This window comes from Bufo bufo, chromosome 3, assembly GCF_905171765.1.
Source record: "Bufo bufo chromosome 3, aBufBuf1.1, whole genome shotgun sequence".
NCBI classification, from domain to species: domain Eukaryota; kingdom Metazoa; phylum Chordata; class Amphibia; order Anura; family Bufonidae; genus Bufo; species Bufo bufo.
This window is the reverse complement of record NC_053391.1, coordinates 38,445,041-38,517,129: the sequence shown is the minus strand read 5'-3', so window position 1 is coordinate 38,517,129 and position 72,089 is coordinate 38,445,041. Positions and strand designations below refer to the sequence as shown.

At 43.6% G+C, this 72,089-nt stretch overlaps 1 protein-coding gene across 1 annotated transcript; it reads right to left on the bottom strand.

Moving 5' to 3' along the window:
• Positions 1–33,201: 33,201 nt before the first annotated feature.
• Positions 33,202–61,826, bottom strand: KCNJ6 (potassium inwardly rectifying channel subfamily J member 6). Its single transcript, XM_040421756.1, has 2 exons — positions 60,941–61,826; positions 33,202–33,527 (listed from the first exon to the last, which is right to left on the bottom strand). Exons 1-2 carry the CDS (start codon positions 61,824–61,826, stop codon positions 33,202–33,204), a joined length of 1,212 nt encoding a protein of 403 aa, XP_040277690.1.
• Between the last annotated feature and the right edge of the window lie 10,263 nt (positions 61,827–72,089).

Here is a 72,089-nt window from a genome sequence, read left to right as displayed (position 1 = left end):
GGGATAAGGTGGCAGTTTTGTTGGTACTATTTTAGGGTACATTTTTGTGAGGCAAGGTAACAAAAAGCTGCTTTGGCCGTTTTTATTTTTTGTTATTTACAATGTTTATCTGACAGATATGGTATCTGTGACAAAGCCAGTGAGCGAAACGATCGTCGGGTTGTTCCCCCTAGGCCAGGTTGGTTGTATTGTCTTTATGTAATGTATATGCCTTCTATGCTGTCTCTGTGACCGTCGGTGCCCCAATTGTGCTGCATACTACTGATGCTCCTGGATCTCCTTGGTTTCCCAGATTGGTATTACCATTTGGGATGTCAGCCTGTTTTCACTAAGGTGACCCACTTTGGAGCTTACCAGATACAGTGTTATGTTCATGGTTACAACGTTGGACACATCCGCTGTTATCACTACTTTTCATCTGATTGATTTTTTATTGCTTTGCAGCATTTTTGATGGGGTTTCCGATGTCACACATGTGCAGTGGCAACTTACTTTTATTATGCACTGATATACATACCGGCCATAGGGGGTATTTTTTCATCCACACTTGTCTGTATTTCCCTTCTGGGTTTTAAATTTTGTATTGTATACTTTTTTGCATATATGTTCAATAAAATCATTTGCATTAACATCACCGCTGGCGTGCTGTGCATTTATAGGAGTTTATGAATTTGTGGCCGTGCGGTGCACATTCTGGCTGGTGACAGCCATATTTTTGGAGTTTATATGGTATTTTTATAGAGCAGGTTGTTACGGACGCGACAATACCAAATATGATTCATTTTTTTGGTTTGTTTCAATTTTACATAATAAAGCATTTATGAAAAAAATTATTTTTTAGTGTCTCCATATTCTGAAAGCCATTTTTTTTTTTTTTAACGGTGTACACCTGAGGGGTTAGTTCATGTGATATTTTTATACAGCAGGTTCTTACGGACGCGGCAATACCTAATATGTATACTTTTTTATTTATTTAGATTTTACACAATAACAGCATTTTTGAAAAAAAAAAAATCATGTTTTAGTGTCTCCATATTCTGAGAGCCATAGTTTTACTTATGCAATGGTCTTAGGTAGGGTCTCATTTTTTGCGGGATGAATTACAATTTGATTGGTATGATTTTGGGGTGCATATGACTTTTTGATCGCTTGGTATTACACTTTTTGTGATGTAAGGTGACAAAAAATTGAGCTTTTTTTTGTTTGTTTTTTTACAGTTTTTTTTACGGTGTTCATCTGAGGGGTTAGTTCATGTGATATTTTTATAGAGCAGGTTGTCATGGACGTGGCGATACCTAATATGTATACTTTTTATTTATTTATTTAAGTTTTACACAATAATATAATTTTTGAAACAAAAAAAAAATCATGCTTTAGTGTCTCCATAGTCTGAGAGCCATAGTTTTTTTTACTTATGCGATGGTCTTAAGTAGGGCTTCATTTTTGCGGGATGAGATGACGGTCTGATTGGCACTTTTTTGGGGTGCATATGACTTTTTGTGATGTAAGGTGAACAAAAATGGCTTTTTTTACACATTTTTTAAAAAAAAATTTATGGTGTTCACCTGAGGGGTTAGGTCATGTGGTATTTTTATAGAGCAGGTTGTTACGGACGCGGCAATACCTAATATGTGTACTTTTTTATTATTTTTACATTTAACACAATAAAAGCGTTTTTGAAACAAAAAATCATGTTTTAGTGTCTTCATAGTCTGAGAGCCATATTTATTTTATTTTTTGGGCAATTGTTTTAGGTAGGGGCTCATCTTTTGCAGGATGAGGTGACGGTTGGATTGGTATTATTTTGGGGGGCACCTTTTTGATTGCTTGGTGTTGCACTTTTAGTGATGTAAGGTGACAAAAAAATGTTTTTTTATCACAGTTTTTATTTAATTTTTTTGACGGTGTTGACCTGAGGTAGGTCATGTGATATTTTTATAGAGCCGGTCAATACGGACGCCGCGATACCTAATATGTCTATACCTAATCGAATTTTCTTTTGGGAAAAGGACGCTTTTTTTTTACCTTTATTTTTTATGTAAAACTTTATTTTTTTAACTTATTTTTTCACTTTATTTTTTGTCCCACTCTGGGACTTAAATTTTTTGGGGTCTGATCCCCTTTACAATGCATTACAATACTTCTGTATTGTAATGCATTGGCTGTAAGTGTACTACACACTGTAATACACTTACAGCTTCCTGCCTGTGAGATGCAAGGGGCTGGATCTCACAGGCTGTCACAGAAGGCAGCCACGATGCCTAAGGAAGGCATCGGGCTGCCTTCCCTAAGATTGGGTTCCCGTCACAGCAGCGCGGGGACCCGATGGCCATCCCGCACCCGGCAGGATACCGCACATGTGCAAGGGTTCATGCGCCGGTGTATGCAGCAGGGACCCGGCTGTCAGTGACTAACGGGTCTGTGCCGATGATCGGGCGGGCGCAGCTCCTGCACCCGCCCAATCACTATGCAGTACATGTACGTCACTGGTCCTTAAGTCACGGCCAAATATCACGTACATGTACGTCATGGGTCCTTAAGGGATTAAGATGGGTGGACGTCTGAGTGACGTGTTATTTTGTCCGCCTAATGTGTACCCTGCTGAAGATTTAATCCAGTGTGGATACTTTCGAGGATAGGAGACCGCAGAACTGTCTCCTGTATTAAATCCACCACAATGGCTTCCCCAGCCACCGAATCAAGTCCGGGTGCCGGTCATTTGCACTCCTACCCCCATGGAGACTCAATTCGGTAAGGGTGAAACCCTGCACCACTAGTGCCTCTGCAGGTGATCAGTGCCACCATAGTTACCCCTGGTGCTCCTGAGCCTCCAAATATAGTCGAAGCACCACCTGAGCCTGCCAAATCTGAACACCGCCCTGATGTGCACAGGAAAAAGGAGGAGTCGACTGATACTGCTCCATGCACTTCGCAACCACCACCGAATACAGAGCTCCTGGCTATGAAAGACCAAGGGTCTATCCTTTCTTGCTGTCCGGAGAATCTGTCACCTACCAGGAAAAAGCCAAGGCTTACAGAGGATCCTCCAGAAGAGGGTGATCCTATAGTTCCAAGTCCTGCCACAGAAGGCCACCAGAAGATCACAAATGAAGCTTCTGCTGGAGTTACAGCTGCAGAGAGCACCAGAGCTAGCAGTGACAGCGATGAGGATGTCGCACAGCTTAAAGAAGGACTTTTGCGCCCTCAACTATGGGAACCAGAAGGAAGACCTCCAGCCCCTCCCAGAGGAGACCCGTGATTTCTACTATCATATTTTTGCACTATTTTTGCATTAACATTTTTACAGATTCTGCAACATTCAAGCACTTTTGCTTATTGTATGGACTCTTTTATGGGTACAACAATATGATCTATGCACTTTTTGTATGGACCTTGGACTTTATACCGTTAGCTAGATAGATAGCACCTTACTTTATTGCTCATATGGACTGCCTCTGAGGACGTTAATACTAATGGTTCTTATGTCACCTTGTGTTAGCTTAGAAAGCCTAGGCATTGTATTGTATTTTTGCTACACAAGGGGGACCAAGTGGTAAGTCACAAGTAGATCTAACACCGTCAAGGGTAACCCCCTGCTAAGATGTGTGTTTAGAGGGAATAACCCTCATGGAGATATAGGAGAGAATCGGCAACTCCTCCTACTTTCGTGTGTCCTAAGGCCTTGTGCACCGCCTTATGGAAATAAGTAAGCTACCTGTTTAGTCATCAAGGTGACCGTGCGAAAAGCTTTTTATAGACCTTGGTGCTTGGAAGGGAATACAGGATGAAGCCACCCTTCTATTTGCAGGCATCTCATAGTATCGTGGAGGGATTACAGCAGGGGCGTTGCTAGGTTAAAACATTCGGGGCCAGGGCCTGTAATGTTTTGTCCCAGGCCCCGAATGTTTTGCCTGTGTCACCGCCAGTTCTGTGAGAAGGTCTGTTAGACGTTCTTCTCTACCTCTTGCATGAATGAGGTTCTTTGTTTTGGTTTCACTTTGTCATCTCCTTTCCTTCTCCCAGCTGTCACCTATTTACACTAATTGTCTCCCTTTATATTCCCTCCCATACTGCCTCACTTTGCGGTTTATACTTCTTCCTGGATGAGTTGTTAACTGCTGGAGGCTGCTACTGCTGATTCCTCAGATAAGTCATTTTCCTTTATTTGTGTTTCCTTGCTGGCTTGATTCTAGGTGACCCTGACTCCGTCCGTATTAAGTGCAGGGAGCCGGTGGTTGTGTCCCCTCACTATTATAGGGTTTTCAGGTGTCACACAGTATATAGTACGTGGGCATGCAATCGTCATAAAGACCTTTGCATGGGCATAGCAGTCAGGGAGAGCTCTAGGGGTTTTATAGGGCTCACCCATATGCTCCTTAGTTTGTGATCAAGCCAGTCGGATGTTTATTTATAAGTTCCAGCTTTCTGCAACACCATCCGTGACATTATAAACCGCCATAACCGTCTTAAGCATGGATCCGGTTTCAGCCTTGATTGACCGCATGCAAGGTCTTTCGCTGGAGGTAGCAGATCTCCGTAAAACTGTGTCTCAGTTTCAGGTGACCAGTTCTGCTGGCGTTCATGGAGTTTGTTCCGAGCCTAACATCTCGCTTCCGGATATGTTCTCCGGGGGTAGTGAGAATTTTGTTCGCTTTAGAGAGGCTTGCAAACTCCATTTTTGCCTACTTCCCCATTCCTCTGGTGATGAGGAGCAGAGGGTGGGGATCATCATCTCGCTGCTCAGGGATAACGCTCAGTCTTGGGCCTTTTCGCTGCCGGTGGGGGCACGGCCCCTCCGATCGGTGGATGAATTTTTTGTAGCCCTGGGGCAGATATATGATGACCCGGATCGTATTGCTCTGGCTGAATCTAAACTGCGTCTTTTATGCCAGGGTAAACAGTCCGCAGAGATATATTGTTCAGAATTTCGGGGATGGGCAGCTGATACTGGTTGGAATGATGCTGCACTCCGAAGTCAATTTTGCCATGGTCTTCGGAAAGATTGAAAGATGCATTTGCTTTTCATGAGAGACCAGCCTCGTTAGAATCTGCCATGTCTCTAGCTGTTCGTATTAACAGGCGTCTTAGAGAGAGAGAGGAGACTACTCCTTCCTGTCATATTCAGTCCAAGGACAGTAGGGGTGTCTCATTCAGTGCGCAGGGGTCTCAGTCTCTCTCAATCCCCTCTGAGGAGGAGGCCATGCAGCTGGGTTTGCTTGCCTCTGATAGTAGAGGATTCAGCTCTCAGTGGAGGGTTTGTTTCTGTTGTGGGGGTATAAATCATTTGGCTAATGTTTGCCCCTCTAGAAGATTCATGGAGTTTTCTGAGGGTAATAAAAGAAAAACAAAAAGAAAAAAAACCTCTAAAAACTTTCCATTTGCTACTATTGGCAAGGTTGATGAGGAAATTGAAGGTTTGCCGTTTACTTGTTGTTCCCGTTTTCTCCTACCTGCGAGGGTGGCGCTAGACAGCAAGAACATTGTTTGTGAGATTTTTGTAGATAGTGGAGCAGCTGTCAATCTCATTGATAATCAATTTACAATAACGCATGGTTTCCAGGTATGCACTTTTGAAAAGGATATACCTGTTTTTGCTATCGATTCCGCTCCACTTTCTCAAAGATCGTTAAAGGGCATAGTTCACAATATCCGTTTGACTGTGGGTGACGCTCATGTTGAGGATATGTCATGTTTCGTCTTAAGCGGATTACCTACTTCTCTAGTGTTGGGGCTACCCTGGCTCACTAAACATAACCCCACCATTGATTGACAAGCAAGGCAAATAAATGGTTGGAGTGAGTTTTGCAGAGAGAATTGCCTCACGGCGTCTCTTTCAGAGATTTCTACCAAGACTGTGCCATCTTTTCTCTCGGAATTTTCGGATGTGTTTTCCGAGAGTGGTGTCCAGGAGTTGCCCCCGCAACGGGAGTACGACTGCCCTATTAATGTCATCCCAGGCGCCAAACTGCCAAAATCACGTTTATACAATCTCTCCCAACCTGAAAGAGTCGCTATGCGTACTTACAGTACAGACCAAAAGTTTGGACACACCTTCTCATTCAAAGAATTTTCCTTATTTTCATGACTATGAAGGCATCAAAACTATGAATTAACACATGTGGAATTATATACATAACAAACAAGTGTGAAACAACTGAAAATATGTCATATTCTCAGTTCTTCAAAGTAGCCACCTTTTGCTTTGATTACTGCTTTGCACACTCTTGGCATTCTCTTGATGAGCTTCAAGAGGTAGTCCCCTGAAATGGTCTTCCAACAGTCTTGAAGGAGTTCCCAGAGATGCTTAGCACTTGTTGGCCCTTTTGCCTTCACTCTGCGAACCAGCTGACCCCAAACCATCTTGGTTGGGTTCAGGTCCGGTGACTGTGGAGGCCAGGTCATCTGGCGCAGCACCCCATCACTCTCCTTCATGGTCAAATAGCCCTTACTTTCAAAGTTTTCCCAATTTTTTCGGCTGACTGACTGACCTTCATTTCTTAAAGTAATGATGGCCACTCGTTTTTCTTTACTTAGCTGCTTTTTTCTTGCCATAATACAAATTCTAACAGTCTATTCAGTAGGACTATCAGCTGTGTATCCACCTGACTTCTCCTCAACGCCACTGATGGTCCCAACCCCATTTATAAGGCACGAAATCCCACTTATTAAACCTGACAGGGCACACCTGTGAAGTGAAAACCATTTCAGGGGACTACCTCTTGAAGCTCATCAAGAGAATGCCAAGAGTGTTCAAAGCAGTAATCCAAGCAAAAGGTGGCTACTTTGAAGAACCTAGAATATGACAATGTTTTCAGTTGTTTCACACTTGTTTGTTATGTATATAATTCCACATGTGTTAATTTGTAGTTTTGATGCCTTCGGTGTGAATCTACAATTTTCATAGTCATGAAAATAAAGAAAACTCTTTGAATGAGAAGGTGTGTCCAAACTTTTGGTCTGTACTGTATATCTCTGAGAGCCTGAGAAAGGGACACATCCGACCCTCGAAGTCACCTGTTGCCGCTGGTTTTTTTTTTGTTAAGAAAAAAGATGGTTCTTTAAGACCTTGTCTGGATTTCAGGGAGCTGAACCGTATCACGATTCGTGACCCATATCTGCTTCCTGTGATCCCGGACCTGTTTAACCAGATTGTTGGGGCTAAGGTTTTTTCTAAGTTGGATTTAAGAGGGGCATACAACCTGGCCAGGGTCAGGGAAGGGGACGAATGGAAGACGGCCTTCAATACCCCTGAGGGTAATTTCGAGAATTTGGTTATGCCCTTTGGTTTGATGAATGCTCCGGCCGTCTTCCAACATTTTGTGAACAGCATTTTTTGTCATTTAATGGGGTAATTTGTACTGGTGTATCTAGATGACATTTTGATTTTTTTCTCCTGATTTCAAGACTCATCGAGACCACCTACGTCAGGTCTTGCTGATTCTGCGGGATAATAAATTGTACGCTAAACTGGAAAAATGTGTGTTTGCGGTTCCGGAGATTTAATTTCTTGGTTTTCTTCTCTCCGGTTCTGGTTTTCGCATGGACCCTGAGAAGGTCAGCGCTGTGCTTGATTGGGAGCTTCCTGAGAATCAGAAGACGCTGATGTGGTTTTTGGGTTTTGCCAATTATTACAGAAAGTTCATTTTGAATTATTCCTCTGTTGTTAAGCCACTCACTGATATGACTAAAAAGGGGGTAAATCTTTCTTTGTGGTCGGTAGATGCGCTTAAAGTCTTTTCTACTATCAAAGAGTGTTTTGCTTCCGCTCCCATTTTGGTACAACCTGATGTCTCTCTACCGTTTATTGTTGAGGTGGATGCTTCTGAGGTGGGTGTGGGTGCGGTCTTATCTCAGGGTCCCTCTCCTGCCAAATGGCGACCGTGTGCCTTTTTCTCAAGGAAACTCTCCTCTGCAGAGAGAAATTACGATGTGGGAGATAGGGAGTTGTTGGCCATCAAATTAGCTTTTGAGGAATGGCGCCATTGGTTAGAGGGAGCCAGACACCCTATTACCGTGTTTACAGACCATAAGAATCTGGCCTACTTGGAATCGGCCAAGCGTCTGAACCCGAGACAGGCCAGATGGTCTTTGTTCTTTTCTAGGTTTAATTTTGTTGTTACGTTCCGCCCTGGGGTTAAAAATGTGAAGGCGGATGCCCTGTCACGTTGTTTTCCGGGAGGGGGGAACTTTGAAGACCCGGGTCCCATTTTGGCTGAAGGGGTGGTCGTCTCTGCTCTTTATCCTGATTTGGAGGCAGAGGTTCAGGCAGCCCAGGCAGAGGCTCCTGATCTTTGTCCTCCTGGGAGGTTGTTTTTGCCTCTCGCTTTACGACACAAGGTTTTTAAGGAGCACCATGATACTGTCCTTGCTGGGCACCCGGGGAGTAGAGCCACAATGGATCTCATTGCTCGGAGATTCTGGTGGCCGGCTCTTCGTAAGACGGTTGAGGGTTTTGTGGCAGCCTGCGAGACCTGCGCTCGTGCGAAGGTCCCTCATTCACAGCCATCGGGTTCTCTCCTCCCGTTACCCATTCCTTCCCGTCCTTGGACGCATCTGTCCATGGACTTCATTACGGACCTGCCTCGTTCCTCGGGGAAGACTGTGATTCTGGTAGTAGTGGACCGTTTTAGCAAAATGGCGCATTTCATTCCCTTTCCTGGGTTACCCAATGCTAAGACGCTGGCGCAAGCGTTTGTTGATCACATTGTTAAATTGCATGGCATTCCTTCAGACATCGTTTCTGATAGGGGCACGCAATTTGTTTCCAGATTCTGGAAGGCCTTCTGTTCTTGCTTGGGGGTTCAGTTGTCGTTCTCTTCTGCTTTTCACCCGCAGTCGAATGGTCAGACCGATTGCGTCAATCAGAATCTGGAGACATATCTGTGCTGTTTTGTGGCGGAGAATCAGGAGGATTGGTGTTCTTTTTTGTCCCTTGCTGAGTTTGCTTTGAATAACCGTCGCCAGGAGTCCTCTGATAAGTCACCATTTTTTGGTGCATTTGGGTTTCATCCGCAGTTTGGGACATTCTCTGGAGAGGGGTCTTCTGGTTTACCTGATGAGGAGAGATTTTCCTCGTCTTTGTCATTTATTTGGCAAAATATTCAGTGTAATCTGAAGAGGATGAGTGAGAGATATAAGCGTGTGGCGGATAAGAGACGTGTGCCTGGTCCAGACCTGAATGTGGGTGATCTGGTGTGGTTGTCTACAAAGAATATCAAACTGAAGGTTCCTGTCATGAGTTGGAGGTCCCAGGAGAGACCTCCGCGTCGTCAAGCAATAAACAAATGGAAATCAGGTACAGACACACAAGAGTTTATTGCACAAACAAAAACCAGGGAAGGCAGCACAGACAAAACATGAGCTCTATGTACCGTCAGCACAGTGGGAGAAAACCCCCACTACGCCACTGTCTAGTAATACTCCAGAGGGGCGTGACTAAGCAACTCCTGGTATTCACTAGGGCCCCAGATGGTAGGGTTAGACTTTGCAGCAGGAAGTTGCCAGGGTCCACTCCAGAGCGTGAACTAGACAGTGACAGCAAGAACGAATGGACAACAGGTACCAGAAGGTACCGACTGCACATAAGCAAACATAACAGACAGGCAAATACAAACAGGGCAACTAATAACACAAGCAGGAGTACATAGCAAGGAAACAGGAGTGACAATGAGCAGAGAAGGACTTGCTCCACCAGTAGTAAACTGCATGGCCTTGCCCATGGCACTCTGCTGCAAAGAAAGGTGCAGCAAGGGCTTGCTGAACAGAGACATATGAAAACACACAAGGTGACTAAAACATAACTGGCAGAACAGATAACAGAAACACAGGAAAGAGGACGGGAATAAACAAGTAGGAAACCCACAGACAGACACGGATCCCATGGGTCAGCAGCATGGGAGAGTGAGTACAAACAAAGAGCAGGACAAGACAACACACACCAGGAGAGCTGACACAGAACTGAGGAAACCTCAGCCTTATATATAGGTTCCATGGGTGCAGCAGAGAGGCCACACCCATGGAGCAGACAGAGAGGATTACCTCCAGATAGGAACACAGGGGAGTTAACCCATAAAGAATCACAAACAACACACAGGAACGGAGCTGCAGCGAGAGCATAGACAGAAGGTCACAGCCAGAGGTAACGACTGTGACAGTTCCCTCCTGGAAGTTGGGTCCTAAGTTTATTGGGCCTTACAAGATCTTGTCCGTCATCAATCCCGTTGCCTTCCGTCTTGATCTTCCTCAGACTTGGAAGATCCATAATGTTTTCACAGGTCCCTATTAAAACCTTATGTCCAACCCACTGTACCCTCCTCTTTGCCTCCTCCTCCGATTGTTGTTGATGGTAATCTTGAATTTCAGGTCTCTAGGATTGCGGATTCTCGCATTATCCGCGGTTCTCTCCAGTACCTTGTTCATTGGGAGGGTTATGGTCCTGAGGAGAGGATGTGGGTCCCAGTGGTGGACATTAAGGCCACTCGTCTCATCAGGGCTTTCCATAGGTCTCATCCTGAGAAGGTGGGCTCTGAGTGTCCGGAGTCCACCCGTAGAGGGAGGGGTACTGTCACCGCCAGTTCTGTGAGAAGGTCTGTTAGACGTTCTTCTCTACCTCTTACATGAGGTTCTTTGTTTTGGTTTCACTTTGTCATCTCCTTTCCTTTTCCCAGCTGTCACCTATTTACACTAATTCTCTCCCTTTATATTCCCTCCCATACTGCCTCACTTTGCGGTTTATACTTCTTCCTGTTGTTCACTGCTGGAGGCTGCTACTGCTGATTCCTCAGATAAGTCATTTTCCTTTATTTGTGTTTCCTTGCAGGCTTGATTCTAGGTGACCTTGACTCCGTCCGTATTAAGTGCAGGGAGCCGGTGGTCGTGTCCCCTCACTATTATAGGGTTTTCAGGTGTCACACAGTATAAGGTACGTGGGCATGCAATCGTCTACCATAAAGACCTTTGCATGGGCATAGCAGTCAGGGAGAGCTCTAGGGGTTTTATAGGGCTCACCCATATGCTCCTTAGTTTGTGATCAAGCCAGTCGGGTGTTTATTTATAAGTTCCAGCTTTCTGCAACACCATCCGTGACAGCCTGCCAGATAGATACAACTGTATTGCCCTCCTCAGGAGGGCAATGCAATTGAATCTAATGCCTTGCAAGAGCTGAAGGACCTGTGATGACATCACAGTCCATGTGATCAGTTCTTAATGCAGTAGCTGAAAAGGACCAGCGATGATGTCACCATCATGTGACCAGTGCAGGAGAGGACGGCTCAGCAGTCAAAAGAAGTCCTAGGTAGAAGCTGAGGTGATGTCTGCTACATGAGGACAGGTAAGTAAAGGGGTAGATTACTCAGTGTGAGAGGCATAGCAATATTGGGAGTTGTAGTTATTTAACTGGGACTGTATGTTAGGGCTGAAGGGAAGGAAGTTATTAACATGGACAGTGGGGTGGAGTGATGTTATTTACATGGGACTGAAAGTTGAGAGGGTGATGTTATTTACATGGGAATGCATGTTGGAGGTGGCTGGGGAGGGGGTTATTTTATTTACATGGGACTGTATGTTGAATGTGTCTTGGGGAGGGAGTGATGTTATTTAAATGGAACAGAATATTGAGGGGTAATGTTATTTACATGGGACTGTATGTTGAAGGCGGCTGGGGAGGAAGTGATGTTATGTACCTGGGACTGTATTTTGGAGGGGGCTGTAGATAGAAAGGGATGTTATTTACATGGGACTGTATATTGGAGGGGGTTGGAGAGATGGTGTGATGGTACTTACGTGGGACTCTATGGCGGAGGGAGGGAAATAATGTTATTTACATGGGGTTGTATGGTGGAGGGGCTGAGGAATTATAATTTCTGATGAGACTAAACGGAGGAATATAACTACAGGGGGCACTGCAGGGGGCATTCCAACAGTAGGGGTCACTGTAGGGGTATTATAAATCCAGAGGACATTAGGCGTTCTTATTACTACTGGGGGCTCTATAGGAGGGACTTATAGATCCACATTATTTCTACTAAGAGCGCTATGGGGCCTTATTACTACTGAGTGGTCTGTAGAGAGCTTTATTACCACTGGGGGAACAATAGGGGGCCTTATTTCTATTGGGGGCTCTGTGAGGGTATTATTAATACTGGAGGGCTCTTCTACTAATGGGGGCACTCTTTGGGAGCGTTATCATGGTTGGGGGCACTGTAGGGGCAGTATTACTAATGAGGGCATTCTAGAAGGGAAGTACTATTAGTGGGACTATGAAAAGCACTATTACTATTGGGGGCACTGATTTTTCTTCAGGATAGTATTTGGGGGTATCGGGGGGCACAGCGAGCAGCAAGATAACACTGTGGGGTCTCCAGGTTGGGGGAGGATGATAGAAATGTGAGGAAACTAAGATGTCTGTGTGTCACACTCTGCAGAGACGAGGCGGCTGAGAGAAGTCCGGACTGAATGGAGAAGATGATGAGAAGATCTACATCAGAGGAGATGTCACCTGGAGGCGCTAGATGTGACCGGTATGTGCTGCTGTATGGCAAGTACAGGAAAATGTCTGCAGTGCTAGTGTTTGAAGGGGAAGGGGGGGTCTCTTGGTCGACTTAGAGAATTAGGCCATATGCATTGGGGCTTTGGCCCCGGATCTTTTGAGACCCTAGCAACGCCCCTGGATTACAGTACATGACACCCCCATGCTCCATATATACGACTATGGCCACGTCGTGGAGTATTTGAGCACTTTGTGCAGAACCAAAATGTTCCCTGGTTATTACCGAGAGGGAAAACTGTGAATAGACACCCTACTCATAAGGGCAGGAACCTAGTGGTAGCTGTTGCTATGTGTACAGTTAGGTCCATATATATTTGGACAGAGACATCATTTTTAAAATTTCTGCTCTGTACATTACCACAATGGATTTTGAACAAAACAATTCAGATGCAGCTGAAGTTCAGACTTTCAGCTTCAATTCAGTGGGTTGAACAAAATTATTGCATAAAAATATGAGGAACTAAAGCATTTATTAAACTCAATCCCTTCATTTTAGGGGCTCAAAAGTAATTGGACAAATTAAATAATTGTAGAGAAAATGTTCATTTCTAATATTTGGTTGAAAACCCTTTGTTGGCAATGACTGCCTGAAGTCTTGAACTCATGGACATCACCAGACGCTGTGTTTCCTCCTTTTTAATGCTCGGCCAGGCCTTTACTGCAGCGGTTTTCAGTTGCTGTTTGTTTGTGGGCCTTTCTGTCTGAAGTTTCGTCTTTAACAAGTGAAATGCTCTATATTGGGTTCAGATCAGGCGACTGACTCGGCCTTTCAAGAATATTCCACTTCTTTGCTTTAATAAACTCCTGGGTTGCTTTGGCTTTATGTTTTGGGTCATTGTCCATCTGTATTATGAAACGCCGACCAATCAGTTTGGCTGGATTAGAGCACACGGTATGTCTCTGAAAATCCCAGGATTCATCCGGCTGCTTCTGTCCTGTGTCACATTATCAATAAACACTAGGGACCCAGTGCCACTGGCAGCCATTCATGCCCAAGCCATCACACTGCCTCTGCCGTGTTTTACAGATGATGTGGTATGCTTTGGATCTGGAGCTGTACCATGCCTTCGCCATACTTTTTTCTTTCCATCATTATTGATCTTGGTTTCATCTGTCCAAAGAATGTTCTTCCAGAAGTGTGCTGGTTTTTTAAGATGTTGTTTTTTTTTGGCAAAGTCCAATCTAGCCTTCTTATTCTTGAAGCTGAGGGGTGGCTTGCACCGTGCAGTGAACCCTCTGTATTTACTTTCATGCAGTCTTCTCTTTATGGTAGATTTGGATATTGATACGCCTATATCCTGGAGAGTGTTGTTTACTTGGTTGGCTGTTGTGAAGGGGTTTCTCTTCACCATGGTAATTATTCTGCAATAAACCACCACTGTTTTCAATGGGGGTCCAGGTCTTTTTGCATTGTTGAGGTCACCAGTGCTTTCTTTCTTTCTTTCTTTCTCAGGATGTACCAAACTGTAGATTTTGCCACTCCTAATAGTGTAGCAATTGCTCGGATGGTTTTCTTCTGTTTTCGCAGATGAAGGATGGCTTGTTTCACTTGCATGGCAATTCAGCGAGGTCAAAACGGTCCGGGTTGGCAACGATGGTAAATCAGCAATAGCAGTGGCGGAGCAGAGAGGAAGCTTGCTACAGGCTTGGAGGCACAATAACCAGCAAAGGGCTGGGTTTTTATAGGGAAGTAGAAGGTGCAAGAGATTGGAATAATCAGCAGGTCAAGGCAAGGACAAGAGAGGTAGTTAGAAGTTAGCTAGAGAACAGTCCAAGGAGAGACGGTAGCCTAGTGGGTAGAGCTACCGCCTGGGACATGACTGGCCACAGGGTCGAGTCCTGACAGTACTCCCCCCCTTCCAAGGTGACCTCCGGGCACCGCAGGGGAAGGCTTATCTGGGTGACTCAGATGGAACTCCCTGACAAGTCTGGGGGCATGAATGTTCTCCTCTGGTTCCCAGGAGTTGTCTTCTGGAGGATAACCTTTCCAGGAAATCAAGTATTGGATTTTGCCCCAGTGGAGTCTGGAGTCAATGTACTCCTCTTCGCCTTGTACCCTTACTGGTGGTGGTGGGGGAGGATGGCGGCCAGGGAAGGTGTTCTCTACAAACGGCTTGAGAAGGGAGCAATGGAAGACTGGGTGCACCCTGATGGAATGTGGGAGGTCCAGCCGGAAGGTGACTTCATTAATCCAGCCAGAGATCCGGAAAGGCCCCAAGTATTTTTGGCCCAATTTCTGAGCAGGTACCTTCAGTCTTAGGTTTCTTGTGGAGAGCCACACTTGATCTCCTATCTGAAAGTCCGGAGCGGGTCTACGACGTTTGTCTGTTGCCCGCTTAAAGCGTCTCTGAGCCTCAAGGAGATTATTGGAAATGTTCTCTTGTGCCTCTTGTAAATTTGCCAGGCGTTCGGCCACAGCTGGAAGCGTGGAGGTGATGGGCAGGCGTGGGATGAAAGCTGGATGCAGGCCAGTGTTGGCGTAGAAAGGACTGTAATGGGTGGAACTGTGTTCCGCATTATTGTAGGAAAACTCGGCTGTAGGAAGGTGGTCCAACCAGTCATCCTGCAAATGAGTGATGAAACAACGTAGGTACTGCTCGAGGGTCTGGTTTGTTCTCTCTGTCTGCCCATTAGACTGGGGATGGAAAGCGGAGGACAGGTTTACCGTGATCCCAAGGGCCAGGCAGAAGTCTTTCCAGAATTTAGAGGTCAATTGCACTCCTCGGTCAGAGACCACATCATCCGGAACCCCGTGTAACCTAAAGATTTCACGGAATACTAGGTCAGCTGTCTGTTTGGCGGTGTGGGTAGGCCCTTGCAGGGGATGAAATGGGCCATCTTGGTAAGGCGGTCCACAACGACCAGGATGGTGTTCATCCCTTTTGAAGGGGGTAGGTCAACCACAAAGTCCATAGAAATTGAACCCCAAGGGCGGGAGGGGATGGGGAGTGGTTGCAGCAGCCCCACGGGTGAAGAGCGGGGAGTCTTGTTGCGGGCACAGACCGTGCATGAGGAGACAAACCTTTTAGTATCTTTCTTATACGTCGGCCACCAGAAGGAGCGGGACAGGAGTTCCTGGGTCTTTCTTGTACCTGGATGGCCAGCCAACTTGGTATCGTGGTTATATTTTAGTACATCGAGCCGTGCCATTTCTGGTACGTACAGTTGTCGACCCAGGTATACCCAGAAGCCACCCTGAGGTTGACGTCTTCTGCTGGGTGGGTGAGGAAGGGGTCCTTTTCATAAGCCTTCTTGATTGACCCCAGGAGTTCCTTTGGGTGAGTAGCTCCTAAGACCTTTTTCTCGGGTAGAATGCTGGCTTGGCCCTTGTTGTCCTGTGAAGGTTCAGAGAACATCCTGGAAAGGGCATCTGCTTTGCCATTCTTCGACCCAGGGCGATATGTGATAATGAAATTGAATCGAGAAAAAAAAAGGCTCCATCTGGCTTGTCTGGCAGAAAGCCTCTTGGCAGAACGGATGAATTTGAGGTTTCGGTGGTCAGTGAACACAGTTATGGGATTGATGGCCCCCTCCAATAGATGTCTCCACTCCGAGAAGGCATCTTTGATTGCCAGTAACTCCTTATTCCCGATGTCATAGTTCCTCTCTGCGGGGGACATTTGGCGAGAGAAGAAGGTGCAAGGGTGTAAAAGCATCTTTTCTCCCGTACGTTGTGATAGGACAGCGCCTACTGCGGTGTCGAAAGCGTCCACTTCGATTGTGAATGGCAGTTCGGGATTAGGATGGATCAGAATTGGAGCAGACGTGAAGAGGGATTTAAGCTTGGTGAAGGCTTCTTGTGCTTCGGGTGTCCAGGAAAAGGGCACAGTCTTTTTGGTTAACTGGGTAATTGGAGTAATGATTTTTGAGAAGTTCCGAATTAATTTTCGGTAAAAGTTGGCGAAGCCGACAAACCTCTGTATTTCTTTTTCGTTCTTAGGGGGAGGCCAATCTATTACAGCCTGAATTTTCTGAGGATCCATACTCAGCCCTTCCGGGGAGATGATGTAACCGAGAAACTGGGTGGTGGTCTGTTCGAACTCGCATTTCTCGAGCTTGATGTAAAGGGACTGCTCGCGAAGTCTTTGTAACACCCTGCGGACATGTTCGCGATGTTGATCGAGATTTTCAGAGAAAATTAAAATATCGTCCAGGTATACCACTACGAACAGATCCAGCATGTCCCTAAGGACGTCATTAATGAAATGTTGGAAAGTGGCTGGGGCATTGCAAAGTCCGAAGGGCATAACTAAGTATTCAAAATGTCCATATCGTGTGCGAAAGGCGGTCTTCCATTCATCCCCGGGGCGAATGCGAACCAGATTATAGGCCCCTCGAAGATCGAGTTTCGTAAAGACTTTCGCCGCCCGGAGTCTCTCGAGAAGTTCCGAAATCAGGGGGAGAGGGTAACGGTTTTTTACCATAACATCATTCAGCTTGCGGTAGTCAATGCAAGGGCGTAGAGAGGAGTCTTTTTTCTCCACGAAGAAGAAGGGTGCTCCCGCAGGGGAGGTGGAGGGTCGAATGAAGCCCTTCTTTAGGTCCTCGTCCAAGTAGTCCTTCAGGGCCTTGAGTTCAGGCTTCGAGAGGGAGTAGATGCTGCCGAAGGGTATTTCAGCCCCAGGTAATAATTCAATTGGGCAGTCGTATGGTCGATGCGGGGGCAGCTTGTCTGCGTTTATTTTTTCGCAGACATCCTGAAACTCGTTATATTGTGGAGGCAACAGCTCCTTGACCGTTGGTTCCGAGATGATAGATACTTTGGGTGTTGGGGAAGCAGGTCCATGCAGACAGTTCGAAGAGCAGAACTCGGATGTGAACCGTAGACAGCGGGTTTCCCAGTCCACCGAAGGGTTGTGAGTGGCTAACCACGGGATGCCCAAGATCACCGGAAACTTGGGGGAGGCAATCAAAGAGAAGTGGATCGTGTCGTGGTGGTCGGTTTTAATGCGGAGCTGTAAATCTGTGGTCTGATGTGTAACGGGTCCCGAGGAGAGTGGGGACCCATCCACCGTTTCCAGATCGATGGGGGCTGTCTTGGTTACAAGCGGAATGTTGTTCTCGTGAGCAAAAGTTTGATCCATAAAATTGTCGCCAGCCCCGGAGTCGAGCATTGCAGAACAGAGAAGTTGTCGATCCCCGATGGTAATGACAATTGGAACGGTGAAGTGGGACCCGGTGGCTGCTAACTCAGTTGTCTCTGCCGTCACCGGTGGGATTGCGGCCTGCCGCTGCTCTCGCAGTTTAGTGACGGCAATGGTTCCGCGTGATTTGTTGGGGCATTTGATGGCAATGTGCCCTGGCTCCCCACAGTAGAGGCAGAGGCCTTCGGCCAGTCGTCGTTCTTTTTCTACTACGGAGTCTTGCGCACTGCGTCAACCAGCATCGGCTCGATGGGAGGTTGGGCGACCTGCTGGGTAGTAGAGTAAGTGGGTCTGTCGCCTTGGAACCAGAGCCTTTCTTTCCTTCTCTCGGTGAGCCTCTGATCAATACGGACACACACCTGAATGAAGTCGTCCAAATCATCCGGGGCTTCAAGTCTGGCATGTTCATCTTTGATCGCCTCCGATAGACCTCGCCGAAATTGGCTCCTTTGAGCAGCTGGGTTCCAGTTGGTGTCTGAGACCCAGCGGCGGAACTCGGCAGCGTACTCGGCGACAGAGCGTCTTCCCTGTCGAAGACTGTGTAGTCTTGCCTCAGCTGTCGCACAGCGATTGGGGTCATCAAAGACCTGGCTCATAGCTGTGATGAAAACATCCAGATCGTGCAGCAGACGGCTATTGATTTTCACGTATGGAGACGCCCATGCCAGGGCCTCGTCTGTCAGGAGGTTAACAATGAACAATACTTTCTTCTCGTCAGTGGAAAAGGGGGCCGGATGCATCCGGAAGTAGATACAGCGCTGATTGAGAAAGCACCGGTACTGGCGACGATCTCCATTGAATTTCGAGGGTAGTGGCATGCGGGTGTCTGCAGCCGCGCCGCGTATGTCCAGGAGTTGCCGTTGGAGCTCAATGATCTCCCCCTGTTGACTCTGTACCAGGCCTTGGATTTGCGAAAGGGTGGCCACTGCAGACTGCATTTTTTTTTGGGCTGGTTATTCTGTTAGGGAGTAGTGTTAGGGAGTAGCTCACCTGAGTCTGAGGACACCAGAGCTGGAAGTATGGAGTCCAGTGGCAGAGGCCCACAGAAGCAGGAGGCAGGTAGCGTGGTCGATCAATCCGGGTCGGCAGCAGAGAGGGCAGCGAGATAACAGCAGGAGTAGACGGAGGCGTGGTCGGTGGTAAGCAGTGAGTCAATGCAGGCGGCAATTCAGCGAGGTCAAAACGGTCCGGGTTGGCAACGATGGTAAATCAGCAATAGCAGTGGAGGAGCAGAGAGGAAGCTTGCTACAGGCTTGGAGGCACAATAACCAGCAAAGGGCTGGGTTCAAGGGCTGGGTTTTTATAGGGAAGTAGCAGGTGCAAGAGATTGGAATAATCAGCAGGTCAAGGCAAGGACAAGAGAGGTAGTTAGAAGTTAGCAGTTAGCTAGAGAACAGTCCAAGGAGAGACGGTAGCCTAGTGGGTAGAGCTACCGCCTGGGACATGACTGGCCACAGGTTCGAGTCCTGACACTGTGATCACTCATTATATAACTATATTATGTTTTAGTAAACTGGTAATAAAAACAAAATTTGTGTCAGTGTCCAAATATATATGGACCTAACTGTATGTCCGTAGTAACAAAAAATAGTTTATATTCTCATGCAGCACTTTAACTTTTCCTTGGTACCTTTTAGAGCACCTCTTAAGCACAAGCCGAGGACGGCTTGGTTTTAAGTAAGTGGGAATGTAACGCCCCAGAGTGGCATTACCACCTTTGCACCTCGCTACTGTCTTTATTGGTTAACCTCATGTCATCATGTGTATTTATTCCAGGTCCAAACACTGTGCATTTCCCATTTTGGAGAAACATTTATGCCAAGTAAAGCTGTTATTGAACTTCATCACAAGGTCTGGACTCAATTTATTCTTCATCCCCAGGTTAACTACCCCCCTTACTTGCTGCTTCGGAAGACCACGCCTGGGGTCCAGCGTATTCAGGTAGGAGCACCGTGACACATACAAAACAGTAAGGGACATTGTAGGCCACACTATACCACTCGGTACCACCACCAACACCATTTCTTAAACTCTGTCCTGTTGTTGCTTCACTGCAACTGGGGTCACGAATATTTCTTAAAGTCGCACATCCTGTATTATACTCCAGAGCTGCACTCACTATTCTGCTGGTGGAGTCACTGTGTACATACATTACTTATCCTGTACTGATCCTGAGTTACATGCTGTATTATACTCCAGAGCTGCACTCACTATTCTGCTGGTGCAGTCACCGTGTACATACATTACATCACTCATCCTGTACTGATCCTGAGTTACATCCTGTATTATACTCCAGAGATGTACTCACTATTCTGCTGGTGGAGTCACTGTGTACATACATTACTTAACCCTATGGAGATAACATGATGTGACCTACAGGTCTACAGGTTATTAAATGTAAGGGTTCACTTACTTTTTCCTGCATTGTGGATGTTTTCTTTATGTCCTCAGTTAAAGACGTGAATTATAGAACGGTTTGTGTGTTCTAACATGATATATGTTAAAATCAGACCACATTGTTTTAGTAATCATTGCTGAAATCCCCAAAATTCTAAAGGGTTCATTTACTTTTTCTGAAAACTGTAAATCACAGAGTTAATTTGTTTCTAGTCACTAGGCAACACAAGTTACAGTTTCCCCCGGCTGTAAGACGAGCTTTGGAGCTAACGTGAGCAGGCAGAGCGCTGGAGCCGTTATGTAACAAGTAGATTAATGTGCAAGGAGGAAAAAGCGGCAATTAGATGCAGAGTAAAATGTGTACTGACAATATCCGCACGACTGAGAAATCAGTCAGGCCCCAAATAACACTTGATGGCTGAAGAATCCACCTAGAAAAAAAGGCAGAGCAAACCTCTAGCCCATGCAGGTGGAATGTCCTGATGTTCCACAGAGGTGGACCCTGCAGTTGGTATGGGGCCTGGAGAACACGTACAGCACACGTCTGTGAAACACTGACGTGTGAATGAGGCTTTATCCTGTACCGATCCTGAGTTACATCCTGTATTATACTCTAGAAACACAAATCTTCTTTTTCAACGATGTTTTGTTACATCACCCAACATCTCTTCAGCTTGAAATCATTGATGGCTGCCCTGATGTTTTATGTTTTAAATGTTTTCATACACCTTAGAATTGATCATCCCGTCAGTGATTGGAAGGTGTCCAGACCCTGAGATAGCAAAGCAGCCACGAACAATGATGCTCCTTTTCACCAGCCCCAAATCATGATGCTCCTCCACCAGTTCCAAACCATGATGACCCCTTCACCAGCCCCAAACCATGATATCCTCTACACCAGCACAAAACAATGATATCCCCTCCACCGGCCTCAAACCATGTCTTTGTCACCAACCCCAAACCATGATGCCCGTTCCCCAGCCCCAAATGTTGATGCGTCCTCCACCAGCCCCAAACAATGATGTCCCCTCCACAAGTCTTAAAACTTAATGTCTTCGCCACCAGCCCCAAACTATAATGCCCCTTCCACGAGCCCCAAATAATGATGCCCCCTCCAACAGCCCCAAACAATGATATCCTCTCCACCAGCCACAAACCATGATGCCCCCTCCAAAAGCCCCGAATGATTATGGCCCCTCCAACACCCTTAAACCATGATGTCCCTTCCACCAGCTCCAAACCATGATGCCCCTCCACCAACCCCAAATCATGATGCCCCTCCACCTGCCTCAAACCATAATGCACCCTCCAGCAACCCCAAACCTTGATGTCCCCTCCACCAGCCCCAAACCGTGATACCCCACGCCACCAGCTGTAAAACATGATGCCTCCTCCACCAGCTCCAAACCATGAGTACTTTTTTTCTATCAAGTTCTGAAGCCCCATGCATGGGACATTTTAAACTGTGCCCTGATCTATATGGAAACAACACCCATGAGACTACCATTTTTGGGCAAATTGTCATAAGCCCATCCCCTTTCTGCCACATTTTGCAGAACAATCTGGTGAAAAAGGGTCAGTTGTCAGTTATAGCTACCAATGTTGACCCATGGATTGCAATGCAAGACAATATAAATATATACAGTGGGACAAATGTGATTGTACCTAGGCTTTGTTATAAAATGTGCCATAATTTGGGGCCTTTCTAATGCATAAAAATGTAGACCTAATTATGAATCAAACATTCCAAAATAAATAAAAGATCACTGTGCCTAGTTTTCCTGTTTTGCTTTTCTAGCTCAACAGATGAGATTGACTTATTGGGTTTGTCCACAGGTTGCAATATCACTGTGTGTGGTAAGATTCATTTAATGGATCTATTCCTTTAATTATTACCTTGTAATGTAGTGACCAGATACAAAAGATCCTATAGTTCTAGACCGCAAGGCAGTATTCCTAAGGGATGAGTTCACTGTACATACGTACTGACACTGGACATTCTGAGGAAGGAGGCCACTGGACTAGGTATAAAGGATAGCTATATGCAAAAAGACATTTAAGCTCCAAGTAATACGTCTGTGAGGACTACTTCTCTTGTATTCCACTATTTTTGTGGACTGTGCAGCAGCAGGAACTTCCCCATTGCTTGCAGGTTAAGTGATTGTTTCTGTACTTTATGCTGTATGTATCTTATAAGTTTTTTCTGTATATGTCTTTCAACATTGTTTCGTTAAACCTTTTATTCACTTAGCTATTGTTTAAGCCGCTTTATTTCCGTACCGTAGAATCCACCAAAAAACACATCCTTTAACCCTCTTACAGGGATCTGGTCTTTGCTGCAGGTAACGCACCAGGCTGTTACCTTTTGGAGTAGTCTCAGTGTGGTTGGCTGCTGTCCCTCGGGGGTCAAGAGACACCGGTGGGTAGCGCCAAGGTCAGGCAAACTTGTCAGTAACAGGCCGAGGTCAGGGCAGGCAGATTAATTGCAAATCCGAGAAACAGGTCCAAGGTCAGGGCTGGCAGCAAAGGGTCAATACCTGAATGCCTCCTCCCACACTCGTCCACCTGTTGTATGAGTTACTGCAGCTCCACCCTATTCACTTGTAGCGGAATTGCAATACCGCACACAACCAACTGACAGGTGTGGCACTATTTCTGTAGGAAAGCAGCCATGTTTTGTCTTCATAGAGAGACAAGGTAAGTAGCTACTACCAGCAGACTTGATTTTATCATGTACCTCTACGGCTGTGTGAAGGGCAGTGTCAGATTTGGAGTGCTGTACCAGTACACTTTAGCTATAACACATTACTTTGGTTTGACAGTTTTGCAGTTTATTGAGTTTACAGATTTATGTTGTGTAATATACAGTACAGACCAAAAGTTTGGACACACCTTCTCATTCAAAGAGTTTTCTTTATTTTCATGACTATGAAGGCATCAGAACTATGAATTAACACATGTGGAATTCTATACATAACAAACAAGTGTGAAACAACTGAAAATATGTCATATTCTAGGTTCTTCAAAGTAGCCACCTTTTGCTTTGATTACTGCTTTGCACACTCTTGGCATTCTCTTGATGAGCTTCAAGAGGTAGTCCCCTGAAATGGTTTTTACTTCACAGGTGTGCCCTGTCAGGTTTAATAAGTGGGATTTCTTGCCTTATAAATGGGGTTGGGACCATCAGTTGTGTTGAGGAGAAGTCAGGTGGATACACAGCTGATAGTCCTACTGAATAGACTGTTAGAATTTGTATTATGGCAAGAAAAAAGCAGCTAAGTAAAGAAAAACGAGTGGCCATCATTACTTTAAGAAATAAAGGTCAGTCAGTCAGCCGAAAAATTGGGAAAACTTTGAAAGTAAGGGCTATTTGACCATGAAGGAGAGTGATGGGGTGCTGCACCAGATGACCTGGCCTCCACAGTCACCGGACCTGAACCCAATCGAGATGGTTTGGGGTGAGCTGGACCGCAGAGTGAAGGCAAAAGGGCCAACAAGTGCTAAGCATCTCTGGGAACTCCTTCAAGACTGTTGGAAGACCATTTCAGGGGACTACCTCTTGAAGCTCATCAAGAGAATGCCAAGAGTGTGCAAAGCAGTAATCAAAGCAAAAGGTGGCTACTTTGAAAAACCTAGAATATGACATATTTTCAGTTGTTTCGCACTTGTTTGTTATGTATATAATTCCACATGTGTTAATTCATAGTTTTGATGCCTTCATAGTCATGAAAATAAAGAAAACTCTTTGAATGAGAAGATGTGTCCAAACTTTTGGTCTGTACTGTATGTGCTGCTTTCTGTTCTCATTGTTCTGCAGTTTGTCCTCTGATTAATTATGTCTTAATAATATGACTATATGAATAATGTCTACGTCATTTAGCAGTGGGATAAAACAACAAAAAGGAAATCCGATGTTTAACCCCTTAAGGAATGAGCCATTTTTGGCCTTTATAACCAGATGAAATGTTTCATTTTATTTCCTTTTGGTGTACCTTGTTGGTTTTTGCATAAGGCAGCTGTATGAGCTCCTGCAGGACAAGTTTTACTGGATTGTTAGTTTACATTCAACGTCTTTGGTTCCCATATGGGGACATTGTGTTGGATACTAGTGGTGCAGAAGGAATACTCCTGGACTATCTATCTATCTATCTATCTATCTATCTATCTATCCATCTATCACATTGGAATACATTTGCTGAGAATAAAAAAAACAGATACAAATAGTTCATCACAAAAAGAACTTTTATTTTTCATTGATATAAAGCCATGTAAAATGTTTGTGTCTCCTTTAATATTTCAATGATTTTTAAAACTTGGAAGCTGGATTTATACATGAATATAAAAGAATGGTCGAGAAGCCGCATAACATGTCTTGTCCTAGTTCCTCCTGAATGACGCCTCCTTATTGGTGTCTCCTTAGACTATTGCTCTTGAATATTGTATCCAATATCTTTTGGCAAGAGAGAAGAACAAGTACAAGTCGGCACAGATTTCTGGGGTTCGGGTGAGCTATGGCGGAGCATGCAACAAGTCTATATTTTATTGCAAGCATTAAGAACCCCGGATCTGATGTCATTTTACGTCATATCACAATGAGAAAACTTTTTACCTTCTTATTGACTAAGTCATGGGACTCATCATCTACACCAAGCGAGGCAGCCATTTTGTTACCAGGTTATGTACTTAAATGGAAGTGGGGCATTTTATGCCTCGTTTAGACATTCTGCGACCACCCCTGGTGTCAGAAACATTGGAATCACTAGAATCTGATATGGTAAAGTCTATTTTACAATTCAATGTCTCCCCTAGGCCTCCATTTTGGAACATAGTACATAAGTACGCAATTTTTCTAGTACATTTACCCCCTTGCCTCGCTTGTTTTCTTAATTGTGACACATCAAAATGATGATGAGAAAGTTCTATTACTTTCTGATTAAGATGGATCTAAAACAAGACCGTGCAGCATCTGGAAACAGTCTATTCCAGAGCATAAGTACACAGAGCTGCATGTTTTTTTCAATTGGTCTTTATTAAAAATTTTAAACCCCCGTCTTTGTGCAGCCTAGAGTTTCTCTAGTAGTAGGCTCTGAATTTTCACTCTGTTCCATCAGGCAGCTCAGCTCACCGCTCCTTATCTCTGATCTCTGACCTTATAACCACTTACTTATCTGATCTCTGACCTCATAGCTGAATTCTTATCTTACTAATAAGAATGTGGCTTAAATACGTTTTATGACTTTTTACTGATTTAGCAATAAGAGTTATTTTATGACTGGCACAGAGTGAAAGTGAAAAGTAAGATTCACACAGCTAGAAAAACAGTTAACCCTTTGTGACAGAAGGGCTCAATATTTTTTTTAAATAAAGACCAATTGTAAAAATGATTTTTAGCCCAAAATGAGTAAAATGGAATCATAAAAAATTGCTCCGAAGGTGTCCTTAGCCTTTAAGGTATTAAATTATTTTGAGCCTTCAGCTTGTAAAGAAGAAGCAGAGAAATTCTATTCTAATAAAGCGCAGCACCAGATCCTCCTGTATCCTATGATATTTACAGCCAATAACTCAGTTCTGTTAGCAGAGTAACAATAATCTTATCACGCTTCAGATACTTCTATTGTTTTAGTTTATTTGGTGCTTATCTGTAACGGCCTTGTAAAAAGTTTCCCCGAAGGTGTACATCACTTTTAAGTAGTATTAATTATACTATGTGAGCATATTTAGCAAATCTTTGTTGGTAAATTCAGGACATCTAAGCCCCACCCTTGGGTCTACCCAACTCTACCCGCTTATGGCCACCGTTTACATAAACTCCACCCAATTTTAGTCCAGAACAAGCCAGGATTGCTTAAAAATTCCCATCAAAATTCCAAAAAATTGTGTGCATAAAGTCATAGGTATAACCTGAAGCTCTGGGCTCTGATGCCTAAATCTGTGGCAGGGCCAGATGCTAGTGGTTCCAATATTATTCCACATGGAAAGCAGAAGGCAGGATAGAGTCACAAAATGGTCGATGTTACTTTAGCCATGGCATTACCTTTTACGTCAAAACTTGGCGTTGTCGCCCATCCGCAACGGCCAGAGAGGTTGTGTCATCTTGTTCAATGGCTCAGCTCACCAAATGGAGGCCTCTGCCGTATGTAGATGATGTCTCCTGCCTACTCTATTCTCCTCAGTATTGCTTCAAGCCACAAGATGGCTGCCATCACCATCACCACCCATATCCCAGTGTCGGACAATTACAACCATATGGTAGCAGGTATCAGTGATAATTCGTTATACAGACGCATACAAGAGCAAGATATCGTGACTGATCCTCATGCGTGAAAAGAAATTCATATATATATATTATATCAATCAATGATTCCCATTGTTTCCTATGGTACGTGCTTCCCTCGGAATCTTTTTATTTATTTTTTATTTTTTACAATGAAAATATGGAACTTTCTTGTGTAAATGATAACTGTACATTATAATCAGAGCAACTGTACAATTCCTTGGCTTATTCGGAATAGAAAACACAGACTATCATCCCCTCAGTAATCGTGTAAACTACAGTAAAGTAATACAAATGGCGGCATTGCCGTATTTACCTCACGTGATGGTTATCAAATCTAGTGGTGGTTAATATTTTTTGGATAAAAATAGAGGCTGGATAAATATATATCTAAATATACCTTAAATCTATAAAACACGCCCAAATTTGTGGCTAAATCCTCCAGTTTATGTGACTACTACTAACATATTGAGCTGCATAGTTCAGTCTCGGTGACTTTGTTGCCCATAGCAACCGTTCACAGTTCAGCTCTACCGGAGAAAGGAAGTCACTGGATGGTTGCTAGGGGCGACAATGACACTCCTCCTCTCTTCTGATCTGTTCTGACACCTGGCTCGTTGTAGAAACATCCAACCATACTCATCATAGTTAGAATCTGACCGACCTAATTCGGGACAATGATGACATTTACAAAAATTCAGGATTCGACAGTCTCTGAAGTTGGGTGAAGATTCCATCTGGAATAAGGAGAGAATCCTATCTCTTCTACTTAAAATGGAGGAAAGGACCTGACAACCTTCTGAACTCTAAAACTGCTGTCCAGAGGAGGTAACTTTTCTTACTAGCTCCTCTTCCACCCAAGACCATTACCTAAGAGGAACCAAGTTTGTAAGAAGGCATTGGATGAGGCCTGTTCAGGACATAGGGTCCTCAGAAACTACCCCTCTAGGCCTGTCCACTGAGTGACCAGATTAGTTTTTTTTTTATTTGGATGGACTGAGAGGGAGGTCATTTATTAGCTTAAAATTAGCAAAACCAGTGGTGTAGCCCATATCAGCCATTCTGATTCTGATATAAGGGCCAGCACGAAAAATTTGAGAGCCAACAGAGATGCCAATAAGAGTCATGTGAGAGGCATTGAAATGTTAGCAGTAGGACCTGGGCAAAATGTATAGAGAACCCAAAGGCCACCCCAGCACATAAATGCTTTAGCCAAAACCAGTAGTTCCACATGACCTCCACAAAGTTCATCATCAACCCATGTGATCACATGGTGAAGAAGGTTTTCAAATAGTTTTTGTCAGAAGTTCTGCCTCCCGACAACGTCGAAGCCAAGATAAATTTTAAGATCTGTCCACACTTCTTTTGGAGATCTTGTCCTATTTGAAAGGAAGAATGTAGCAGCATGCGGCGCCATTCTTAACATCAAGATGATGGACTCAGTTATACGTCAATGAGATCCAGGTGTCTTTGGTACCCGTCATATGAAGGATCAGACACTTCATTTATTTTTTTTTGCTACTTTGATGGAACAGAATTCTAAAAAATTTGACACAAGTGTGAACAGAGCCTTATATAGACCTCTCATCTCAACTACATGATTAAAGTTTTTGGCAAATCTTTGCCTATGTTTTCCCATAGTCAACAGTTAGGCGTAGATTAGTAACTTACACCCAGTACTAGCTCCATTTCTGTAAACTCTTAGTCCAGCTTCTAAACACACACACAGGAAAATGTGTATAGATGTGAAATTAATGGGGGAGGGGAGTTATCACAGTGCAATATATCCGAATGCACGCAGGATCTTTCCTGAGATATATTTTCCATTAAAATGTACAAATAAAAAAAAATATTCTTCAAGACCAGACAAGGCAGATTTATTATTTTTTAAGGCTCCAGTATTTCATACTTTCAGTTATAAATCTAATATGGAAATTCAGGTAATTATGTTACAGCCGCCCCATGGGGACGTAAGCTAAAATCTATTAAAGATAATGTAATAAAGTCTGAGCCAGTGAGTCGCGGTGGATTACGGATGTTCATACGTTAATATCTTGGTTGGGGGTGAGTTTATAGATGTTCTTTTAGAAAAACATGGCTGCTTTATTCCAAAAACAGCTGCACACCTGGGTTGTGTCTGGTACTGTTATAGAAAAAAGAAGCCATATTCCTCTAACCTTGGACATCTTCTTTAAGTGTTATCTCCTTATGTTTCCTGTTCTGTGAGTAGAATGGGTCTAAAACAAGTCTGTGGTGAATAGAAAACAACTTCCTTTCACCACTTCAGTGCATGTTACGTCATCTAATCAATTAGTGGTCACCCAAGCAGGAAGTCGAGTAGTTGACTTGCAAATACATGGAAATGTGAAGGTGCATAAAATGTTTTTTAGTTTTTTTCTTAGTTACTTTAATATAACTTATTGAATATTTCCCTTTGCCAATTTGCGAATAATATACCGGGTGAATATTAAAATTATTTAAATTTTCACCCTTCTCTACAAGTTTGTATTAGCCCTTATATTGGCATGAACTACCCTAGATCAGTGTTATATTTGGTTACGCAATATGAATCCACTGGCTTTTTGCGCTCATGAACATTACTGTTCTTTGTTTGCACAGAACTCCACTTGTTAGAGCAGAAGTTTGTGCCCCAGAGCTGATGTTTCTACAGTAACCAGGTAAGCTGCAATTATATTCAAGTTTCATGGAGATGATAGACAGTGATTTGTCACCTAGTCACCCCCCTGCATGCTTCTCCCCTTCCGCTCTTGTATAGAGTTTACTCCCGATTCACAGTCTTTTTACCTTTGGTCCCCACTTTAAAAAAATAAAAACTCTCCCTCCACAATTAGCAAGGAATGCCTATATGACAACCCCCATACAACCCAGGAGCTACCAGTGCAAACTCCTTATCTTAGGGTTTCCATTCTTCAATTCTTTCAATGGAGACCACAGCCTAGGAGAAAATGACCATAGCACATGGTCAGACCTTTTATAGGAAATGTATAGTTCTTACAAAAAAATTCTTGACCGAATAGCTGCACGTAGACTTTAAGCAGCAGAACTGTCAGTCATACATTGAATGGGATGTCATGACTATTGAATGGAGCGGAATGGTGGGAGACAGATCTGCAACCACCAGTATGGTCAGCATGCACCAGGGGATACAGTAATTACCTCCTAATAAATACCAGTAGCATGTATAATGAAGTGGTCAGGCCCATTGTAAATAATCCAAAGGAAATTTTGCAGTAAAGTCGTTAATGGAAAGTAACCCAACCACACAGCATAGAATACCAATATACTAAATGTAAAAACAGCTGCCCCAGCAATCAGCCAATCCAGGTTCTGGAAACCCCATCAGAGGTGGCATTGTTCAGCTATATATTGTACATACTGGACATTGAAATCAATAGGAGTCCATGTAATACAGGGGGCAGCTGAGTTGGAGACATTCTTACTAGACTTCTCTATTGCACGTGGGGGACCCCACCATGATGGGGCATGAAAGGGCTTATCTTGATGAGACAGCCCCTTGCACGACTCAAAATGGGCCATGAAACCAATGGGGTCAATACTAATGTTACATTACAATGTAAGTTTCTAATAACTTACTTCTATGGAATGCTAGATTTATAGATGCTCCTACAAGCAGTTAGTGTGGGAAACTTGCAGTGCTGGGGTCCTCGGTTTAAATCCACGCAACGACAATATCTACAAGGAGTTTGTATGTTCTCCATGTTTGTGTGGGTTTCCTCCCACACTCCATATACATACTCATAGGGAATCTAGATTGTGAGCCCCAATGGGGCGAGCAAAGGATGATAATGTAAAGCACTGTGGAATATGTCAGCGTTATATAAGTGGGTTTAATAAATAAATACACCCACTAGGCTTGCAATGTTTTTATCCAATGTATGGCACCCAAGTCAAACCCTACCCAGGTGTGAAACCATGACCTCAAGATCTGCACTCGGTATCTGGTCTTAGATGAGGCCCTCAACTTTTGGGTCCCATTCTGGTCTTGTGACTTTCTTCTATGACAGTTATGGGAATGCCAAGACAATGGTGATATCTTGTTGTGGTATGGGCATCCTTTGGGTATTGTAACCCCAGAGTGTAGTTTTTGATCATTCATAACACTCAATCATCCTGTTAATGGAGATCTATGTACAGGGATTTACGTACGTATGCGCTTTGGTACCATAAGATATTGTGTTCCTGTAATATAAATATGTATTTAATATGGCCTAAAAGTAATGTGTGGTGGCCTGAGCTTGGAGGCTGTAAACCTGTAAGCTTATGGCTTTCTATATCTAATATATAAAACTGCTATACAGCCTCATTATACCTCAGGTCAACCAAACTCCAATTTCTCTTTTGCTGATGGTTGACTTTTCCACCTTTGGTACAGGCCTGCAGTCTGTGGCGTATTCAACAGCAAGTCGGTTCAGGAAAGCTTAACCAGACCTTCACCCTATTCATATTTTCCTCCATTGCTTGGTCTCTCCACTATCCTCTGCCTCTCCTCTTCTCCTGAACAAACTCTCTCACCCCTTCCATCAACTATAGCGTTTCATAACTACCCTTCATTCCTAAAAGTGGACATGAGAAGGTCCTTCTAATGGAACCTTCGGCCTCCTCTTGTATCATCCTTAACAGGGTTTTCTAGGATTAGAAAAACCACCAAACCTGCCCATGGCGGCCATTTAAAAAAAAACATTTTATGTTGATGCTATCTTGTTAGGCTAGGTCATCAATGTATATTCAGAGAGGCTACCATTAATGGGAAACCACCAATAAACAGAAGTATCGATAATGTGGACACATGGGTCTATATCATGGTATCTAGTACTGCAGCTCAGTCCCGTTCATTTGGTTGGGCTGGGATGCAGTACTAGACACAGCTGCAGATGTGTGCATCTCACTATGTCAGGTGCTGCAGTGCCATAGTGCACCAACGCCCCCTTGTTGTGCTCAACCTGGAGGTTGGACCGCCACTGATCACACATACACAGGCCTATCAATGTAAAATCCTGGAAAACGCCTTTAAGATACTAACATTTATTGCTCTCTCATTACTTGATTATATTTTTATGCTTCCACATTGTGGGTTCCAAATCTGAAGAAATCCACAAGACCCTGGAGCAATACTGATTCAACATTTGTCTAATGTAGGTCCTAATTAATTCTCAACAATTCAATTAACCCAGGAGATTAATCCAATTGTGTAATGTCTACATGATAGAAAATGTCTTAAGAACTCAATTAAAATTCAAAACGTTATAGAGTAAAAGGTCATTTTTTGAGTCACACGACTCTTGGAGGCTCTAGAATCCATATTTAGATGGAGTCAAAGTCTATGGATTCCTAATGTTAGATTGGTCTCATCATTACACTCTATACCTGCAGCATGGACTGATGTAACTATAAGGGGTGTAGAAGTAGCAGTTGCACTTGGGACCTGGTACTTTAAGGGGTTGTCCTAAGATATAAACGTATTCCCTATTTACAGTACCTGATCGGTGGACGTCCGGCTTCTAAGAGGTCTTGAGTTACTCAAATGAATGGAGCAGCAGTTGCGCATGTGTACCTTCCTCCATTCATCCTCTATGGGACTGCCGGAGATAGCCGAGTGCTTTCCCCTAGAGAATGAATGGAGAGGCAGTGCACATGTGCAACTGTTGCTCCATTCATTCAGGGATTTCGGGATCCCCTGTGGATAAGGAATACGTTTACATCTTGAAACAACCCCTTTAAGTGTCTCAAAGGACCCTCTGCTACATGGTACAAGGAACAAAGGAACATGGTGCAAGGAAGTCCCTATTTCAGATTTTGCATTGCATCCCAGAAATGTCAAGACTCGTCACTTGACCAATGGATGGACGTCTTGAGAGACACCGTTTTGAATATAATTTCAATTGGGTATTCCATCCTTATCCTACATAATATTATTTACCCCTCTGCTCATATAAAACAAAAAAATAATAAATGAATATTTTTGAACAAAATATGGGGCAATCTACATGGACCAAGACGGTTCTTTGGATACTTCATGTTTTTATTAAATTCTCCCTGGAAAATAAGGGTTCCAGAACATGGACCCATCAATCCTGGGAAAACCAGAGGAAGCTTGGTTGGATAATACTGGTTGTAAACCACTATAAAACCAGCGTCACAGTTTATTTGGCACCCAAGGTCCCTCTGTTGTCCCTTTTAGGTCACCTGGTCTATGGCTTTATTCAATTTCATAGGTGAAGACATATTGAGGTACTTGATGTAGCTGCCAGTCTGGTAAAGTGAAGAATACATGGAAATTCTCTATATTCTATCAGATGTACATGGGGAAAGAAAAAATATTTTTCTGTGATGTAAAAATTAGAAGGAAGAAGTAACTTTTTTTTATTTTTTTGCATCATCTTATTCCTAGAATTCGGAGCCTACATTAATGACGCATCTATGTACATGAAGTCATTCCTTTGTACATGCTGGGTTTATTAACAATTTGTAATCATATATAAGGCATATGTACAGTGTACCTATGAGCGGATAGAATTTTTTTTCCTGTCCATAAGCTAATGTTTTTGTTTTCTGTGGGATGTAAGATCCCACATCATCCCAAGGAAGTTGAGAACAAGCAATATCTGGCATCACTTGGCTTGTTTTCAAGCCCCATAAACAAGAGCATGTGCATTGGATTTAACAATTCCTAGTAACTGGACCTGTGAAGGTTGTCCTGACCAGAGATTGGGGTAACCAAGCTCTCCTCTATGTGTCGAAGTATAATCACACCTGGGGTGTGTAGACCTTAAATATCAGAGACCCAACATATAATGGCTTTAAACCTTTGACTCGTTTTCTATGTTGGCCACATCTCCGTTCCTTTCTGGCTGATCCTCTGGGTTCTTCTCTCCGTTTTCGTTGACTAATTCCGGATGCTGATTGAGTTTGCTGGACACGGACCAGCTCAGTGGCATTTCCGCCCTGCTGATAATCTCGGCCAGTTCTTTGGCGCTGCAGGACGGCGTGTTGGTCTCGTAGGTGTCGTGAAAGCTGTTGTAGTCCACTTCGTAAAACCCGTCCTCTAGGGTGAGGACTGGCGTGAATCGATGGCCCCACAGGATCTCCGATGGGACATAAGAGCTTCGGGCTTGACAGGTCATACCTATGGGGTTACATAAAAATATAAGGATTTTACAAAACATACACAGAGGGGTTGCCATTTAAAAAATAAAATAAAAATGGATAAATATCAATATCAATGGAAAAAAAACATGGAAGAATAGTGGAAATATATGTAAAAATATATTTTTTAAATCTAACATTTTATTTTATTTGACTTTCATGCCATCAGGATGAAGCAAAGATTTTTTTTCTTCACATGAGCGTCTATGCTATCCCTTGATGAGAGATTTGTATGACCTACAAAGAGTGGAGGAAGCGCAATGACAACTGTTTTAGGCACATTTGGGGCCAAGAAAACTACTTGTCACTTTTTGACTAATGACCTGACAAACCAACCATATTAAAAAGCATTTGTCAGCTGGATCGACTCTACTGCCTGGTAGGGTTGATCCTGCTGATTAAAATGATACTTGTCAAAAGTATTGCAGCATTCCTGAAAGGGGTGGGGCTCGGTGCACCTCAGCTCCTCAGGTTCCTAGTACTAGCCCCACTCCTCAGTGCACTGAAGCCCTCATAAGCATAAATAATTATGTAGATTTTCATAACACAGGTATCATTTTATTCGGCAACATCGAACCTACCTGGCAGTATGCCTAGTTTAATAGGGTTGATTCTGCTGATAGGTGATCGTTAACTGTTGACAATATATGTAATATAGACATGCGTAATATCATAGTCAATTTTCCTTAAAGGGGTTGTCTATTTTCACTCACTTTTTATGTTACTTTGATTTAAAATGAATAGGGGGCACAGAAACAACAGCCGAGGGCACTCACTTTAATGAATACTTAGGCCCCTTGCAGACGAGCGTGTCCGGATTAGGTCCGGATGCGTCCCGGTGCATTGCGGCAAACCCGCGCGAGTAGGTACGCAATTGCAGTCAGTTTTGACTGCGATTGCGTTCTGTTGTTCAGTTTTTATCGCGCGGGTGCAATGTGTTTTGCACGCGCGTGATAAAAAACCGACTGTGGTACCCAGACCCAAACTTCTTCACAGAAGTTCAGGTTTGGGTTCAAGGTTGTGTAGATTGTATTATTTTCCCTTATAACATAGTTATAAGGGAAAATAACAGCATTCTGAATACAGAATGCATAGTACAATAGGGCTGGAGGGGTTAAAAAAAAAAATATATATATATTTTAACTCACCTTAATCCACTTCTGTCTTCATCTGTGAGGAAAAGGACCTTTGATGATGTCACTGCGCTCATCACATGGTCATTCACATGATCCATCACTATGGTGATGGATCATGTGATGAGCGTAGTGAGGTCATCAAAGGTCCTTTACCCAGGTCCTGAAGAAAGAAGACAGAAGAGATGCCGGGCTGCACGTACAAGTGGATTAAGATGAGTTAAAAAAATGTTTTTTTTGGGTTTTTTTTAACCCCTCCAGCCCTATTTTACTATGCATTCTGTATTAAGAATGCTATTATTTTCCCTTATAACCATGTTATAAGGGAAAATAATAATGATCGGGTCTCCATCCCGATCGTCTCCTAGCAACCGTGCGTAAAAATCGCACTGCATCCGCACTTGCTTGCAGATGCTTGCGATTTTCACACAACCCCATTCACTTATATGGGGCCTGCGTTGCGTGAAAAAACGCAGAATATAGAGCATGCTGCGTTTCTCACGCAACGCACAAGTGATGCGTGAAAATCACCGCTCATGTGAACAGCCCCATAGAAATGAATGGGTCCGGATTCAGTGCGGGTGCAATGCGTTCAACTCACGCATCGCATCCGCGCGGAACTCTCGCCCGTGTGAAAGGGGCCTTATGGGTGGTCACTTCTCAGCTGGTAAGCTGATATTCCAGCACTTGGACTCTTACCAGACAGACTTTTAGGTCATATCTTTTGTAGGAGAACCCTATTAAATGAACAGTTCCCTCTACTGACACTGCATGAGAAGATATGGTTTTGCAGCCTATCCTTGTGTAGGCCATCTGATGGGTGGGGTTCTGAGATCCAGGTCCCTTGCTGATCAGTGGTACATACAGTGGATATAAAAAGTCTACACACCCCTGTTAAAATGTCAGGTTTCTGTGATGTAAAAAAATGAGACAAAGATAAATCATTTCAGAACTTTTTCCACCTTTAATGTGACCTATAAACTGCCACCACCATGCTTCACTGTGGGGATGGGGTTCTTTGATGTGCAGTGTTGTTTTTGCCCCAAACATATCTTTTGGAATTATGGCCAAAAAGTTCAACCTTGGTTTCATCAGACCATAACACCTTTTCCCACATGCTTTTGGAAGATTTCAGATGTGTTTTTGCAAAATGCAGCCTGGCTTGGATGTTTTTCTTCGTAAGAAAAGGCTTTCGTCTTGCCACTCTACCCCATAGCCCAGACATATGAAGAATATGGGAGATTGTTGTCACATGTACCACACAGCCAGGACTTGCCAGATATTCCTGCAGCTCCTTTAATGTTGCTGTAGGCCTCTTGGTAGCCTCCCAGACCAGTTTTCTTCTCGTCTTTTCATCAATATTGGAGGGACGTCCAGTTCTTGGTAATGTCACTGTTGTGCCATATTTTCTCCACTTGATGATGACTGTCCTCACTGTGTTCCATGGTATATCTAATGCCTTGGAAATTCTTTTGTACCCTTCTCCTGACTGATACCTTCTAACAATGAGATCTCTCTGATGCTTTGGAAGCTCTCTGATGGACCATGGCTTTTGCTGTGGGATGAGACTAAGAAAATTTCAGGAAAGACCAACTAGAGCAGCTGAACTTTATTTGGGGTTAATTAGAGGCACTTTAAATGATGGCAGGTGTATGCTGACTACTATTTAACAGGATTGTGAATGTGATTGCTTAATTCTGAACACAGCTACATCCCCAGTTATAAGAGGATGTGCACACTTATGCAACCACATTATTTTAGTTTTTTTTTTGTTTTCTTCCCTCCACCTAAAAGATTTCAGTTTGTTTTTCAATTGAGTTGTACAGTTTATAGGTCACATTAAAGGTAGAAAAAGTTCTGAAATGATTTTTCTTTGTCTCATTTTTTCACAGCACAGAAACCTGACATTTTAACAGGGGTGTGTAGACTTTTTATATCTGTAGGTTTGTAGCTGTGAATGGGACTACAGTTCAGCTCCATTCACTTGAAAGGGACTGGGCTGCAGTACCAGGTACGGCCACAACTGTGTGTATGGTGCTGTGTTGGGGTAAATCAGGGGTGGGTAACCTTTTTGCTGCCGAGGGCTATTTGGATATTTGTAACATCATTCGGTGGCCATACAAAATTCTTAACGTAAGATTATAACTGCTGTATTTGGTCAAACATTTAACTGACTTAGGGGAAAGTTACAGAAATTGCACTTAATGTAATCAACAAACTAAATCCAATATATGAAGCATCACGGGTGCTACATGCTATGGAGCAATGTGTATGTTATATAGCTGTGTCCAAGGTTTTTTTTGCGGTTCTTTTCCTTTAATTCCTTTTAATGTAGTTGTGTAGTTGTACCTGTTATGCATTCCTGAGATCTGAAGCAACTGTACATGCCTACTACACAATGAAGTCCTTTAGGAGGGGCCAGGAAGCTGGAAAATATCTAGGCATGTAACAAAGAAGTTAGCTCCAATGAGGACATCATCAGGATAAGAGGTGTCTTGCTACCACTACCACTCTTTGTATCATATGGGCATCGGCCAGAAGCCATGTTGGTAGCTGGTCAATAGGGAACTCGCTCATTTGTTCACGGCATAGGTGACTGTTACTTACTTAACTCTGTTGGTTATCTTTTGTATATATCATAGTTTAGTAAACTTTTATGCACCTAAGCTCTGTTAAGCCTATGTTATTCCTGGATCTCAGAATTTACTGCAAAACAATAGTTTTTAGGTATATTTTATTGCTATGTTGCCACCTAGTGGCCAGACTGTATTAGTAACTTATTGTATTGTACATGCAGTATGACCAACAAGTCCTCAACTGATTATACTTCAGGACTCTGAGAAGATATGCCTTGTTGATATGGGACTGAGTGTTTGCATGTTTTCTTACCCATCACCACAGGTGCCACATACTATGGAGCAATGTATATGTTATATAGTTTTTAGGTATATTTCTATTGCTATGCCGCCACCTAGTAGCCAGACTGTATAAGTAGATTATGTTGCATTGTAGTACATGCAGTGGGACCTTTGGGTCACATGGCTGTGTTGTTTAGGTCCTCAAGACAGTAATAGTGTTTTGGAGAGGATTCTATTATATAGCATGGTGGCTTTTGGATGCAAAGAGTTTGGCTGTGCCCAACAGATATGGCGCTGAGTAAGTCTAGTGTCCGATGCCATGATTGGTGGGTGGCTACATAGTGATTGGCCTGGACCATTAGGAGAATGCACAAGCATGCCACCTTTCTCACATGTGGTGTGGCGAGATATATTAAGAATAGCCCTTACTGCCAAGATTTGCTGTCGTTGTAGTGGGGCACTGGCTCACCACCAGTAGTGGCGCCTGGTGTTGTACTCTCAGAAGACATAGGAGTTATAGCCAAAATGGGTGAGAAATGGACTGGTGCTACGAGTGTTTAGTTGCGAAAGCCCTAAAATTAGGGTAGCTGCCAGAAGAACTCAATGATCTCTGCTCAACAGCCCTCATGTAGGTGCACCTCTGTCCTACACCTGCAGGGCTGGGCTACAGATCACACATTACACCACTTGCCCATCTTACACTTGCACTAGATGTCACCATAATAGGTTCCTTTTAGATAAAGACATTTGGCAATCCCCTTATGACCCTGAAGGCTCCAGAACAGTTTAAGGGACATATGAGTTCTTTGGTTGGGTGGCCAGTGCTTTGTCTTGACAAGATTAAAGCATCACCAGTTGAGGAAGTCCCGCGTTGCCATAGTCCAGGGTTTATTCGATGTATTATCCCATTCTGCATTATTACCCCGTAGCATCTGGCTCACACAGTAGATTTCGGCCTCTCCAGCCAGAATGCTGCAGTCGGTTTTTAGTTGCAGTCAGGCATTTTAGTACAACCTGTTCCATTTGTAAGCTCTTGTAAAATAACATTTCCGAGCTGATTTTATATTTTTTTTAGACGGAGCATAAAGCTAGAGCGATGCAAACTGCAGACACAAAACCCACGGACAAACAGCTTGTCTTACCTCCCACAGACCTGCCATCTGATCACACAACTTCACGTTGCTCTAAACCCCAAATATCATCCTGTTCTCCCTTAGCATTATCCAAGAACACTAATGGTCAATGTTATATTGACCAAAAGTGGAGAAGGGCCAGGTGTTTCTTACTCCCACCACCCTATTTTTTGACTCTTTGGCCAATCCTCCCCCCGTTTGATAATAATGCAGTTTCTTTCGAGAGGGGAGACCTGCAACGTAAATGGGACTAACCAGGGCTGGGACCTCTCTCCACAGATCCCACACTGGGGTAATACCTCTAAGATACATACCTTCATAAGGTTAGTAATTCTCTAATACAATGGTTAATTCACTTGCCGTGCTTGTCCTACAGTTTTGTGATTTTACATTAGTCGTCTGCATCATCAGGAAGAGTAAAGACAAATTTTGAATAATTTAGGGCTTCTTTAGATCATCTTCATGTTGTCCCCATGGTACAGGCTTTTTAATTATTTGAGATGCTACATCAGTGCCAAAGGTCAGTTTTAGAAGGTGGAAAAATGGGCAATTGGCCGTGCAACCATTTCCTTGGGGCCCCCCAAATCCTCTCTGCACAGTGCTCTCTGGGCACAGTCCTCTGTCTCCTGCTCTACACTGATCTATATGACAGGTGCAAGCAAGGAAGGGGAAGCTGAATGGGATAATCTCGAGACGGGCTGATCATGTTCAGCTTTCTGTTACAGCAAGAGTTGGCTGGAGCTTAAAGGAGGAAACAACCCCTCTACTCCCTGAGACCCCCGGGGAATTTACCATTCATTTCCTCACTACCCTAGACTGCCAAGGACTTTACTATTAATCATTTCACAACTATAAACCATCAAGGACTTTAACATTCACTTCTTTACTACCGTAGAACTAAATGGACTTTACCATTTATTCATTTTATGCTCTAGACCACCAAGGACTTTACCATTAATCCCATCACTTCTCCTAGGCCACCAGGGACTTTGCCAATGACTTTACCAATAATTCCTTCGCTACTCTAGACCACCAAGGACTTTACCAATTGTTCCTTCAATCCTTGACCACCAGGGACTTTACTATTTATCACTTGTACTCTAGACCATCATTTGTTTCTATCCTAGACCATCGAGAACTTTACCAGTAATTGCTTTGCTATGCTAGACCATGAAGGACTATGCCAATAATCTCTTCACTACTCTAGACTACCAGGAACTTTACCATTATTCTCTTCACTACTCTACACCATTAGGGACTACACTAATAATTCCTTCATTATCCTACCTAGACCACCAGGGACTCTGATTAATCACTTTACTACTCAGTCAGGTTTTATTTTTGCTACCCTGGACCATCAAGGACTTTACCAGTAATACCTTTGCTACGCTAAACTATCAGGGACTTTACCATACATCTCTTCACTACTATAGACCGCTACAGACTTCCACCATTAATTCCTTCACTATTCTAGACCATCAAAGACCGTAACATTTATTCCTTCATTACTCTAGACCACTAGGGGCTTTTCTGATATGCTAGACCATCAAGGACCTTACTATTTGTTCCTTTGCAGCCCTAGACCTCTCGAACAATCGACCTATTCACTGTTATTTAGATAGAGGTCATGTTATTTGGCCTTTAAATGGCAGTATTGTTTAGGGGCACTTTAATGAATACAGTATGATGGTGGTATTTAGACATTATTATTTGGGCATCAACTGGCTATATTGTATGGAAAACGTATTTGGCATTGTTTAGCAAGATCCTTGTTGCTGTTTTAAGGTACAAAGTGCACATTTCTATAACGAGCGGAAGGCTCCTACTCTGCTTGTGGACCATTTTTTGTATAAATGCCCCATTTTAGTGATGATCAGGGGGGGAGTTACAAGGGCACAAAGGGAACGTCCTAATAACCTATAGCACAAGCAGAAAATATTGAGCATACTTCTGCCTGTGATCAGCAGATACACACCGGATGGGGGTCTTGGAGGTTGGCATTTGGCAGGAATATCCCACTGGCCCATCAGCCATCTCTTCTCAGATTGGTTAAATATATTCATGGAAAATGTTCAAGTATGAAAACGTCTGGTTCCTGAAATGAAATATTATTCCCTTTTCAGTCAGGTCAGATCGATGACGACCCTCACTAATGATTACCGCGTCTCCCCATTCGCATGTTTCGACGTCTTTTCAACCTCATAATTTGCTGTGGCGATCGATGCGCTCCCTCGTTCCTCCTGCTCCATCTTGGGATGAGGGGGAAGTCATTTTTATCCAAGCGCTGCCTATGGGCAAGTTAACACAAAGCGTTCACCTTCTGGATTTGATATAATAGGCACATTCGCTATTATATCTCGGATCCGTCAGATCTTGTGATAGCTTATTAGAAGAACTTACCGTTCTGATAAAAAAAATCGATCCGAAGTGAGGCTGATTGCGGAACGGAGCATGTTCTAGCATTTACTGGATGATAGCATTATATAGACATTTATTTATGCTCCTTCCATTAGACTGGCAAATCTCCAACAGCATGCAGCAGGATGAAATGTAGTAGTCATGCTTTAGAGTTTGTATAGGACTGAAAAAAAAGTGGTGACTTTCTTCCCAAAACAGCTTACAGGTTGTGTGTTGTATTGCATCTCAACCCAATTCACTGCTTTGGAGCTGAGCTGCAATACCACATACAACCTATAAGACAGGTGTGGCGCTGTTTGTGGCAGACAACAGCCACGTTTTTGGTCACAAACGCTACCACCAGTTACTTCTTTAGGCCCCTTTCAGACGAGTGAGTTCCACATTCAGGACTTGCAGCGTGAGTATGCAGCAGCACCCGTCCTGCCCTTCCAGTACTGACGGGGTCACATAGCATTATATTGATTAGTGATGCTATGTAACCCTTAGAGGTCTGGAATGCATTGGATAACACTGACAGCATTATGTTAGTGTTAGGGCTCATGCACACGACCGTATGTATTTTGCGGTCCGCGCAAAATACGGATGACTTCCGTGTGTATTCCGTATTTTGCGGAACGGAACAGCTGGCCCCTAATAGAACAGTACTATCCTTGTCCGTAATGCGGACAATAATAGGACATGTTCTATTTTTTTGCGGAACGGAAATACGGACATAAGGAAACAGAATGCACACGGAGTAACTTCCATTTTTTTTTGCGGACCCATTGAAATGAATAGTTTCGCATACGGTCTGCAAAAAAAACGGAACGGACACGGAAAGAAAATACGTTCGTGTGCACGAGCCCTTATCCACATAAGCAGCCTCCCTCCATTAATTTTTATGGAACGTCCAAAAATAGCCTAGTGAGCTCGCTTGGTTGTTTTTAGAACCCCCATAAAAATGAATTTTTACATACTTTTTTTTCCCGCTGTTTGTAAGTCCTATAGAGAATTCTATGGGAAAAAATGCTGTGCGAAAAAATGCCATAACTAGAGCTTGATGTATTTAGGGTGGAAACCCCCCCACAAAACAACTAAAATGGCATAAAATGCAAAAACCAAGAACATCTTATTTGCATTAAGCAAGCATGGCCACAGCACTTTTGAAAAAATAAATAAAAAATCTTATAAAAACACGAAAAGGCAATGAAAAAACGCTGTAAAATTGTGTGTGTGAATCCAGCCTTATAGGAATGATGATCGGGTGCGATCTGTTCATGGAGGGAGCACTGCTGTCAATCACTCTGATTCAGGGGTGGAGATGTGGCGTTCACACCGGGGCCCTGGTGTCTCAGTTTATTCCGCCACATAAGAAGACAACAGGTGGGGGCCATTACACATGTTGGGGCTCAGGAGCTTGGAGTTACGCCTGCGCTGTATAAACACTTGGAAGAACTCTCGGAAATGTAAAAAAATAAAGGTGAAATGTTCGTTGATTGCGGGAAAAGATGGACGTCTGAACTCCTCTCCTGTATGAGGCTAATTACATGTTATCACTGACACGTGTGAGGAAAACGATGTTACTTTGTATCATCTTCATAGAAAATTCTAGAATGTATGACATCACTGATGGAGACGCTCAGTATTGCGGGTATAAGCAGAACAAGCCTTTGGCGTTACTATGACATATGTCAAATGAACAGCGGCCTCGTGTCCTTTTGTAATAACTATGGCAAAAATAGGAGCTGAATCCATAGCGCCTTAGGGTCTGTCACAAAATATCAGATCTTATCTGTGGGGGGTTTATATACCGCCATCAACAATATCTGGGCCCTGTACCTCCATCTTGTGCCATATTAAGTAGTTCTTATCAAGCACAGTGACCAGCACCTACCTTAGGGGTACACCTCTTGGACTGGGAGCATCAGCCACCCCTGCTGTAGGGGCATATAGACATCCCAAGGCTTGCAAACACCACAAATCTTAATAGTAATTGTAACGCGGTACTATTTAGACACTGAATGCACTGTCCATAGATGGCTTTTTATATGGAGATATTATTTGTTTCTGGTATGTTGGTATTATCTGGTCACTGTATGTCGGTATTGTTTGTTCCCTGTACGTTGTGAAGAGGGAAGATATGTGTCTCCTAGAATGGTGTGGGAAACCTATTAGAGGAGATGTATGGTATGATTTGCTGTGTTTTCCCCACGATCACCGGGCCTGAGGTGAGGCCAGGTGCGATAATCACTTGGGGATAAAGCAATCCTCAGAGTGGGAGAGGAAATTGAAGAGGAAGCCTGCAGAGGGCCTGTGTGGCTCCAGCCAGGAGGGCTCGGCGGCCACAAGGCTGAGGAAGCCTGAGTTTGGAGGGACCAAGTGACGCCTGAAGAAAAGAGGTGTCTCACGGTCAGGGTCAGGAGGACTGCTGGACCATATCCCCCCCAAGGTATTTCGCTGCTTCCACCAGAAGACTGGTGGGTTGCGCTGGTCACAGCTAGGAGGCTGTCTGACCGAAGCCAAGTACCACAGTGTGAACACTGACCGAGAGGTGAGTTAGGGAGACCTCTGTATAGTGAGCGCCTAGCCGGGCAAGCGTTTATTGTTTTGTGTTGATGTAACACGTCAGGTGAAGCTGTGACTTCAGGGTCAAACTTGGAAGTGTGATGTGCTGTGTGACAAATAAAGCTCTGTTTCAGCTGGAAAACCTCCTGTTTGATGAGAATTCTGTCATTGCCAACCCCTGAGAGAGAGCAATGCCTTACAGTTGGTACTATTTGGTCCATGTCTGCTGGTATTATTTGTTATATGTTCATATTATTTGTTTCCTGTATGTTGGTGTTAGTTTTGACCCTGTATGCTGGTGTTATTTGGGCCCTTTCATAACATGAAATTCGGTCATCTCTACAAGTATTATTTGTTTCTTGTATGCTGGTATTATTGATTATCTGTTCATATTATTTGTTATAGGTTTGTAATATTTGGTCCCTGTATGCTGGTATCATTTGGTCTTTGTATGTTGGTATTTGGTGCAAGGATACACTACTGTATAAGACAATTAGCTTCACTGACACAGACACATTTGTAACCTGCTCCCTATTAACCGCTCTCTCTCTTTTTTTTTTTTTTCAAGTATTCAAGTGAAAAACAATACAAGGCATTGTGTTGGAAAGGCGGTATGGTACAATCCACTGTCTAATAGGCACGGTGGTGCAGAAAGTGAGTGTGTTGTCGCTGTTGGTTATTTCGTCTCATATATCTCTGTTGGTAACCGTTTGTGGGTCAATTTCTTCTGACATGTGGTTAAGGAAAGAGATTGAATTGCGATAGGTAACCCATGGGGCCCAAAGTGTCGTGAATCTACTCTGGGTATGTTAAGTTAAGGCGACAATCTCTTCAATACTGTATATTTGGTTCACTTTATGCAACCATTGGGGTATTGTGGGGCAAGTTGTCGTTCTCCACAACGGGGGGATTAGGAGTTTAGCGGCTGCTGTTTGTCTGTTGTACAGTAGGTCTAGCCCAGTGAATTATCCTAGAAAGTACTGCTGCCTTATGGTACAAGGATAGATCTGGTATCCCCAGGCCACCTAGCTGTTTGGGTAGTGTTAGTGTCGAAAAGCTTAGTCTGGGTTGTTTATTTTTTCAGATTGAGAATAGTGATCTGGCTTTTATAAAATATGTCTCGGGTATCTTAATCGGTAGAATCTGGAACAGGTAAATGAATTTTGGGAGAATGAGTCCTTTTAGTAAGTTTTTTCTTCCTATCCAGGATATGAAGGGAGCTGTCCAGGATTCTATTTCTTTTAATGAGTTTTGTAGTAGTGGTAGGTAGTTGAGTTTGGTCAGGTCTGCCCAACGTGTGCTTAGTTTGATTCCTGAATATGTTATATAATTTTTTTGGCCACTTAAATGGAAATTGGCTTTCAAGTTTGTTTTTTAGATCTTGAGAGATATTTATGCCTAGTGCCTCCGACTTTTCCAGGTTTATTTTAAAGTTAGAAAGTGAACCAAATCTGGTGAATGTGTCTAGTACCGCTGGTAGTTCTTTGATAGGGTCTGTGAGGATCAAAAGAAGATCGTCAGCAAAGGCTGCCACTTTATGTTCCAATGCGTTGACTTTATATCCTGCTATGGTAGGGTGTTGTCTAACGCTTTGAATTAGAGTCTCCATCACTAGGATAAATAGCGAGGGGGCTAGGGGACAGCCTTGCTGAGTACCGTTTAGGATATAAAAAGGGTCTGACAGCAGGCCATTAACCCGAACTCGTGCATATGGGCGGGGGTATAGCTGGGAGATGGCTTTGATAAAGGGGTCAGGGATATGAAAATGTCTTAGAATTTCATGAAGATCCAGTCCACCCTGTCGAACGCTTTCTCCGCATCCGTGCCCAGGAGAACCAACGGGATATATTAGCTTGTTGCATCACATGTAGAAGCCTGACGGAATTGTCACTGCCCTCTCTACCTTTTACAAAGCCAACTTGTTCATGAGAGATCAAAGTCGAAAGCAAGGGGCTTAAATGTTGCGCCACAAGGCCGGCATATATTTTTAGGTCATTATTCAAAAGGGATATTGGTCTGTAATTACTACATAATTCTGGGTCTTTCCCTTCTTTGTGTATGAGGGATATGTGTGCTTCAAGCTCTTGTCTTAATAATGCCGAGCCCTGTAGTACAGCGTTACAGAAGCGCAGTAGAAGGGGTTGAAGAGTCTCTTGTAGAGATTTGTAGTATGAGACAGGGAGACTATCTGGGCCCAGGCTCTTGCCCATAGGGCTCTTTGACAGGATGGACTGGACCTCGGACCTCAGTTATTGAAAACGGCTTGTTTATCTCTCTTTGTTGGTCCTCTGACAGTGTCGAGAGACGAAGAGAAGAGAGGAAGTCTTTGATATCCAGCCGTCTCCTCGTCGTTTGATCATTAGTGTCCTGTGCTCTTAGTTGGTATAGAGATTTGTAATAATGACAGAATGCGTCGGATATACCTTTGGCATCCATGACACGGGATCCTGAATGGTGTTTTGTTGAAAGTATATACGTGCGTGCTTTGCGCTTCTTTATGAGGGACATCATTAATTTGGATACTTTGTCACCATGTATGAAAAGTCTGTTTTACCATGACATGTAGATATTAGCTGGCTGTACGTTTAATATGTCTCTCAATTGCTGTCGTTTGGTCACTAGTGTTCGAAGGGTGTCTCTAGAGTTAGTTGATTTGTGCGTGAGCTGAAGTTGTTGAATCTCACGATATAGTTTCTTTACCGTTTCTTGCCTAGATTTATTGAGGTGTGAGTCTATTGAGATAAATTCTCCTCTAATAACTGCTTTATTGGCTTCCCAAATTGTAGTAAAGGGTAGTGTTTCATCAATATTCCTATGGAAGTAATCTGTTAAGGCGTTTTCTATGCAGCTTTTATATTGTTGGTTAGAGAGGATGGATTCATTCAGTCTCCAAGTCATCGAGGATTTTGTGATGCCACCAAGTGAAGTGCGTAATAATAGAATTGAGTGGTCTGAATGCACACTGGGTATTATGTTTATTTCTCTAATAGTCAGAAGTGATGGGAGGGTAAGGAATAGGTAATCTATGCGTCCGTATGAATGTTGCAAGGGGAAAAGTGAGTGTAATGTCTTTCTGTCGGATAGATATGTCTCCAAGTATCTACTAGAATGTAATGTTTTATGTATCCTGTTGAGCGACCTTCTTAGACAGCATTGAGAGTGGACGTGTCCATATGTGGATGTAAAGCTGTATTTAGGTCTCCACCTAAAAGGAAAGTTCCTTTAATAAATGGTTTCATTCTCTCATGGTGCATGCAATCCAGGTGTCTTGATTCTTGTTTGGAGCATATAGGTTTCCTATAGTTACTAATGTGTTGGCTATTTTACCTTTAATAAAAATATAACGACCCTGGTCGTCAGCGAGAGTATCTTGGTGTTGGAAGGGTACATGTTTATTAAGAGCTATGGCTACTCCCCTAGACTTACGTGATGTTGAGTATGAATGATGCCATCGATTTTATAGAAGGATTGGGGGACTTGGATTGGATTAGGTGTGTTTCTTGTAATAGCAAGATGTCTGCTTTTAGTTTTTTAAGATATGCCAAGATCTGAGATCTTTTAACGGGTGAATTAAAGCTTCTTACATTGTATGAGACAAAAGGTCATGTCTTGTATGTCAGTGTTTATCTATGAATGTAGTGATCAATAGGTTGTGCTAAGGATGTGGTCTCGGGCGAGGAGACTTATGTGGTAGTAAGGGCAAAAATTGGGTAGTCAAATATAGAGATGAGGTATGTACCATTGTTTGAACGGTCGTTAGTGGATTTATGCATATGGTGCCTAAAAACATAAATTTAAACATTGTTTGGTGTTTGTGACATAGTAAAGGGGGTACTGTCAGTCATACCTTTTTTGAGTAACATTAACTAGTAAGAACCTGTAAAAGAAAGTTAAATATGATACTCAACATAAAAGTAGCAGTCTTTCAGGTGATGTGTTTTTGCAGCTCACACTGGGTCTAGACGTCTTTGTGAAGTCAAACTTCTTTGGGACCTCTTCTTGGTTCTTTGGTTCTTGGGGCTTTCGACTGTTTCCCATGGCACGGGTAGAGTTGGTATGTTCATAGTCGAATGTGCCATTTCTAGTATTGGTGGCCGGTCCAGTGGGATGTCTAGCTCTGTCGCCACTTCTTCTGACGTGCGAGCTGTGTAGAGTTTTCCATTGGCCGAGATGGAGATGCCAAACGGGAATAGCCAGCGAACCATTAATTGTTTCTGGCGGAGTCCATCTGTAAGTGGCTTAAGTAATCTTCTTTTTGCCAGTGTGGATGGTGCTAGGTCTTGGCATATTGTTATTTGGCAGTTTATTATGGGAGAGGGAATCTGAAGATCTTGCATTCTGGAGGATTTGTTCTTTTAAGCGAAAGTCCAGTAGTTTGCAGATGATATCTCTGGGGGGTTCAGTAGGTTTGGGTTTTGGTCTCAGAGCTCTGTGTGCTCTTTCAATGATTAGTGACTGTTTTTCAGAGTATTCAAGTAGTCCTGAGAATATGTCTGTTAAGGTGTTTGTGATGTCTGTGGCTTCGACGGATTCTGGTATTCCTCTCACTCTTAAGTTGTTGCGGTTTTCTAAATCTTCCATAGTGGCATATAACTTGTTGATATGCGCCTCTTGTATTTGGAGGTTTGAGGCGACTGCCGCTGAGTGGCTTATGACAGACGTCTGAGTTTGTTCAAGCGTATCGATCCTATGGCCGAGGCGTTGAAGGTCTTGCTTGATTTCAGATATGTCTTTAGCAATGGGGGCTAGGGAGGAGGTTAGTAAGCGGGTAAGAAATGCCCTGGAGCTTGGTTTGTTATTTTCTAAATATTCACCGCCATCATCACTTGCCTGTTCTGAGTCTGTTGCATGGGAGTCTTTTGGTGGTATTGTTTTGGGTGTTGCCACAGTGTCTTGTTTAGTCAGGAATTTCTCCATTTCAGAGTTGATAGATACTGTAGTTATCTCTTGTTCTATTCCAGGTGTTTTATGGCCAATTTTCACCATATTGATCTCCTGAAAGATAGGAGCGTGACTGAGGTCACCCTTTGGACTGGTGGGAGGATTACATTATATTTTAGCCGCTAGGGTTTAAGGAGAGAGGGCTTTTTATCAGTTTCTCCTTTGTATGTAGTAGGGGTCAGATGAGGAGAGTGAGGTAGAAGACAGCTTTGTGGAATCCAGCTCGAAAAATTGGAGCAATGCTCCGTGTTGGGGGTTCAGATGTGAGAGTCTATAATAGACCTGCCGTGTATACGTGTGCAGGTGGGTGTCCTTAGCTGAATTGTTGCCAGAATCTATATGGCTATGGGATCTGTGGGGTTGCTTAGTTTCCAGCCTTGTGGTCTGGCTGGGAGTCTCTCCCTCAACTCTTATTATATGTGATAGCCCCAGAGGTGTCTCTTCAAGGGGTCCGAGCCACGCCCTTTACCAACTGTTATCATGTGTCACAAATTTAAAATGGCTTTAGGGTGACACAATTGTATTTGATCTACCTAAATATAATTTTGTGTCTGAAAATTCTATTATTTGTCACAAAATGTCATTTCTTCACAGCACTGTAGTATTTGCCATTTCCGGTAAGCCATATTGAGCACTGCGAATCCTACAATGCTGTAAAGAAGTATCACTTGCGAATTCTTCAGTGTGTTCACAAAGACTGGATCAAATGTTAAACTATGTGTGCGCGCGCAGACGGGTGGACACATGGAACGCGTCATGTGAAGCACTTTAGGAAATGATGACCTGAACAGGTAATTCTAGCCAAGAATGATATATCACATAACCCCTTTCCCACTGGAAAAACCTGAGCTGTATTCAATATGGCGGATTTACAAATGGTGGCCAAAAACGATTCCACCACCCAATAATGCAGCCTCCCTCCCAATTGATACTTTCACACACTTTCTACAAATGACACCAGTTACCGCGTCCAGACTTGTCCTCACCCTGTATTTCCGTCAGACGTAATACTATTCAAATTCTCGGACACAGTAATACATTCTGTCAATACAGCGCCATATTTCTGCCACGTTATAGTTCTGTCGCACATAATGCTATACTCTGACATAGAATACCAGGCTGTCAGACATTCTGTCAATGCAGCGCTGTATTCCTGTCACACAATGTGATTCTGTGACATAAAGCACACTGCAGAATTTTAGGATACAAAATACTATTTTGCGCCCCACACTTTTTTTTTTTATAGGACTCGTTTTATAGGCTGAGTTCATATCACCGTTTAGCTTTCCGTTCTTCTGAGAACAAAATAAAAAAATGGTCTTGTAAAAAAAAACTTACCTTGTTGCATCAGTTAGGGCTCATGCACCCGACCGTGGTCTGCAAAACATGAATCCGCAAAAAATACGGATGACATCTGTGTACATTCCGTATTTTGCATTCTATGTGCAGTCCTATAATTGTCCATAATGGGCACAATAATAGGACATGTTCTATTTTTTTTTTTGCGGAGCGGACATATGGAAACGGAATGCACATGGAGTAACTTCCTTTTTCTTTGCAGACCCATTAAAATGAATGGTTCCGCATACGGTCTGCAAAAAAAAACCGGACACAGAACAAAAATACGTTCGTATGTATGAGCCCTTATGCGTAGGATCTTATTATTATTATTTTTTACAGGATCCTGTAAAAAAAGGATCCTGTTGTATCAGTTGGCATCCGTTTTTAGCCATTTCCGTCTGAGATCCGTTTTTTAGACGGAAATGCAGGACTTTTTTTCCCCCCGTCTATGCTGTCTGCAAAAATTAGGATCCGTTTTTTTTTTTGTTTTTTTTTTAGGACAATTCAGGATGTCCAGAAAAAAACTGATGTCATTCCGCATTTTTGTGAACCCATAGACTTCAATGGGGCCACATCCTGATTTTCACTGACAAGTATAGGACGTTTTATTTGTTTTTCTGAGCCGTTGAACAGAAGAAAAGGCCCCATAGAAGTGAATAGGTCCGCATCTATTCCGCCAAAAAAACAGATAAGCATATTTACGGACAGCATCTGAATGAGCCCTTAAAACGGATCTCAGATGAGAATGGCTCAAATGGATGCTAACTGATGCAAAAGGGTAAATATATTTTTTTTTTTTTACAGGTGCCTGTTTTTTTTGTTTTTTTTCTCTCTTCTTCTGACGGATCAGAAGAACGGAAAGCTAAATGGTGATGTGAATTTTGCCTTACAAGCACCGCTTCCATTTTCCTAGTTACATTTATGGAAATACAATATGTTGTTTTTTTTAACCATATTAGCTATATAACCGTCACCCGCTCCATGAAGCAACCATCTGGTGACATACATTTTTAAGGCTCTGTAGCGTGCATAGAAAAGTGTGATAATTCTCCACCTCATATTCAAGAAACGTGGCCGGAAAGTTTTTCCTTCTGCGTCAAACATTCCCAAAAGGCTTTGAAAGGATAACTACAATCACACGAGGTGTTTCGGGTTGTTTCCTTGTGTGCACTGTCCTTGGAGGGCACTAGAGCAGAAGTAAGGCTACTTTCACATCAGCGTTTTCAATTCCGCTACTGAGATCCGTCATAGGATCTCAATAGCGGAGGAAAACGCTTCAGTTTTGTCCCTATTCATTGTCAATGGGGAAATAAACTGAACTGAACGAAACAAAGTGCAAAATGCATTCCGCTGCGTTGGGTTTCTCTCCCATCGCGGACAGAATAACGCTGCAAGCAGCGTTTTTCTGTCCGCGATGTTGTGCGGAGCAAGACGGATCCGTCCTGAGACACAATGTAAGTCAATGGGGACGGATCTGTTTTCTCTGACATAATAGAAAACGGATCCGTCCCCCATTGACTTTCAATGGTGTTCATGATGGATCCGTCATGGCTATAGAAGACATAATACAACCGGATCCGTTCATGACTGATGCATGCGGTTGTGTTATTGTAATGGAAGCGTTTTTGCAGATCCATGACGGATCCGCAAAAAACTTTAGTGTGAAAGTAGCCTAAGGGCCCTTGCACACAACCGTATGTCCCGGAGCGGCATTGATCGTGCGCACGGGAGCGCACAGCATCATAGATTACAATGATGCTGTGCACATCGGGCCGCCCACGGGTCTATTGTCTCGCACTCTTAAAGGGGTTGTCCGGGTTCAGAGCTGAACCTGGATATACCTACATTTTCACCCCGGCAGCCCCCCTGACAGGAGCAGCGGAGCAGTTCATGCTCCGATGCTCTTCTTTGCCCTGCGCTAAATCGCGCAGGCCTTTTTTGGAGATCCGGTGACGTACCGGGGCTCTCCATCGGCTGCTAGGAAGCCCGGTGACGTCACCGGCACTGATGGGCGAGATTTAGCGCTGCCCTAGCCAGTAAAACGGCTAGGGCAGCGCTAAAGCCCGCCCATCAGAGCCGGTGACGTCACCGAGCACACTGCCGGCAGTGTGTTATTGAAAACAAAAGAGACCTTGCCCTGCGAGATTTAGCGCATGGCAAGGGAGCGCATCAGAGCATGAGATGCTCCGATGCTACTAGCCTCAGGGGGGCTGCCTGGGTGAAAATAAGGGTATGTCCGGGTTCAGCTCTGAACCCGGACAACCCCTTTAAGATCGTATGAGTACGGGACAATAGCCCCACGGGCGGCCGGACGTCCACAGCATCATTGTAATCTATGATGCTGCGCGCTCCCTTGTGCTCGATCAATGCCGCTTCGGGACATATGGCCCGCTCACGGACCGTATGTCTCGGAGGGCATACAGTCAAGTGCAAGGGCCCTGAGGCTGTGGTGATATCAGGACACTGTGAAGGAAACTCCCGCAATTAGTATGCATCTTGAACTTGTCTTGATCAACTACAAATCTGTAGGGGAATCCAGCTGCAGATGTTAAATTCTCCTATAGCACCTCCGCAGGAGAACGGCAGCATTGCAGGCTGACCATCCATATCAACAGGATGTCAGTGTGATGCGTGAATACTTTGCCCGTTATTCCCTCTTGGATAGGCCAACCTGAATGAGCGCTTGGAGAAAGGAAAGGGAGCTGCTGGTTGGCAGATATCTCATGTCTATGGCTAGTCTTGGGAATCTCCACCGATCAGCCGACTGAATAGACAGCAACCCTCCAGCGAGTGCTGTGCTCCCTTCATTCTTTACCAGGCACAGAGCCATACATTTGGTAGTGACTATGCCTCATTGGAGCTGCGATACCCGCCACAGCCACTACCAAATGTATGGCGCTGTGCCTGAAGAGGGGGTGCAGCACTCATTGTAGTGCCGAGGCCCCTCTAATCAGCTGAGTAGTTGGACTAGCACTGATCTGATGCTGATGACCTATGCTAAGGATAGGACAGCCCTGTTTTCAAGATATCTGCTAGCTTTTAATGAATCAAAAGATTCTTGTTTGCATCCACAGGCTGAACACCTGTCCTGATCATGTTCAATGAATACAACTGCAGAGCTCGTTACAGTGTGTCAGGGCTCTCTCATGTAATGGAGTCAATCAGACACATGCACCTGGCTGGAAGCAAGAATGATTCATTCACGGCAAGCAGAGATCTTGACAATAGCTTTATTTGAAGCACCGGAACGGTGAGTGGTTTGGACATAATTTATAGTCCTTGACGATAACATGAAATCGAAAGGGTAGAGCTGCTGTCTAGTAATTAAGTGTCCGCAAAATGTTATCGCTTCACCTAAGCCGATCTCCGCAAACCACAGGGAAAATCACCATCTTGGGGCACCAGAGAAAGAGAGAGAGTGCTTATAAATAACTGAGGTTTGTGGTTTTTCTTTGTCATACACATGGACCAGGCCTGGAAGATCAGTATCATCTACATGAATAAGGCTACTTTCACATTAGCGTTTTCAATTCCGCTATTGAGATCCGTAATAGGATCTCAATAGCGGAGGAAAACGCTTCCGTTTTGTCCCTATTCATTGTCAATGGGGACAAAACTGAACGAAACGGAATGCACTAAAATGCATTCCGTTCTGTTTGGTTGCGCTCCCATCGCGGACAAAAATACGCTGCAATCAGCATTTTTCTGTCCGCGATGTGGTGCGGAGCAAAATGGATCCATCCTGACACACAATGTTAATCAATGGGGACGGCTCTGTTTTCTCTGACACAAAAGAAAACGGATCCGTCCCCCATTGACTTTCAATGGTGTTCCTGACGGATCCGTCATGGCTATAGAAGACATAATACAACCGGATCCGTTCATGACCGATGCATGCGTTTGTATTATTGTAACGGAAGCGTTTTTTGCAGATCCATGACAGATCGGCAAAAAAACGCTAATGTGAAAGTAGCCTAATAAATGACAGTTGTTTCAATGGCAATAGAATTAAAAAGAAGCCTGTCAGCAGTTCTAACCGTGCAAAACTGCTGATAGGGCCACCATCAAAAACCAAATATCTGCTCAGAGTAGTTGTCAGCCACTTCTCCACTCGGGAGCTAGTCCAGTATTTTCTACACAGCAGGGGGCGACAGTGAGAAACCTGACTGGGATGGTGGGCACAATTACCTCAACATGCCCTAATAGGACATGAGAGAGGAGGTTGTACCCTTATTATGGAAGGGACTCGTATTTTATTGGGCTGGACTGAAGGTTGAAGGACAAAAAAACTAACAAAATACAACATTTAGCATATTTGGCATCGCAGCAATTCTCTACTGAGTTCATGCAGTGATGCAATAATGGTGCCCAAGGGTCCAGCAGAAATCGTATTGTACTATTTGGAGGTGACTTTGGAGCCAATCACTTGCCATAAATAATCAGTTAGATCTTATTGATGATATGTCCTGTGTGTACAATGGACATATGTCCTCTATAAATGGAGGGTGGCCCTCAAAATCATTTGCCATTGTGGGCCCATGTCTGAAACTGTCTGAAGGACATTTTCAATCTGGGGCTAACTACTGTATAAAAATATGTTGTAGCATATCATTGTAAGTGCTCTAGTAGAGTATAAGCTCTTATGAACAGGGACCTCTCTCCTGTACAGTGTAGGCTCTTGTGGGCAATAACCTCTCTCCTGTAGAGTGTAAGCTGTTATGGACAAGGTCCTCTCTCCTGTGGAGTGTAAGCTGTTATGGACAAGGTCCTCTCTCCTGTAGAGTGTAAGCTGTTATGGACAAGGTCCTCTCTCCTACAGATAGTAAGCTCCTATGGGCATAGACCTTTCCTCTAGAGCGTAAGCTCTAATGGGCAGGGTCCTCTCTTCTGTAGAGTGTAAGCTGTTATGAACGGGGACCTCTCCTCCTGTAGAGTGTAAGCTCTTATGAACAGGGTCCTCTCTCCTGTACAGTGTAAGCTCTTGTGGGCAATAACCTCTCTCCTGTAGAGAGTAAGCTCCTATGGGCATAGACCTTTCCTGTAGAGTGTAAGCTCTAATGGGCAGGGTCCACTCTCCTGTAGAGTGTAAGCTCTTATGGGCAGGGACCTCCCACCTGTAGAGTGTAAGCTGTTATGAACGGGGACCTCTCCTCCTGTAGAGTGTAAGCTCTTATGGGCAGGGACCTCTAACCTGTAGAGTGTAAGCTCTTATGGGCAGGGACCTCCCACCTGTAGAGTGTAAGCTCTTATGAACAGGGACTTCTTCTCCTGTAGAGTGTAAGCTCTTATGGGCATAGCAATTAATTTATTTTTATGTTACTTAATGTCATGCCCTGTGGAATATGTATGCGCTAAATGAATAAAAATAAAAATAAAATACAAAAAAAAACTAAACTACTGAACTGCTATGTGGGACAGTTTTCTGCTATAATTCTTGACTTGTGCCACTATTTAAAAGGGGTTGTCCGGGAATTAAGAAAATGAAAATACATAAATATTACTTCATTATAAATATATTATCAAATACCTTTCATTAGTTATAATGGCTCGTTTTATCTGGGGAGCAATCGTTAGGAAAAATAAAATGGCCGCCATCCTACTGGTCCACAAGTTAAAGAGCTGCGTCATCTTCCTCTGTTACTTGTCAGGGATTATGATTCTGAATACAGCTGATACGATCTTCAGATGAATCTCAGTAGGAATGGAGTTCATCAGGAGACATGGAGTACAGAGAGGAGGTGGGGGTAATGAGCAGCAGCACTTGTATGCAGTCTCCATCACCACAGTCTGTCCTGTCCGTCCTCTCTGTACTTCATGTCTCCTCCTACAGAGATACAGATGATGATTTTATCATCTGTATTCAGGATCATAATCCCTGACAGGCAGAGCAGAGAGGGGGATGAGGCAGCACTATGGCTCATTGTGGAGAAGTAACTTGTCCTGCTGTGTGATTAGGACAGGTTTTGTGTGTACTAATAGGGCGGCGGCCATTTTATTTCTTCTAATGTTTGCTCCCTAGACAAAATGACTCATTATAGCTAATGAAATGTATTTGGGAATATATTTATACTAAAGTAATGATTAAGTATTTATATTTTTTTAATTGTCGGAGAACTCCTTTAATGAAAAACAAAAACCTCCCCTCGCTGCAGTGAAGTAACAAGCTTTAATGATGCTGCTGCAATTTTACTGTGGAGAACATCATCAATATAACCTCAGTACAGTGAACTCCATGCTGAAGGTATCTCCAGGACACCAGAGAGTGGGACGGATGGAGCCTGGATGTACATATTAGTTTCCTTATAACATTAGATTATGAGACTAGGTATCTCGTTATCAGACACTTCTCTATATTGGCAGCATAATCCACCGCGGGGAAGCCTGTGGCGCTCCTGCTGGCACCTGCAAGGCCACCATATGTCATATCAGGTAAGGAGTTGTGTACATAAATGATGTATGCTGAGCATCTGAACTCAGATTACTGGCTGTATTATTAGTATCGCTACTGCTACAATATGACCATAGAGCAGGTCGGATTCGGGACCATTAATATTCATCTCGGCTTATTATATTAGGGTCACGTTGTATTTCACTTTATATTATAATACTTCTTTGACAGGCTTTCTGGCTGGAAGATTCAGTCGTGCTCTTGCCATTACTGGCGTACAGATGGTGACTGTGTATCAGCGTGGAAACCTGCCAGAAAGTCAAAGCCCCATCTTTATAGATCTGGAGGAAGTGCAACAGGCTCAGAATTAAGGAAAATGCTGACTGATGGGATGTATTCTTAGATTGTCCTAGGTCACGAAAGCATCTTCTAAAGGGTGCTTGCACAATATTAATCTGCATGCATTCTGAAATATGTGCTGTTTTATGCCCAGCCCTTACCCATCTTCTCCAGCAACATGTGGCGACAGCTCAAAGGTGTCCAGGGGACCCAGCGTAGCATTGGGGCCACCGCAAAACCCAGTCACCTGAAACACAAACCCCAGACCAGACACCTATACAGACCCCAGACCAGACAACCTAAACCAATACAAAGCCCACACCAGACCCTCTAAACAAATACCCCAGGCTAGATGCCTTGTAGAACTGCAGGCTCCAGACCAGACCCTCTAAACAAATACAGACCCCAGACAAGACCCCCTCCCATACTCTCTAAAGTAAGACACAGCCCAGACCAAACTCTGATACTCCACCTCGTAGGCACTGCCACAGAGAATGTCCTGAGGTGGGTGCAGCACCAGACCACGGTCTGTGGCAGTGCCCTGGCATAGAGGACTGCAGATATGAGGAGGGGATTGGGTATATTTTTAAAGAGGACATGGGGCACCCGGAGGATTTATCTACTTATCCAGAAAGTCTCTTTCTCCAGTTTAGTTGGCAAGTATGGCTAAAGAGCTTTACAGTATCGTGCCCGGCAACTCCCTGTATCTCAGCTTCCTGTGCCCCTGTGAGTCTAACATGGGGCAGTGGGATATTGAACTGATCCTATGCATTTTATTTGGTAAGTTATATGTGCTGTATAGAGACACTGCCATCGCCCAGTCTCCATGTTGCATGACTAGGTCTAATGTAAAATGCTCATCTACAGCACCTGCGGCTCATGGACCTTCCCAATTTTATGACCTGTGCCGCCGGCGCCCTATAATGCACAGGTTGTCCTCATGAATTGATGTTCTCCAACCTCCCACTTCGAAGCACCTGTGCCCTCTCTTTACAGTGTCTGACACTGGCGTTCAGACAAAAGCGAGAGACTCCTGGGCAGACGACATTACCTATTCATAAAATAAACATACGAGGCTGAGCAGATGTTTACGGCAAGCGATATATCCTGAACTTGGCCCACCGAGGTGCCTACCGCACGTCTGAGGAGCATGAGACAGGCAACCCGCCTTGAGGCATGCCACAGGATATCCAGCCTCTAGAGCGTATGGCAGCAAGGGGAGATGCCACCCAGTATTAATGTGACCCTGCCCCAACATATACTCTGCAAAAGCAACTTTTCTAAAATTCATTATTAAAGGGGTTATCCAATCCTATAAAAAGCCCCCCAATATGCAGGGCCCCCCACACTGAATATACTCCCCTGGCTCACTGCTCCGCTCCTGGTCCCCGCACTGCCGCTGCTGCTTCTCCCCATGCTTGGATGAAAACATCCGATGTAGGGGGGGGAGCAGCCAATGGCAGGTGGGGATGGGGACGAGCCTCCCTAGCGTCACCCGCAATGCTAGGGAGGCTTGTCCCCGTCCCTGCCTGCCATTGCCTGCTTTCCCCCGACACCTGATGTTTTCATCTGAGCACAGAGAGAAGCAGCAGCGGCGGTGCGGGGACTAGGAGCGGCGCGGGATAAGTATATTCAGTGTGGGGGGCCTGACATATTGGGGGGCCTTTTATAGGATTGGATAACCCCTTTAAATGATTTTAGGACTCTCATCTGGAAAGCTTCCCAATAATAATAATAAGTGAAATAATAATTGCAAAGAGTAATATATTATTTCTGTCAGAAGAACTTGGTTATTCCAAAGTGTAATACCATACAAGACCACAAGGTGGTGGGTGACTGAGGGAAATTGTTCCTTGATACAGTATCTCCAGAACACAAAATGACAGTTAAACAGCTTTACTCTGGAACAAGTCCAAATTATGTTTTCAGATTCATTAACTTTAGTACTAAATCTCGCAGTCATAAATCTGCAGACTGGCTGGACTCATTTCTCTAGTTCTGGTACAGAGGTAGGTGCAGTGTGTTTTCTCGGCTGATTTGGAATATTAGGATGTGCTCGTACTGGTCGTCTGGTATCCACAATTGCCAGGATGGTAGAACATTTGTCTATATTAATACACTGTATGGTATAGGGTAGTATTACATAATATGGCTATGTGTGACTTCTATATACAGTACAGACCAAAAGTTTGGACACACCTTTTCTTTATTTTCATGACTATGAAAATTGTAGATTCACACTGAAGGCATCAAAACTATGAATTAACACATGTGGAATTATATACATAACATACAAGTGTGAAACAACTGAAAATATGTCATATTCTAGGTTCTTCAAAGTAGCCACCTTTTGCTTTGATTACTGCTTTGCACACTCTTGGCATTCTCTTGATGAGCTTCAAGAGGTAGTCCCCTGAAATGGTTTTCACTTCACAGGTGTGCCCTGTCAGGTTTAAGTGGGATTTCTTGCCTTATAAATGGGGTTGGGACCATCAGTTGCATTGAGGAGAAGTCAGGTGGATACACAGCTGATAGTCCTCCTGAATAGACTGTTAGAATTTGTATTATGGCAAGAAAAAAGCAGCTAAGTAAAGAAAAATGAGTGGCCATCATTACTTTAAGAAATGAAGGTCAGTCAGTCAGCCCGAAAAAATTGGGAAAACTTTGAAAGTAAGGGCTATTTGACCATGAAGGAGAGTGATGGGGTGCTGCGCCAGATGACCTGGCCTCCACAGTCACCGGACCTGAACCCAATCGAGATGGTTTGGGGTGAGCTGGATCGCAGAGTGAAGGCAAAAGGGCCAACAAGTGCTAAGCATCTCTGGGAACTCCTTCAAGACTGTTGGAAGACCATTTCAGGGGACTACCTCTTGAAGCTCATCAAGAGAATGCCAAGAGTGTGCAAAGCAGTAATCAAAGCAAAAGGTGGCTACTTTGAAGAACCTAGAATATGACATATTTTCAGTTGTTTCACACTTGTTTGTTATGTATATAATTCCACATGTGTTAATTCATAGTTTTGATGCCTTTATAGTCATGAAAATTAAGAAAACTCTTTGAATGAGAAGGTGTGTCCAAACTTTTGGTCTGTACTGTATGTGTGTTGTGATCTATACTAGGACTGATTTTGGTGGGACGATCCCACGACCAGAACCTCGCCCTACGGTGGTCCTTGTGGGAGAGTTCCCAGGGGGCGGGACATAAATGTTTAGATTTTAGTGACTAGGAACCTTGGAACTAAGTGGTACTTTGGAACCAAACCCGAGTTCGGGAAATGGTTTTCTACAGTACAAATTTATTTATGAAGTTATTGCGCGAAGTTTCACAAGACCTCGCGAAGCAAAAACTTTGTTTCATCGGAGCCAATACATTCTAATACTGTAGGGAGCTCCTGCTCCGTACAGTATTAGAACGAAGTTTTATGTGAATCGACTTCGAATGTTTCATCCAAAGTCGATTCACTCATCCCTAGCAAGAACTATTCAACCTGAAATATAAGCCGTTTTAGGCTACTTTCACACTGGCGTTTTGAATTCCGAATGCATTCTGAATGGCTAAGGATCCGTTCAGAATGCATCAGTTTGGCTCCGTTCAGCCTCCATTCCGCTCTGGATGCGGACACCAAAACGTTGCTTGCAGCGTTTTGGTGTCCGCCTGGCGATGCGGAGCCAAACGTCAATGGGGACGGATCCGTTTTCACTGACACAATATGGTGCAATTGAAAACTGATCTGTCCCCCATTGACTTTCAATGTAAGTCAGGACGGATCCATTTTGACTTAGACTTTTTTTTAAAGAATAATGCAAACGGATCCGTTCTGAACGGATACAAGCGTTTGCATTATAGGTGCGGATCCATCTGTGCAGGTACCAGACGGATCCGCACCCAACGCAGGTGTTAAAGTAGCCTTAAATAAAAAGTTACTTACAACTTTCACAGATATTATGTTCTTCTACTTTTTAAAGGGGTTTTTGACTTTGGACATTCCTTACTTGTCAATAAGCTGATCACAAAATGTTCTCCTGTCGGGAAGTTGTACTCTACTGCTGATATTGGCAGCTTTGCCCAACTTTACTCTTATGTATATAGACATCATCAGTGGTTAGTAATTTTGTCACAAGGATTTGAGTCCAGCCAGGAGAACACCTGAATGGAGCTTGTATAGAGCTTGAAGTCTAGCTTGGATATCTTGGACCCACCACCAAGTCTGAAATGTCAAGCAAGTAACCAGACAGACTTTATAGATCACAACCTTAGACAAGTCTAACTGAAAATTAATAAACTACTATTGAAATTACCTGTTGCTTCAACCATGCCTTCCAAGATGACCACGATCTCGAGATCTCCTTTTGGTAACTGAGCTTTTGAAATCTCCCAAAATGGGCTGTGCTGATTGATTTCATGGCTTATAATTAAAGGAGAAACCAAAAATAGTCGATCATCTCCAGTGTCATACCCAACATTTAGGTCCGTCTGGTTCAGTGGTATGAACTCCCCCTCCTTCGTCTGTTTGGATTTGATCAATTTCGCTCTTATTGATGCCTCTACAATATGCGAGTTCCTGAGATCTCCCACCCGGAACATCAGACACAGTTTTCCATCTCTCATGGATATAACAGCATTGGTTGAAAAGACCAAAGTCTCAGCCCTTTTTTTGGGTTGGGATATTTTAACAAACATGCAGCCAACCATAAAGGCATTGACAATTGAACCTAAAACAGACTGTACTAGTAGAAGTATGATACCTTCTGGACACTTGTCCGTAATGACCCTGTGTCCATAGCCAATCGTTGTCTCTGTCTCTATTGAGAATAAAAAAGCTGAAACAAATCCATTAAGATTATCCACACATGGATTCCAGTCTTTGTCTTGTAAATGGTCCAGATCTCCTCGAATGTATGCTATAAGCCACCATATCATTCCAAAAAACAGCCATGTTACTGTGTAAACCAAGACAAATATAAACAGGTTGAACCTCCATTTGAGATCCACCAGAGTGGTGAAGATATCAGTCAGATAGCGGTAGGTCTCTCTAACATTCCCATGGTGAACATTGCACTTGCCATCCTTGCGTACGTATCTCTGGATCTTCCGTTTTGTGCACTTTTGTTTGAGGTCCTCCCTGGCTTGTTTTGGGAGCTTTGGTTGCCGTATCGAGATGGGACTCTCCACGTCTTGCTCCATCAGGACTTATTTGAGGCTTGGAAGCTGACAACATGAAAAGGAAAAACAAAAATATTAAAATGCTAAAAAGATTGTTTTGTGAAAGTCAACAATTTGGGACGAAACGAAATATAGGTTAGTTATCCAATAACCTGAAAGCAGTGACCTAGTTTAGAAGACCCATTTTCATGTACCTTCTAAGGGAGTAATATAGGGGGATGCTCATTTCTTGACCTGAATGGAGAATGGTTACATAGAGAATCTATTACTCTGGAAGATGATACAGAAGATGCCATTGGTAGGAGACTAAGTGCTAGGACCCCCAAGAACCAGTGGGCTGTCTCAATAACATGTTAGATGATGTAGAAGATGCATATACCCTTTAGTGGTTATGAAAGAGATTGGACGGGTCCTTTTTATCCGGTCTTGTTATATTCCTCTGAGAACTGTGTCTTGTGATATTCCTAAAGGTCAGAAGTTCCTGTACATACCAGATCAAAGGAGATTTACTGTAAGATAAAGGCCTCAAAGCATAAACTATGGACACTTTTCTGGACTGGACCCAAGTCTTGACAAGCATCAGTGCTGGCACTAGGCAAACCTGGAAGGTTATCCAAGGATAAGGGTAGACAGGGGGCCTACAAGGCCCGGCCCTGGATTGATGGTGGGTAAAGGGTGGTTGATGTGTAAAGGTACAAATATGGGGAATCGGAGGCTTGATTGCTGCGTCTCCCTGCCAATCCAGCTTTCAGATGAGTCATGTCACATAGTATGGTTGCTAGGAATACACTTTTAGCAAACAAAGCCTTTTGTGTGTACTTTCTCTATACTGTTGAAACAATCCAAAGGGAAATATAAGATACGGGGTGAAAACAGTCATAACAGAGAAAAGGCCATCAGTATTATTTTAGTAAGAAAATGATCGCTAAAACAAATACAGTACACAAAAGTTGCAGCAGAAGGCGTCTACCACAACACATACATACTGTATATGATGCAAGCAAAAAAAAAATAATAACCCAGTGGAAATTGATTTAGATTAGTTTGACAGGACCATTCCCTTATAAACCCATGCTGACATGGCGTTATACACTTATTTTCATCGAGATACTCCAGAATAGCATCTCTTAGGAAACCTTCAAACTGTTTACCCACAACAGATGTTAGGCTTACCAGCCTATAGTTTTTAACCCCTTTTTGAACATTGCCACCACGTTTGCTAAGCATCAATCCTGTGGTACAATGTCATTACAAAGTCCTTAAATATCAGAAATAAGGGTCTGTCTGTTACATTAGGCTACTTTCACATTCGCCTTTGGTGCGGATCCGTCATGGATCTGCACAGACGGATCCGTTCAGATAATACAAACGTTTGCATCCGTTCAGAACAGATCAGTTTGTATTATCTTTAACATAGCCAAGACTAATCCGTCTTGAATACCATTGAAAGGCAATGGAGTACGGATCCGCTTTATATTGTGCCAGATTGTGTCATAGAAAACTGATCCGTCCCCGTTGACTTACATTGTGTGCCAGGACGGATTAGTTTGGCTCAGTTTCGTCAGACGGACACCAGAACGCAGCAAGCAGCGAAATGGAGACTGAACTGATGCAAACTGATGCATTCTGAGCGGATCCTTTTCCATTCAGAATGCATTAGGGCAAAACGTATCCGTTTTGGACCGCTTGTGAGAGCCCTGAACGGATCTCACAAACGGAAAGCCAAAATGCCAGTGTGAAAGTAGCCTAACTTAAGTTTCTTAGAATCTGGGGGTGTATGCCATCTGGATCCGGTGATTTGTCTATTTTAATCTTTTTACTGCACTTCTTCCTGGTTCAGACAGGCCATATTTATTGGGGAGTTTACTTTGACACTATGTATTTCATTTTCCTCAGTGAATACAGTGAAGATTTTTTTTTATTATAAATTTAGCTTTTTTCCTCATCACTCTCTACAGCTCCTCCCTTATCACTCGTTAAAGGGCAAACACATTCAAGTTTAACCTTTCTACCCTTTATATAATTGAAGAACATTTTTGTGTTAGTTTTGCTCTCTTTCGCAATGAGCTTTTCTGTCTCCAGCTTGACTGCCTTGGGCCAGATTGGATAGGGTCAGGACTGTGCAGGGAGACCACCTTAACTGGTAATACCTATCTGGACCTTTATTGCAGACTGATGGCAATTCATTCAAAAACTTCTGGTAGGAAAGGTAGGGAAATGACACAACATAGAGGTGTAAGAAAAGATGCTTATACAAAGCTATGGGATTCCAAATGTAAAAATAATTGTATAACAATCTTTATTAATTGCTAAATATAAAAAATAGATTATTCTAAAGAAAAACAGGCAAGATGGATATTGATACAGAGAACATTGCAAGGGGCGTTAGCCCCAATATAGCGATCCACGTCTACAAAATATACAATGGAAATAAATTGCACTACTGAGCATATTATTACCAAGGTGATGAGATAGAAAACTTTCAACAATCACCAATAGATCGTACAAGAACATCAATGTGGTCAGTGATTTAATAACAAAATTGCCCCATAGGCCCACAGGTATGTCGGTTAGGCACAATATTACTTTGGCAGTGTCGCTGAACAGGACACCACATACATGTAGATGTCTGAAATATCACAAATAATCACTACCGTGCAGACTACACTGGCATATAAGATAAGAACAGATGCTCCAGAATTATTATTACATGGGGAATGCAAGTAGTTCCTAGAATAGACATGTCAGGAGAGGGACAGCTCCTCTAGAACCCATGCATTTCTCTATCGCTAGCACTTTGTTCTAGTGACTAGTGCAGGTCAGATCAGTTGGACCTGCACTGATTGGACACTGGAGCCCATATCCCTCTTGTTTTTACGTCAATGATACTTTGGAAAGCAGAGTGGCTTCTACAAGTCCATACCAGCGGAGGGGTGGAAAATCAGCAATCTCAATGCGTTACATACTGTATACATGTAATATCATATAGAACAATTCACGGCAATGGATGCCAGTCTTCATTTACGTGTCTCTGCTTTACAAGGTTTATGGACTTGATTAAACATAAAATTGTGATGCTTTTCCTTCCACGCTCAAGGGCAGCGGCGATAAGAAATAGACATGTAACCGCAATGCCACTTTAAATTGGGTCACTTTAGAGACACGTATAACAGGTTTAATGGTTTAACGCAGGAAAGCACGATACATTTTTTATAAGCATTTAAAACAGTGAGCTGCTAGAGTTGGGTTTTTCCTCTGTCATGGCCGTCTGTCCACAGAATTGCAGGTAAATAGCATGATCTTAATGAGTCGTCATGAAGTACAAACAGTTCAGTAACTCAGCTCTGCTACATCTGTAACTTGATTTAGCAGATACTGCATTTTCTAAGATACCAACCTCTAATGGCAGCCATTATAGTGAAAAAAGAGGTTTTCTACCAGCTTTTCACAGGCCTCGAATCTATATTGTTTTACATTCGATTGCAGCTAAAATGTAGAGAATATGTTCACCAAAATATTTTACAGTTTACATATAGATATAGCTCACTTATGTAAATACATTGCATTGCCTGTCTTTTACTGATCCTGAGTTACATCCTATATTATACTCCAGAGCTGCAAGCACTATTCTGCTGGTGCAGTCACTGTGTACATACATTACATTACTTACCCTGTACTGATCCTGAGTTACATCCTGTATTATACTCCAGAGCTGCAAGCACTATTCTGCTGGTGCAGTCACTGTGTACATACATTACATTACTTATCCTGTACTGATCCTGAGTTACATCCTGTATTATACTCCAGAGCTGCACTCACTATTCTGCTGGTGGGAGTCACTGTGTACATACATTACATTACTCATCCTGTACTGATCCTGAGTTACATCCTGTATTATACTCCAGAGCTGCACTCACTATACTGCTGGTGGAGTCACTGTGTACATACATTACATTACTTATCCTGTACTGATCCTGAGTTACATCCTGTATTATACTCCAGAGCTGCACTCACTATTCTGCTGGTGCAGTCACTGTGTACATACATTACATTACTTATCCTGTACTGATCCTGAGTTACATCCTGTATTATACTCCAGAGCTGCACTCACTATTCTGCTGGTGCAGTCACTGTGTACATACATTACTTATCCTGTACTGATCCTGAGTTACATCCTGTATTCTACTCCAGGGCTGCAATCACTATTCTGCTGGTGCAGTCACTGTGTACATACATTACTTATCCTGTACTGATCCTGAGTTACATCCTCTATTATAATCCAGAGCTGCAATCACTATTTTGCAAGCTTAAGGGCTCTTTCACACCTGCGTTCTTGTCTTCCGGCATAGAGTTCCGTCGTCGGGGCTCTATGTCGGAAGAATCCTGATCAGTTTTATCCTAATGCATTCTGAATGGAGAGAAATCCGTTCTGGATGCATCAGGATGCCTTCAGTTCAGGACCGGAACGTTTTTTGGCCGGAGAAAATACCGCAGCATGCTGCGCTTTTTGCTCCGGCCAAAAATCCTGAACACTTGCCGCAAGGTCAGATCCGGAATTAATGCCCATTGAAAGGCATTGATCCGGACTTAAGCTAAACGTTGTTTCAGCGCATTACCGGATCCGACGTTTAGCTTTTTCTGAATGGTTACCATGGCTTCCAGGACGCTAAAGTCCTGTTTGCCATGGTAAAGTGTAGTGGGGAGCGGGGGAGCAGTATACTTACCCTCCGTGCGGCTCCCGGGGCGCTTCAGAGTGACGTCAGGGCGCCCCACGCGCATGGATGACGTGATCGCATGGATCACGTCATGCATGCGCATGGGGCGCTCTGACATCATTCTCGAGCGCCCCGAGAGCCGCACGAACGGTAAGTATACTGCTCCCCCGCTCCCCACTACTACTATGGCAACCAGGACTTTAGCGTCCTGGAAGCCATGGTAACCATTCAGAAAAAGCTATGGCATCCTGGCTGCCATAGTAACACTGAACGTATTTTGAAGACGGATCAGTCTTCAAATGCTTTCAGTTCACTTGCGGTGTTACGGATCCGGCGGGCACCTCCGGCAAATGGAGTACACGACGGATCCGGACAACGCAAGTGTGAAAGAGGCCTAAGAGGAGTCTCTTCATTGGTCCAATATGCACATTTTCCTTGTTCCAATATTGTAACAGATTATTATGCAATGTTGTGCTTTGTGCTGGATTATCAGAAGATTTAGATGCCGGATGGAAGATGTTCTGATAACACCTGTTACTGTAACAAACTAACAATGCCAGTTCAACTGCGATTTTGTATCGAATTAGAATCCCTTTTGGATTGGCTACAATGTGTATTCCCAGCAGCCGAATCCCTGGAATAAATGTAAAATGTTGTAGACTATAATGCAACAAGATGCAGCACATCAGGGCCAGAATAAGATCTCTAGAGGACCAAGTACGTGTAAACAGAGAGTAAAGTGGCTATACTATTATCCAAATAATAGTAACACACCACGTATAAATAATGCCAGTATACAGTGCCAGACAACTGAAACAGTTCATGCAAAATACTGCCATACGGTGAATGCATAACAAGTGATCAAATAACAGTGCTACATACGTAGAAACTGCAACACAGACTGTACGTAACAGTGCCTCTTGCACACGAATGTTGTGTGCCCGTGGCCGTATTGCGGCCCGCACACGGCAGGTCCGCAATACACGGGCACCGGCCCATGTGCACTCCGCATCACAGATGCGGATCCATTCACTTGAATTGGTCCGCAATCGCGGAGATGCGGAACGGAAGCACGGATCGGAACCCCACGGAACCACTACGGAGTGCTTCCGCAGTGTTTCTGTCCGTGCCTCCGCGCCGCAAAAAATCAGAACTTGTTCTATTTTTTTTGCGGTGCGGACAGATCACGGACCCATTCAAATTGAATGGGTCTCGATCCGTCCCAGCCGCCGCACGGACGTTGCCAGTGCATTGGGGGGGACCGCAATGCACGGAACGGATGCACAACGTTCGTGTGCAAGAGGCCTGACACAGTGCTCAGATAACAAGACTATTTACTACTCAAATAATAGCGCCATATAGTGAATACATAATGTTACTCAGCAGTCACGTAACGCTGAAATAGTAAGTAAATAACTGTAATGTACAGAATCTACATACCAGTGCCATGATGAACACCGTTTCACTCAGAATTAAAATAGTGGTGTATAGCAAACAGACAATAGTGCCATATAGTGAGTCACACAGTGCTCAAATAGTGGTAAATAGAGATGAGTGAATTTCCAGTTATGAAAGTCGTTTACTGGTAAAAGCAGAATTGCGTTATGGATTCCGTTACCACGGACCGTAACGCAGTTTTATGATGGAATGCATAACGGAATGCCTTTAGAGGCATTCCATTATTCATTCCGTCATAATAGCAGTCTATGGGCTGCAAAACGGATTCGGGGCGGATCCGTTATGCAGCCCATAGACTTCTATAATAACGGAATGCCTCTAAAGACATTTCGTTATGCATTCTGTCACAGAACTGCTTTATGGTCCGTGGTAACGGAATCCATAACGCCATTCAACTTTTACCAGAAAACGAAGCGTGAACGAATTTCAAAATCTGAAATTCGCTCATCTCTAGTGGTAAATATTGCGCTATTAGCGTCATATAAAGCCTACATAGAAGTACCATAGTTTACACGAGTGCCAGGCAGTGATCAGATAACAGTGGTGCCCAAATAACACTGCCTACATCCTTCATGTGGTCGCGATTCTGCCTGATGAAGGGCTTATATTAGCCCGAAACGTTGCTTCTGGTGTACCACTGTGCCCGGCTGAAATAATATGAAATAAAATTCACTAAGCATCATAACTGCTGTCGGAGTGCTGTCTAAATCTATACGACATACACTAAACACATAACACTGCCACATGTGAGCAAATAAAATGCTCTATACTAACCAAATAATAATGCCGCCATAAAGTGACTATATAATAGTGCTATAGATCACACTATAGACAGTACTACACTGTACCCAATACTGCCAAACGGTGCCTATATAATAACACAGTTGGCACCATTTGGTAAACTGGCACCCAGAAGAGTTTAGATTGAGTGGTGGTGACCACAAGGCTACTACCCCCTTTACCCCTACTGTATAACCGTACATTAGTGCATCCTTGTAAGGTATGACCAGCACCATTAGGCGGCATTAATATTTCCATGTTACAGAAGCCCAGGACAGGCGGATACACCTGATGACATTACAGTGTGTGAGGCCTCTATAATCAGCATCTGGCAGGTGATTAATAACCTGGTAATAATCCGATATTGTAATTGACTCTGCTGAACGACACTGAGTGCAAAGCTGTAAACCTCCAGGTCCTTCCATCAACAAGGGGCAGATAACCGCCTAAGCTGTCGCCTGCAGCCAATTTATAATATACAACACAAACTGCGCCTTCTGCTGTCAACTCATTGTGAACTTTGACTTATGAGGCAGTTACGGATCTCAAGTATTGGCGTAACGTAACGTACAAGACAAATTGACTCATGATATACAGACGGAGGTGCCGAGAAAATGATGGCCGATTCAATTAGATATCAAGGGTCGTTTATGATGTTGCATTATTAGAAGAGATTACAGGAGCAGATGGACTGCATTTTACTCTGCACCAACATTTCTGAACGTCCTTGCAAGTTAGCAGCTGTGCAGAGATCGTGCAGCGGCAGGAGCGGGGAGACAGCTGTCACAGCCAGGCTCCCCATGGAAGAGGCAGAGACGGTGTGTTACTGTTCCTGCCATATCCATCGCTGTGTACAGAGATCAGGAAGCAGCAGTGCCCTTTCCTGCACCAGTCCTGGCGATCAACTGATCGCCGGCAGTGAGCTGCTGGGTCCCAGCACACCCAGATCAGCTCTGTGGTGAGTTTGAACAGCCTTGCTAAAATGTCTCAGGGGGCTGTATGCTGCATGTAACTGGGGCTGATGTCAACTCCAGTTACAGTAGAAATCAGTAATCAACCAGTCTCTCTGGATGTTCCATTATCTATCTATCTATCTATCTATCTATCTATCTATCTATCTATCTATCTATCTATCTATCAGTGGCAGACATAGAGAAGTAAGGGCCCCATAGCAAGGATCAAACCGGGCCTCCCACACAGGACAGAAGGGTTTCTGCCTAAACCTTTTTCAATGACCCTTGGGCCATTCTTCCACTGCCTCATTTGCTAAAAGTTGTTCCTTTAGAGGGTAGAGTCCTGACCAAGTTTTTACCTCCAGTAGAAGAGGAGATAATCCCAACTAAGACTGGGCCCCCTATTGCCCTGGGCCCTATAGCAGTCGCATGGTCTGCTGCTATGGTAGTTACGCCCCTGCTATCTATCCATAAGACATAGTAATCCCTCTGTGGGTTGGTGACCTAGGCTTGAAAAAGGTCTCATTGTGTTGGGCTGAAACATTCCATTTGGGGTGAATAAAGCGGGTCCATCACCCTTTCACCAATTTTCGAGTGCTGCCTCATTCTTCTACTATTCTTTCTTTCTATCTATCTTATGTATCTATCTTATCTATCTATCTATCTTATCTATCTATCTATCCTCCTAATACTGATGCTCTGTGATTGTTAGGCCTCCTGCACACGAACGTATTCGTTCCGTTCCGTGCATTGGGGACCACAATTTGCGGTCCCCAATACACGGGCAACCTCCCGCGGCCGCCGAGACGGATCCAGACCCATTCAACTTGAATGGGTCGGCATCCGTCTGTTCTGCAAAAAGATAGAGCAAGTTCTATCTTTTTGCGGAACGGAAGTACGGAACGGAACCCCTGTAGTGTTCCGTGCTTCCGTTCCACATCTCCGGATTTGCGGACCCATTCAAGTCATGGGGTCCGCATCCGTGATGCGGAATGCACACGGAACGGTGCCCGTGTATTGCGGATCCGCATATGCGGTCCGCAATACGGCAACGGGACACCTACGTTCTGTGATTTTTCATTTGATGACCCTGCTATTCCTATCTGACAGCGGGATAAGTGCTTGTACACGCAGCCTATTTCACACCGCCATCATACTGTCAGTCTCCCCTGTGCCGTTCTGCCGGGACACGCTCTCTCTAATGTTATGCCTAAATGTGTTAAATGATTTCTCTCAGCTCAGATATTGCAGTTTCTAAGTCTTGTGCGTCGTCTGCGTCCTTAGGGACACGTGCAACAGAAAGTGCAAATAATTTGAATCCCCTCACTTTTCCTGCTGAAATCCTGCATTATTCCGATCTCAGTGGAAAAACAGGCACGGTGTAATCATACGGGGTGAGTTATGCTGACTCTACAGGGGATTTTGCATAAATTAAAATTTCTAAATATACTGTATCTTAATAGGGGTCAGAAATGCTTTTTGATATACAGATCTCCAAATCCCCCACTAGCCTTCACACTGTCAGATGATAAAATGCAGGCCACCACAGCCTCCACTAGGGGGAGCCCTCTGCAAATGGATTTATATTGCTGGGATTGAATTCAATGGGAGGTATAAAATCTCTATGCAATGCTGTCACCTAGTGGTGGCTGCAGGCAAATGCATTGTGAGGGAAAGCAGGGGTTGCACTTCAGTGCAAGACCTTGATCATTATACGCCCTCTATACATGGCTGGACCATTTCTCAAGATAGGTCATCAATATCTGATTGGTGAGGGTCCGACTCCCAGCACCCTTGCCGATCACCTGTTGAAAGGGGGCCACAGTGCTTAGGTGAGTGCTGAAACCTTTTCTTTGGGCCAGTGATGTCATATTCATCGGTCACATGCCTGTTCGGCAGCTCAGTCCAATTCAAGTGAATGGGATTGAGCTGCAATACCAAGCACAGCCACTATACAATGTACGGCGCTCTACTTGGTTTAAAATGAAGAAGGTCCGATGTTTCTCCACCCCTTCAAACAGCTGATCGGCGGGGGTGCCGGGACTCAGCCCCCCATCAATCTGATGACCTATTCTGAGGATACATCAACAATATTTAAGTAATGGAAAACCCCTTTAAAAAAATTCAAGGTAACCGTACTCATTTTCTGGGGACCTGGAACACTTTACAATAAGATTTTCATTGTCACCATATGTATCTGGGGACAAAAGTGACCGGCATCCGTATAATCCCTTGTATTCTGCAGAACCTGCACAATGTGTCATAACCCAGCAACCAGCAATAGTCAATTTCATGCACAGAGATAAGAATAACTGTAAAAGGATTGGACACACACACACACTACACGCGGTGTTAATCATGATGGGGGCCGGGGGCTT

Excerpts from the sequence above, each read along its gene's own strand:
- KCNJ6 (XM_040421756.1), bottom strand. The coding sequence starts at position 61,826 with ATGGAGCAAGACGTGGAGAGTCCCATCTCGATACGGCAACCAAAGCTC. Across the intron at positions 33,528-60,940 it reads AGGCATGGTTGAAGCAACAG|GTATGACCTGTCAAGCCCGA; the intron begins GTAATTTCAATA and ends GTAACCCCATAG.